This window comes from Myotis yumanensis, unplaced genomic scaffold (assembly GCF_028538775.1).
Source record: "Myotis yumanensis isolate MYYU_CA2020_CCGP unplaced genomic scaffold, mMyoYum1.0.hap1 SCAF_14, whole genome shotgun sequence".
Classification (NCBI taxonomy): domain Eukaryota; kingdom Metazoa; phylum Chordata; class Mammalia; order Chiroptera; family Vespertilionidae; genus Myotis; species Myotis yumanensis.
This window is the reverse complement of record NW_027223765.1, coordinates 23,454,178-23,519,297: the sequence shown is the minus strand read 5'-3', so window position 1 is coordinate 23,519,297 and position 65,120 is coordinate 23,454,178. Positions and strand designations below refer to the sequence as shown.

General features: G+C 46.2%; 1 protein-coding gene across 2 annotated transcripts; it reads left to right on the top strand.

Annotated features, from left to right (window-relative positions):
- The first annotated feature begins 29,198 nt into the window (after positions 1-29,198).
- Positions 29,199-60,357, top strand: GALNT15 (polypeptide N-acetylgalactosaminyltransferase 15). 2 transcript variants are annotated; one of them, XR_011473678.1, is made up of 11 exons: positions 29,199-30,368; positions 38,855-39,021; positions 40,754-40,958; positions 46,267-46,434; positions 48,895-49,012; positions 50,907-51,101; positions 53,676-53,807; positions 54,180-54,284; positions 54,455-54,594; positions 56,312-56,455; positions 58,327-58,414. XR_011473678.1 is itself a non-coding variant. In XM_070433356.1 (10 exons), exons 1-10 carry the CDS (start codon positions 29,839-29,841, stop codon positions 58,471-58,473), a joined length of 1,911 nt encoding a protein of 636 aa, XP_070289457.1. In that variant the 5' UTR covers positions 29,199-29,838; the 3' UTR covers positions 58,474-60,357. The 2 variants fall into 2 exon arrangements, 1 of the variants encoding a protein (XP_070289457.1); XM_070433356.1 differs by lacking the exon at positions 54,455-54,594 and having other exon boundaries at positions 58,327-60,357.
- Positions 60,358-65,120: the final 4,763 nt, after the last annotated feature.

Below are 65,120 nucleotides of genomic sequence, written 5' to 3'. Positions count from 1 at the left end.
GCGTTCTGTAAAGTTATCAGGCACACTTAATTAGTGAATGCTGAAACATTGCTCCTGAAACACACACACACACACACACACACACACACACACACACACACCTCACATAGATTATTATTCTAAATCCTGAAAACAAGTAATCCAGGTAGATTTTTATTTTCTTTATTTTACAAAAAAGAAAAGAAAATGAGATTCAGACGCGTTTAGTGACTTGCCTGAGGCCTCTCCACCAATGGTTGCCAGAGTTGCAATTTGGACCCTGTTCATTGGGTCCCAGAGTCTAAGCTTCTTGCATTACACTGTGCGGCCCCTACCAGCTCCATCAAACTCAGCCAACAATGTGAGCTTGGGCAACTCAAGGTTTTCATTTTCTGCACATGTCAGCAGATGACTATGAAAACCATGCAAGTATTTGATTTGGAGGTTACAAATAAGTTTCAGCAAGTAGGTGCTATTTGCAAACAGAATCCACAAATAATGAGGCTCAACTGTATATTGCTCATGAGAACTTAAATCTTCAATCCCATCTTTCCATCCTGCCCTTTCTCCCCACAACATGCTAGGTCCTCAGGACTCCAAACTTTTCAATTGTCATCTTTTTTATTAATGATTTTTCAGAATGTCATCAAAATGTACATCTAGGCAAGCTGCTGACAACCTTAAAGAGATGGATGGACATGTGTGTGGACATATGAGGCCACGTTTGACCTTAATGGGCCCAGCCAGCAGCATCCTCCCTGGCCTTGTGAGGCAGACCAGGGGAATATCTGTGGCCCATATTACTTGGCCTTCAGAATGAAAAGGTCAATGGGGTACCTATTACCAGTAGGCAAGAGAATTAGAATGCATAGAAACATAGGCTGACAGAGTGAGCACAAGCTCCTCCCCTCTGTAGAGCTTCTGGGATTCCGAGAAGAACAAGTGAATTGTGAATGATGCATTAAGCTCATTTAATTTTGGTAAACAAAGAAACCCACGCCCTTAACCTCCCCAAACAAAACCCCTCCGAGGGGTCCCCTGTGTTGATGACTGGTATAAAAGGAGTTCTTTCTCAAAGAGGGTGTGTGTGAAAAGGAATGGGGGGTAGAACCAACTATACCTTAACCTCTCATGCACCCATTCCTTGTTTCCAGGAACTCATCTGCCCACCAATCAATGACAATTATGCTTTCAGGCCATTCACATATTTTAACCATTAAACTGTAATGGCAAATACAATACAACTCCACTGTGGCAACTAAATATTGATTTTCTTCTGCAGAAATCTTGTACCTTGGAGTTATGAAGCCACAGATGTGAAGTTTGCTGGGGCAGACCTGCTAGAATGTGCTGGGAATGGGTTGGAAACTGTCCTGGAGAGCATGTGTTCTTCCAATGTTCGGGGACAGTATGGTGGCCATATTGAAACTCCAGACTTGGTGGGTGGCAAATGGAGACATGCTGGACAGCAGTGGGTGGGAGGTTTGGGATGACAGCAGGGCTCAGGCATTGGGAAGTGATGTCCACATTTACCAGCCCCCGATTTTGCAATGGAAAGAGGACACGGTGCTCTGAGCACATGTGGGATTTCTTTGGTGCTAATCTTGCCTTGTCTTTACTATTTCTCCTCAGGCTCAGGTGTATTGGGCCTTCTCTAAACAGTGCAAGGTCCAGAGCGAGCCACCTGTGTGCAGCCACACCGGGGTGCAGTGAACATTATTAAGGATGTGCAGTCCCACCACCTTTTTTAAAGGGGAAGGGAAAGGACTGTGGTTACAGGCTCATGGTGGGCATGTGAATGTTTTCTGCCATCAGCCGCATGGGAACTTTATCTTCCTTTACTTCATTGTTTCCCCGAGTGAATGCCAAGTCTTAGTGACTGAGGACAAGGTGCCTACCTCAATTCACTGGGCACGCGTCTGGGTCTCAGCTGTCTGCTCATTATGGGTTCTCATTCTGGTTCAGGGAGCCTGTGGATGAATATCCACAGTCCCCACAGCGCCTTGTTGGTCTGAAAAGCCAATGTGATCTTCTCCCATGCTCCTGACTTCCAGTTGGATTTGCATCTAACTGATCCGTCTAATATGCTACATAACAAACTACCCCAATGAGGATCACCAGAAGGTGGGAGTGTGTGGTTGGGGGGCAGGGGGAGGTCAGGGTGGATTCTTCTATTTCCCTTCATGCAGAGTCTCTGTGGGCTGACTGTCCCTCAACAAGTTACAGCTCCTGTCAGGAAGCCCATGTCAGGAAGCCTTTTCTTCCTCTGAATTCTAATATGTCCACAGGTACCAGTCCTTCTCCTGGTACGTTCAGGTCTATATACCAGAGAGGAAAGGATTTCCAAGTACCTGAGAGAATCGATCTAATTAGTAGCAAATGTCTGTTACACACACTCCCTGGCCATCCAGTGTAAAAGGTAGGCCCTTGTTATACACTCCAAGCACTTCCTGCATTTGCCATTACATGTTTGTTTATGAGTTTGCTTGTATAATACCTAACAACACGATTAGACTGCAAGCTCCAGGAGAGAAGATACTATACCTGCTTTGTTCACCACGCTGACCTAGCATAGCACCTGGCACATGAATATTTATTGAATGGAAGCAATATCCTTGCTGTAAAGGTCATCCAGTCAACACAGAACTAGGTCATCCAGTCAACACAGGAAACTCCTTCTCTCCTTTGGCAGCACATGCTGTCTCTGGTCATAAAATTCTTCCTATGTTAATTTGACTCCTGTGTCTTCCACCCCACTTAGAAAACTAGTCTAAAAAAAGAAAGAAAACCAGTCTAATCTGTTTTTTCCATGGCAACCCTTCATATACTTCAAGATACATATATTCTCAGGTCTGCAACATCTTTTTTTTTAAATAAGCACATCCTGAAGCAAAGAACCAAGTGAGCTCTCTTCTACCCCCCAAACTTGCATCCCTTCTGTCATTAAGGTAGCCAAATGGAAGGGAAGCAGGGGGTTCAACTTCTTTGTATGCAAGTTTCTTTCACTGAGACAATAATAACACTTTGCATCCTTTAACTTCATTTGGACTGGTGATGGTAGACCAGTTCTCCATTGATTTTTTTCCAGAGCATTCATGTTTTAGCATTGTTTTCCCAACTGTTATGAACAAATCCATTGTTGCTCAAAAAAGTTGATACTGAGAATGGGTTTTTGGAAATGTCTCTGTATAAAAGTATTTTCCTTAATTAGTGGTTTGTGACAGCTAAGGTGATAATGGTGATTCCACTTCAGCAAGATGCTGACTATCTCTTCATGGGTGGTGCATTAGTCAGCAAGCATTATAATATGCTGCATAACAAACTACCCCAAACTGGTTTTAATGCCTGTGAGTTGACTAAGGTAGCTTCAAACTGAGGATCAAGTTCACATTTGCCTTTCATGTCTCATTCTGGAACTGAGATGACTGCGATGGAGGGACAGTGGTGACCTGGGGCATTATCTATTATGGTGAAGGGCAGAATCTTCCAGAGGAGCAGGTAGAAACATGATGCCTTTTAAGACATAGACTTGGAATGAGTAAATTTTACTTCCACTCACATTTCATTGGCAAATAGCAAGTCACATGGCCAAGCTCAACATCAATGTGTGTGGGCTATCCTCCCTCCAAGGGTACAGCCAGCTTGGGGTTAGACTGATCAGTGGCTTAAAACAAGCCTATATTATTTCTCATAAGTCTGTGGGGGGTCAGGGACTAGACGCTGGGCTAAAGGGAGTGAATATTTGCTCTGAAATAACCTAATCTACTACAGATATGGTCAGGGCAGTCCTGGGATGGAGGGCATTAGCCCAGGCAGGATGCTGGTGGCTAGGGTTCCATCAAGTAGGGGTGGGACCCCATGGAAGTTGGAAGTGGATAGATTCTGAGAATAAAGCAAACCTTGTCTGAGGGAGGGGACGGAGAGTCAGTGTGGTGAAATCCAAAAGGTCAAGGCTGTATCCAAGAAGAGCAAAGCCTGAGGAAAAACATGATTTGGTCCAAGATCGTCACCTGGGGAGCCTACAGGTTTCTTACTGGGGATTGGTCACATAGGCATGGCTGACTTCGCTGTATGACTGATTTTGGTTTCCAGCCTCTTCAAGGGTCTAGCTAGCTGATGCTGTGAATCCCAAGGCTCCCACATAAATGACATTGTTAGCATCACTATCTGTCCTGACCCAAGGACTCCAGGTAAACAAAGATACTTTTGTGAGTCAGGATTTTCTGAGGGCTTAAAGATTACCTCCCAGGAACCAGGATCCAGCCTAGGGCCAAAACTTTCTTTGGGATGTGCAGAGATTGGACCACTTGACTTGCTCAGTTAGTCCTTTATTGCACACTGTCTCTTCCGTCTCATCCTCTTGGTCAAAGTGAGTCACGTGGTAGGGCACAGAGTTTCAAAGTAAAGAGCGTGGATACAGGGAGATGAGAAGAAGCTGGGCCATTCATGAAATTCACCTTGAGGACATGCATGATGTGAGGACTGGACCAACACAAAGGCAGCCATGGTGGCCTGTCATGGTCTCATTGCTCCTAGGTCACAATACATGTGCTCACATCTCTGTGCTTCCTGTATGGTGTTCTCTACTTTCCCATAAGCCTTCATCTACATGGAAAGTTCCAACTCAGGTTGTAAAATTTCCCTCCTATGGAAGCCATCCATGACCACCCCCAGCAAAGTCAGCCTCCTCCTCCTAAAGTGAGGATGATCAAGATAATGAATCATGGTTCCACCTTGCCCAATGCTTTGAGATGGAGAGACAGTTCCTTTCCTACTCTCTTTCTGATTCTTCCTCTTCCTCTTCTCCAGATTATCCCTGAACTCAGTTTCACACAGGACAACAATTTACCCAGCCCCACATTTGCTTTAGAGACTCCCTGGCCCAACCATCTGCTTATATTTCTGATAGACCTGCTCTTTGCCGGGAGTGGAAAATGATGATCAATTCTTCTGATGGCTGTTTCCAATCCCCAGTTGTCACATTACCTCCTTGGTTCTTCTCCTCCCACATGCTGAAGCTATTTCCACTGTAGCACTGAACGAGTTAGAATCCTTTACAATCCACACCCCATTGCCCAGGCTTGTAAAACGTTTTATGAGCAAATATATTGCCTTCTCCTTGGTGCCCAGGGTGTGGAAGTGGGGTGGCAGTACACATGGCCTGAATTAGAGCAACTCCTGGGCCTGTTTTAGAGAAAAAACAAGCCACCTGATTCTTTTACCTGACCCTGGAGATGTGAACGGCTTCTTCCCCAATGCTGCCTCCTTTATGTAACCTGGTACCATGTTTGCAGGGACCAGGTAAGGCACGGAAGAAGCTCCCAGGTGCTCTAGAGTAGTGCAGCTTAAACTTTAATGTGCATCAGGGGATTTTGTTAAAATGCAAATTCTGGCTTCAATGTCTGGGGTGGGGCCTGAGATTCCACATTTCTCACAAGGTCCTGGGTGATGCTGCTGCTGCTGGTCCGGGGACCCCATCTGAGCAGTGAGGGGCTAGATCAGCGGTGTCCCCAATGCTAGCTGCATGTTATAATCAGATGGTGGCACTAAAGCAAATGAGAGAATAGATGCCCAGTTTAAAGCTCCAGCTTCTAGCTGACTGTGACAAGAATGTGTTGTCCGTGTTGCCCTCTGTTGCCAAATCCTTCTCTCTTTTTTTAAAAAAATATATTTTATTGATTTTTTTACAGAGAGGAAGGGAGAGGGATAGAGAGTTAGAAACATCGATGAGAGAGAGAGACATCGATCAGCTGCCTCTTGCACACCCCCTACTGGGGATGTGTCCACAACCAAGGTACATGCCCCTGACCAGAATCGAACCTGGGACCCTTGAGTCCGCAGGCCGACGCTCTATCCACTGAGCCAAACCGGTTAGGGCCCTTCTCTCTTTTTTTTGAAGAGACAGCAAGAAATCTAAAATTTTCAATCTTCAAATTTTAAAATGTTGATGACTTACTAAAAAAAATATTCAAATACCATATAAACTAAACAAAACATATCTGGGTAGTGGTCAGCCTACTGACCACTCATTCGAAACCTCCAGGATGAACTCAGCTAAACAACCAGGATACCATGAAAGCCATGGTTCAAAGGGTTTAATAGCTTAGCAGCCCAGAACCCACTGGTGCTCTAGAATGTTTTTCTTGGATGGCAGTGCCTCTCACTCACTGGAGCCATGGCAGAACAGCTGGAAAGTGGCTTGCTGAGCCTGGGTTGGGAGAGCAGGAGAACTTGTGTGGACAGTGCTGTCATTCCAAAGGGTTTCCCCTCTTCTTGGCACTTTCTGTGGCTCCCAACTCAACAACCATGCCACCTTCTCATAGACCCTGGGGTACAAGGCTCTGGTCCCAGCAACTCCACTACCCTGCTGTGTGAGCTTGGGAGGTCAAAGAGAAAAGGGACCTTGGATGGAGTCTAATCCTGCATTATATGACCTATTCCAACCCATGACCTCTTTCTGATAGACATAAACATCTCACAGACTAAGAGTGTTTGATATCATCCCCACCCTCTACTTTGAGAAATCTTTTGTCCAGCTTTTCTTTCTGTAATTTATATTGTTTTTTATGTTACAAATAAAAATTATATAACAATAGTATATTATTGACCTTTCTTTTTCCAAAAAAACACACATGCCACATCAAAGAATGTGAGATACTGCCTCCACCCATTCATTGAGGATAAATGACCCAATTCATTCTTCCTCATTAACGCTTGAGCCTTGGTTTCCTCAACTATAAAATGTGAAGGCATAATATGGACAGTGAACTGGGGGTGGAGGGATTGGTGGGGGTATAGATGAAACAAGATTAGCCTTGAGTTGATAATTGTTGAAACTGGGCGATTGGTGCATGGAGATTCTTTAAATGTTCTCTCCACTTTTGTATGTTTTGAAATTTCCCATGATAAAAGGGTTAAAATGAAGATAACATTACGTACCGGTGGGTTAAAATTACTTTACCCAGTTCCAAACCTAGAAGCACTTTGACCAGCTTCTTTGTGTTTGCCGCCATACCTGGCCTTGGATCCAATACTGAGTCTCCACTCCCTGACTCTACCCATTTTGCTAAACCAGAATCTCACACTGCGCCCCCTGAGGACAGATGAGGAACTGCAGCGGCCCAAATCCCAGATTGGAGGAAGCCCCTGATTCTGGGTTCTTTCACTCATCCCCTTGCCAGCAGCAGATGGGGCGGGTCCTGGCCTCTGAAAGTCCTCTCCTGCCCTTAGCACAAAAGGTTAACACTCTGTCCCTGAAATGACTGGGTTTCCATTTGGTCAGTGTTGCCGTTCAGGCTCTTGCCTTCCCGATGACTCTGTGCAGATCAATGTGACTGTGAGTTTCTGGTTCCTGAGTATATGGTAACTGACTCACATGATCCCTTCAGGAGAACTTATGACATCTGACTTCTCCATCCAGGTTGAAATAACGAACTCTCCTGCCTCCTGAGTGGTGGAGAAAAGGCTTCTGCAACACTGGCTGCTTCAAAGGATGGGCAGTGTAGCCAAAAACAACAACAACAACAAAAAACCAAAGCCTGTGCTAACTAAAGAATCTTGGGGGAGGGCAAAGGAAGGAAAAATGGGGTACATCTGTAATACTGTCAATAATAAATAAATAAATAAGTCTCGGGGATGTAATGTACAGCATAGGGAATGGAGTCAATAACAGCATAATAGTTATGTAGGTAACAGATGGTTACTAGACTTACTGTAGTGGTCACTTTGGAAGGTATATAAGGTTGAATCACTATGCTGTACACCTGAAACTTCAGTAACATAACACTGAAGAAAAAAGATTTAAGAAGAAGAAAAAAAAAGAATCTGTGGGACTTCCCCTACGGAGGGGAAGAGACAGGGCAGAACATGACTAATCCCATCTGTGACAAAATGGCTTCCAACTAATTAAACATAGAAAAACCTCTTTTAGAGAAGATAATCCTATTGGATCATCTTGCAAGATTTTTCCAGCCAGCGTCTGCCTCTTGGAGCTTCAATTAAAAGCTGTTTAGCAGATGGCAATTTCTGAGTCACAAAGTTAGACTCTCTGGCAAGTATGTGTGCTTTCGGTATCCCAGGTGATCCTGGCCACATATGGCCCAGGAAGAGGTGTGAGAGCTCTTTCTTGGCACACAGTAGAGACCTCCACTCCCACCTTAACAGATGACAGGCATTTCAACATAACCCTCAAGAGGGATGCGCAGAGACACTTTCCAGATAGTGCAGGAATTCAGGGGCTCTGGAAGTCAGAAAGGATCAGAGCTAGAAGAGAGCTTGAACATCATCTAGTGCAGCCTCTTTTTTTATTTTTTTTTTATTTACAGAATGGGGAAAAAGCTCAGAGAGGTTATGCAATCTGTCTAAAGTCACCCAGCAAGGGAGAAGCAGAGTCAGGATCAGTCTCATTTTCATTTGCTACAGAGACAATTTCTCTATTTACTTTGGGGCCATAATTCATTGCCCGATCCTTTCCTTATACTCATGGAGCTCCTAAAGGATATTTTACCACTGATCTAACAAACTGGTCAGGAGCGGGGCTTGAAGGGACTTTATCCACCTCCTGCTTCATTGCAGGACAAAACCAGGACCCTCTGAAGTGGAACTTCATTGCTCTTCTCTTCAAAGCTTCCTACTGTTGAAGTCACAGCTTCCCTTGGGTGCTGTCAAAAGAAACAAAGCCAGATACTACTGAAAGGCAGTAAGAGAGATTTTATTCAGTACTACTGCAGTAGGGGAGAGACCTCAGCTGAACCCCACTGACTCAAAAGGCAGGAGGCTGTTTAAAGGCTGGATGTGCTAAAGAAAAAACTTCTGAAAGACTTTGGGGTGAGGTGGGGGGGGGGGGGGGGGCGGTGGTATTGCTGTGACTAGGCCACCTGTGTTTGAAGTTAGGCTCCTGCCCTCCCACAGATACTGGGAGACAGAGCCCTTCTTCCTTGAGGATTACATTTCAAAGTGATGGCTTCCAGGCCTTTGAAAAACATTCCTCGCTTGTACAAGATATATAATAAAAGGCCAAATAAAAAATTTACAATTTCAGCCAGGCCAGTGTGGCTCAGTGGTTGTGCATTGACCTATGAACCAGGAGGTCATGATTCCATTCCCGGTCAGGGCACATGCCCAGCTTCCACGCTTGATCCCCAGTAGGAGGCATGCAGGAGGCAGCTGATGCATGTTTCTCTCTCATTCATGTTTTTCTCTCTCCCCCTCCCTCTCTCTATCTAAAAATCAATTTAAAAAAGATTTACAATTTCAAGGTGGATTTTTGTTTTGTTTGCTTTTTAATAAATTCTAAGAAAATGGAGATCAGGAGCCTATATTCAGGTTTTGGAACAAACAGTAAATTCTTTTGGCTGTATTGAGCTTTGTCAGGCAAGAACTTAAGGGAACTGAGGCCATCATTTTAAAAATGTGCCCTTGAGCTGTTAGAAGCTATGCTTATGTTGTTCAAATTTCTTAATGTGGAGGGTGGGAAAAATCATTTGGATTAAGGCTCAGAGGCCAAGGTTGAGGCCCAGTGGGGAGGCGGGCTCCATCTGGTCACAGACAGAGCTTCTGTCAGTCCTGATGAGACTTCCACTGCCTTGACAGTAAGGAAGTTCATTCAGATATTTCCCCAGGTTTCTCACAATAGTTTAAACCTATTCTTCGTGTTCTTTACTGTGGCTGGAAGTTGGTCCATGTTCTACTTGGAATGACTCGTCATATATTTGTAATCAATCTTTCCTAACCTGGATATTTAAGTTGTTTGAAGGTAGGTCCTGCGTGTTTAAAAAAATAATATTCCATTATACCTTATCAGTAACTAACTTGATAATCATTCATTGACCCACATTCCAGACTACATTCCATTTTCAATGGTGCTAGCCAACATTCTAGGGCCCATATCCTATTTCTATAAACCTCGTTGTGATTTTTTTTCTCAACCCCCTTCCAACATGGGAGGCCGAAATAAGATTTGTCTATTTATCTCTGTGGATTTGACCAGTATATTCTCTTTCAAAAGGTCCCCAAGAATTCAACTCATCAGACTGTTACTGAGTATGAGCTATAAGCCAGACCAAGTGTCCTGGGAGCTGGGGAGGAAGACAACAATAGGTCAGGGTTTCTGCTCTCAAGTAGTCTAATGGGGAGACTGACGAGTAAATCCATGAGTCCAGTATTTAGTGAGACCCTTAGTGACAGAGGTGTGTGCATGAAAGAGGACCCTTAATTCAGTTTGTGTGGGAAATGGTCAGGGAAAGTCTCCAGAAGAGATAACATTGCTTGTGTTGGGTTCCCCTAAAACAGAGCCTGAAGAGGGAGAATCTTAGACAAGTGATTTATTGATGGAGATCAGAAGAAACCTGTAAAGAAATGAGGGAAGCATAGAGCAGGGTAAGCAGAGAGGTAAAGATGTGGCTTCAGCTAAAGTCCAGTCTTAGTCCGGTCCCATGGGGATATCTAGGGGGAGTGTGAACTGCACCAGGGTTGTCCCTCTTTGAGTCAAGGAGGCCCACTTTTGTACTCCTTCTCAGTCAGTCATTGGCTACAGGCTGCTCCCCAGATGGAGGGTGCCTAACCTCTTACATACTTCTGTAATCTTCCTCGCCCAGAACTGGAAGTATATAACCAACTAACAGGGATCTAGCGAGAGCCCCACCAGCCTCTAGTACAATAGGAGGTATATAGGAGGGAGGATGAATTCCTTCACATACATACAGTTCTGTGAAGAGGCATTTGATTTGTCCACCTGCAGTCAAACGCCCGAGAAGCCCAACTATGGTCGTTCATTACTCCGCAGTTGTTTACCCAGATTGTCACTCTCGCTGGAAGCCCGTCGTTAGCTGGCCCTGGCCCTGAATCCATCTTTTTCTAGCCAAGCTGGGTGCGCAGGAGCTCAAGTCCTAATGGAATTTGCAATTTGATAAATTGGTGTTCTGTTCTGTTTTCCTCCTTTCTTAAGAAGTTATTTCCTTTTGAAAGTATGGGTGCTGCGGTAGCTTTTTTTCCTCCCCTCTGGGAACTCAGTCTCGCATGTTCACATGTTCTCAAAAATAATAGCTAAGTGTTTTTGCAATAACACTTGTCAACTCCTTATCTCACACTGCTGGTTTGCATGTACCCATTTTCAAACAACTTTTCCTCTATGGAGTTTAATTTGACACACACCTCTCCACATCCCAGAGATGATAGTTATTTTGGTATGAGATATAGTTAAATTATTTATAAATGCATTAATGAAGCTCATGAACCAAGAATCTACTCTGAACCTAACTCTTAAAGGTGACAAAAGATTATAAAAGGCCCTTGCTAGGATCGTGTGTGTTAATGTGCACCCAAATGTGATTGGATAGTTGATAAAAGCAAAATTACAAAGTAGTATCCAAGCTCCACAGATATCTTGCTTAAGCAACATATCCTTCCTCACTTTTCTAATAACCAAAATATTTTTTGTATCCTCAAGGACTGTTCTGATTTTCATTTTCACGTAGATGGTGTTTCCCTGTATTTTTCAGGCCGTATATTCATTCATTCATTCATTCATTCATTCAATGCATATATTTCAGCATGCCTGTTGTAAAGCAGCCACAGTCAAGTGCTGGAAATACAATGATGAACAAGGCACTCAGGGTCCTGGATCTCATGGATTTTATAGTTTGTTTAGGAAGAGAAACAAACATTCAGCAAATCATTTAAAATGGTTTATATAACCACAGTTGGAACTATTTTAAGAAATAAAAATACAGTGGCAGCCGTAACCGGTTTGGCTCAGTGGATAGAGCATCAGCCTGCAGACTGAAAATACAGTGGTGTTCCTATTATCTATTGCCACATAACAAAGCACCCCAAAACATTGTCTTAAAACAATGACAACTGACTGCAAATATTGATGAGCACTCCCTCCTACTCTGCTGGCATCGGCTGTGGTGGTGCAAAAGCTGGGCTCTGGAATCATTTGAAGGAAAACTCACCTGTCTGGTAGTTCATGATGGCTGTCTGCTGGGCCCTCCTCTGGAGCTATCAGATCGAACACATACACCTGGCCTGGGCTTCCCCACATGTGGCCTGGGCTTCCCTACAGTATGGTGGCTGGATTCCCAGGGCGTGTGCTCTGAGAGAGAGGGGGTAGAACCATATCATCAAAGCAATCATGGAGTCTAGCACAGTTTCAAAGGGAGGGGATATAGACCACACTTCTCCATAAGGAAATGACAAGGTTTTGAAACAACATGTAGAATCAGAACTATGGCTGTGGTGATTTTTGGAGAATGCAATCTCCCACAAGTGGCTATGAGTGAGCTAAGACCATAATTAGAAGGGGTTTTAAACTGAGATGTGGGGGCTGGGGAAGGAAAGATGAGGCAAAGAGCATTCTAGACAGCGGGTCTTGGCCCAGAAGGAGCCTGACTATAGGGAGAACTGAAAGGAGGCCGGCGCATCTTGCAGGACAATGAGTGAAGCAAAAACAAACAAACAAAAACATTTACAATGACATAAAAGTCCTCCGTAGGGGCCTTAAAGTGCTTAACCTATACTTAGCATCTGGGTTTTCTGTTGCTACAATGATGGAATAACAAACCATCTCAAACTCATTGACATAAAAGAGCAACATCATTTCTCATTATTTTCTCTCATGGTTCTGAGGGCGGCCTGGGCTCAGCTGGGAAGCTTGCTAGGGGTTTCCCCTGTGGCTGGAGTCAGATGACAGCTGGGGCTGGAGGCATCTGAAGCCTCCCTCACTCATGTGTTCGGTGCCTGGACTTGGGAGACACTGGGGCCAGAACAGCCCAGGCTCCTCGGGCATCTCTTGCTCTCTCACTCTTGCTCTCTGGTTTCTCCACGTGGTCCCTCCAGTGGAGCAGCTCTTAGGTGCCCAGACTGCTTACAGGGTGGCTGATGGTCCCAAGACAAACCAGGAGAAGTTACATGGACTTTTCTAATCTAGACTTTGGAAGTCAGCAGTGTCTCTGCTGTCACACACTGTTCACTAAGCAGTCACAAAAAAACACACACCTATTTTCAAGGGGAAAGGACACCATTTTCATGGACTTCTTGGTGGTAAGTGTCAAAGAATCTGCAGACATGTTTTAAAACCATCACACCTAGAGTGACCATGTAACTCACTGTCTAAAGCAAGACACTTTCGAGAGTGAAGACATATGGTTGCCCCTATTACAAGGTCCACCAAGTGCTCTTAAAATCCCTTTGCCTTTCTGACATTCATTGTGTCATTTTAAAACATACTCTTTATTCATCAAAAGTTTGTGCTTTAAACTTTATTTTCTATTTCTTGATAATTTCTTACTTGTAGATCATATATATTGTCTTGAAGTGGCTTTTTCATGAAAAATCTAGACCTTGATAGTTACAAACCTTGTCCCATAATATTTTTCATACAAACCGGGGCAGCTTCTGGTGTTGTGGCCATAAGTGCACAGGGTGCTTTCCCTCTCAGATGAGAGAAACCCAAGCGATGGAAGAATTTGCTTCAAGAAATGCTTTAAAAAAAAACCTCACTTTTTGGCTAAGTGGTACAAAAACACAGCGATGACTCATCAGTTGAAATCAAATCCTTCATCCCCAAAAAAGTGTTTTTATAAGAAGTGGGTGTTTTTCTCTTTTCCCAAAGGCAGACTGCGTAATATTTGCTGCTTCTCTTTTCTGAGTAATAAATTCCATCTCAGTGGAAAGTGACAGTTTCAGACTTGAGTCAATAACATTTTATTTTCAGACCCGTGCATGACACCCCCTTATTTGCCTCCTACCCTAAGGAGAGTTCACCCATGGACCATTCCACATGGACACAGTCCCCCTTTCCCTCCCTCCCTTTCTGCCAGCTATTAATCTGCTTTTCTGAAACACCTGGGGCAGAATGAATGCCTAGGGCAGGGGTGGGCAACCCCTGGCACGCGTGCCAAACATGGTACGCCAGTAACTTTTGCTAGCAGGCAAAACCCTGTCTTATAATCTTCCATTTATAATGTTTTTCTTAATATCGACTTTTTTATTTTTCAGTTAAATTCAGTGTAGGTGCATCTTAGATAAATAATTTTACATAACAAGTTATCTTAAAGACCATAGACATGGATTGACGAGAAGGGGAAGAGCAATTTCTGTGCCTCTGCCTTAACTCTTCCTGCTTTCCTAGATCCGACCAGTGTTTTGGTTTCATCCACATATGCTTGTGAATCTTTGTTCTCAGTGATGAATTTTGTTAAGTCTCATAATAGGAGTAGCCTGACAGATGAAAGTAGTAGCTCGTGCATATCTCTGAAGGTCACGAAGTATAAACCTGATGTAAAATCTCTGTCATCAGTGATGCAGCAGCAAAAGTCCCACTGATAATATCAAACGGAGTCATAAAGTTTTCTGTCGGACTATCAGTGTACATGTATACATTAAAAAATAAATGTATTTTTCATCATCATATACTGCGTTTTTGTCGCTCAAATGAATTTTATTATTTCTTCAAGGTTCTTCACATACGTACACCTTAAGAGATATCAAGTAGGTGTAACATGTTCTCAAAAAATTAGGGTTGGCACGCAAAAGAATTTTGAGTCAGAGATTTTGCTGGTTTTGGCACGCACTCACAAAAAGGTTGCCCACCCCTGGCCTAGGGAGAGCATTTGGAAACAGGTGTAAATCAGCCTGACAAGTCTATTATCCTTCAAGGGTCCCACCACAGTCCATCTCTCTCCTAAGTGTCCATTCAGGAGCCTTCATTCCTTCCACAGAGCTCCACCAGAACACATTGTCTTTCCTAAGATTCTACAACTCTGAGTCACTACTGAGAAAAAGCAATGCGATTCATCCCTGATCCGTGAAAGCAAACACCCCATTCCACTCCATTTGTCTTTTTGGAAGCTTCCACAAATACCTCCTTGCTGGAAAACAAAAATGCAAAACTTGTATCCACTTGGGTTCCAGACTGAAATACACAGGAAACTTGGATGAGTCCTGGGGTGCCCTGAGCTTCCTAAATTAAGAGGGTATTTAAGAGGAGACAGCAGCCCTGACTGGTTTGGCTCAGTGGATAGAGCGTCGGCCTGCTGACAGAAAGGTCCCAGGTTCGATTCTGGTCAAGAGCATGTACTTTGGTCGCGGGCACATCCCCAGTAGGGGGTGTGCAGGAGGCACCTGATCAATGTTTCTCTCTCATCGATGTTCTAACTCTCTATCCCTCTCCCTTCCTCTCTGTAAAATATATTTTAAAAAAATAAATAAAGAGGAGACAGCAGAGAGTTATGACAAGGAGAACTAAGGGGAAAGAGCTGAAAAATCCACTATGGTGGGAACAGCAGCTCCAGGCCACTGCTCAGAATACAGATGGAACTGAACTTAGGGTGATCAATCGTTCCAGTTTGGCCAGGACTGAAGGGTGTCCCTGAGATGTGTCTTTTCAATCTAGGAAGTCCCAGGAATACCAGATGAGTTCATCATCCTAACTGGAGTTCTCTTTCTTTTTTCAAAAATATTTTTTATTCATTTCTGAGAGGAAGGGAGAGAAAGAGAGAGGTAGCAACATTAATGATGAGAATCATTGATTGGCTGCCTCCTGCACACCTCCTACTGGGGACCCAGCCTAAAACCCAGGCATGTGCCCTGACTGGGAATTAAACACATGACCTCCTGATTCATAGGTCAATGCTCAACCATTTGAGCCACACCACCTGGCTGGTGTTCTCTTTCTTAATCAGACACTGCCTCCACTGCTCTCCTGCAAAAAGCCAGGTTCTACTCTGGAACAGGGGGAGGAGGCAAAGCTGATCCCAGGGGGAAAAGCAGAGTTAGAGGGACAGCCAGGTTGGGGGTACCACGGGATGTTTGGGATAAGGATGTGGCGGAGGTGAAGGTGAACAGTATTGTTCAGAGAGTGGAGGCTGATCTCCACTCCATGAGGAAAGGATTACGTAACTTTGTCAAATGAACAGGTTCCACCTGAGCTTGTAAGGTCCCTCCCAGGCAGCCTTCCACTGAGAGCCCTTGGCAGGTGAGTGGTCAGGGCCTCAAGCCAGATCTCTCAGTTCCTGCTCCTCTCACAGGCTCTGGGCCCTCCCGCTCCGCCCATCCCCGGAGGTGGGGCATTCGTGATCCAAGCTTCCTTTTTGGTCCTCACTGTACCCCAGGGTACTTCAAACCAAGAGGACAATCTCCCTGTACTGCCCGCACGTGGAAGAAGTGGGGGGAGGTCAGTGTCACCGTGGAGTCTCCTCTCCAGGTCGCTTCTCTTTTCAAGAAAAAAATGTCCAAAGTCAGATGCCGGAATGATATCCAGCATCTAGAAGGGTTCAGGAACCTGGAGAAGGCGCTGTGGCGTACATTAATAAAGAGACTAGAAATATAATAGAAATTTGTAATCCATGGGGGAGCCAGAGGAGGGCTTAGCTTCAGTAACCAAGTTCTCTGAATCTCCGGACCCCTTACTCTTTATTGACACACATTGCCCTAAAGCAAAGTGGATAAATATATCCAAAGGTAAGGTTTAGTATACAGTAGGCATTGTTAGTTTTGAGGGAACTGTTTTCGGCTGTTCAGATGTTTGGCCAGCAGGAGGCAATAACATGTAGATTAAAATGCCCTCAGCTGTCTGGCAATAGGCAATAATATATGCAAATCTTTAGGTGTGGGGAAATGCCCTTAGCCATTCCAGCAGCAGGTAATATGTATTCAGTCCTGCTGAATCCCCAAGTTCCATCAACCTTTTGATGAAACTTCTTGCATTTATGACATGCTGGAATTAGCTTCCGGCAGTCGGAAGTAAAGCAAAAAGATGCATGACCTTTATTGTCAAGCCCGCCCCAGGGCCATTCAACTTTCTAGTAGAATGTAACTTTTACTTATTCTTGACTCAATGTTTTACAACTCTCTAAGCTTAGCTATTAATTTGTTGAAACCCATTAAGCTACACCTGTTGTTATCCAACAGAGAAACAAAGAATTTTTTTTCCTGTGGAGGTAAAAATGAGCTCTGTTTGACAGAGAAGATAACCCTAAGGGTTATAGCCTTACTGCCTTGAAGAAAATGAACCAGTTTTGTATCTAACTTAGCAATCTGACTCCACATTTCTTCTTCTAACCTTTTATACACCAGTTTCTTTTATACACCTGATTATCTCATTAATTAATTAATTAAAATAAACCTTTGACATGTACTCATTATGGATTTGTATGAAAATTATGCTTTTTAACATTTGAAAAATTATACTTAGAGCAGTTCCTTCCATTGCACCTCCATTTTTAGTTCCCGTTGGACTCACAGAAATGCAGTTCTAAGTCACAAGTCCTCTTCATCTCTCTCTTTTGGTTCTCTGGCAGCTGATGACACCCCAGGCCTCCCACAGGGCTGTGCTAAGTGCCACCTCTGGGTAAAAATTCTTTTAAAAGAAATTACCCAATTGCAGAGTTACAGGTAATAGCAAAATCTGGACACTACACTGTCCAGCAATAGAAAATTATGGTACGTCCACATTAATTAAATATTATGCAGCTATTATGTGTAACCATTGTCAAGGCTATTACAGCAACATGAAAAATTCTCAAATGAACATGTGAAAAAGTTTGTAACTGGAAAGTAAGACGATTAGGAAGCTTTCTTGTTTTTTCGCCCCCAAATTTTATTTAATATAGGTTTTGTCCTTTCAGTTAAAAAAATGTAAAAAAGGAAGTTTAAAACCTAAGCAAGCAGAACGTTAACATTATGTGAAATTATTGGTATTATGTGGATATATGGTGTCCCAAATAGTTGTGTATACACACTTGAACAGCTGATAACTCACTAAAATTTGAAAATGAACTGTATGTTAATAAATATTGACTTTACAATCTTTCAAAGTGTGTATGCATTTTTTGGGACACCCTGTACGTAACCACCAACATGGTCATAAAACTAAGAGTAGGATATTTCATTGAATAAGTCTCCTGAAATCCCCCCAAATTTACCCATTCTTTCAGCCTTTCACCTCCGAATGCTTAGGAACTCTAAGGTCACTTTCAACTCTGTCATGCTATATGACCAAGGCAAGGAAAGGCAAAACCTGAGACATTAGATGGAGCTTGGTGGAGTAGAACTTGGGGAGGTGAGTATTCAAAGCGTTATGAGGACACTTAAGACCTCACCTCTCAGACTCACAGACAGGGATATTAGCAGCTCTGCCCGCAGACCCCTGGCAGGCTCTCAGGTCCCCTTGGGGTGGGGGTTGCTGTCAAGTTTCAGCCACCCACTCCTGCCCCTATGGTACTGTCCCTGGAGCCAAAAACTCTACCTGACTCACCCACATACACCCTTGAACGAGAGAAGCTAAATATGCACTCTCTAGGTCTGAAGCTAGGACCCAGGACTCAGATCCCTTTGCTCGTACTGTGTTGTTTTTTTTTTTTATGTATTTTTATTGATTTCAGAGAGGAAGGGAGAGAGAGAGAGAGAGAGAGAGAGAGAGAGAGATGGAAACATCAATGATGAGAGAGTATCATTGATCGGTTGCCTCCTGCACGCCACCTACTGGGGACCAGCCCACAACCCAGGCATGTGCCCTGACCAGGAATGGAACAGTGACCTCCTGGTCCATAGATCAGTGCTCAACCACTGAGCCATGCCGGCTGGGCTTTGCTCGTGCTGTTTCGCCATCACCTGGAGCATCCACACCGGGCCACAGAGAGCCCTTCCTGACCGTGGACGTGGCGCCCCGCTGTCCTTCTGAGGACAGGCCTTTGCCTCCCCGCCCTCTTGGAGGAAACCACAAAAACAAGGCAGGAGCCAGCTTTGTTCCAGGGGCAATGTTGTCAGCCAGCTCCCATTTCATGAAGCTCTTCGACCCGGAACCGAGGCGGTAAAACAGACCCAAGGACCTGCCAGCTCTGACCTCACTTGTAGCTGCTTTTGGTTCTCTGGCAGCTGATGTTTTCAAGTTGCCTCATCTTCTAAGTCCTGTGCTTACAAACAGACTCTATTGACGTTCCTCTAAAAACTCCCTCCTTCTGAGTCCCTGACCTCGTCTCCATTCAGTGAGTCAGAATCATATTTTGTGTGGTATGTTGGTGCATTCTTAGCTGTTTTTAAAGCACAGATTCCAAGTGAGGCTCCTGATGGGCAGAGCCATACTTTATATTTCTTTAGAGCCAAGCAGGTAACAGAATGCCCTACACAGAATAAGTATCCCTTGGCAAACTGGAAACAACCCAAGTGTTCAACAGGAGAACAGATAAAGAAATTGTGGTTTATTTATATAAAGGAATACTACTCAGCAATAAAAAGGAATGGATCACCGGCACATGCGACAACGTGGATGAATCTCAAAAACGTTGCACTGAGCAAAAAGAAGCCAGACACAAAAGACCGTATACTGTATGATTCCATTCACATGGCATTCTAGAACCAGGAATGGTAGTCTATGTGATAGGTGATGTCCCTTCAAAATTCCTATGTTGAAGACCTAATCCCAGTATGTATTTGGAGATGGAACCTCTAAAAAAGGAATTAAGGTTAAATGAGCACATAAGGAGGGGCTCTGATCCTATAAGATAGTGTCCTTAAAAGAAAAGACACCAGAGGGCTCCTCTCTCTCTCTCTCTCTCTCTCTCTCTTTCTCTCTCTCTCTCTCTCTCACACACACACACACACACACACACACATATATACACACACACACACACACACACACCATAAGAACACAGAGAGAAGGCAGCCATCTACGAACCAGAAAGAAGGCTCCCATCAGGAACTGAATTGGCTAGAACTTTGATCTTGGACTTCTAACATCCAGAACCAGAAGAAAATAAACTTCAGTTGTTTGAAACACCTAGAGTATGGAATTTCATTATGGCAGCCCGAGCTAAAACAGGATCAGAACAGTAGCTACCTCTGGGGAAGGTGGCATCGACTGGAAAAGGACGCGGGGAACTTTCTAGGGTGAAGGAAATGTTCAACACCTCGATAGAGTGGTGGTCACATGAATATTGGCGTGTATATGTAAAAATGTATTGAGCTGATGCTTAAGATGCATTTAATTAGATATAAATGTTAAGTCAATAAAGACAAAACGAATGAATAACACAAGTGGAGAAAACGTCTGTTAGTAAGAATGTCTCTTCACTGACTCACACCCTCCATCTGATCCGCTGTGGACAGATTCTTGCACTCACCACAGGTATTGCAGAGACGGGAAAAGGAACCCGGGTCCCTAGCTGTCAGGGAGCCTTTTCCAGCTCCAAAAGCAATATCTGGAAGTCCTCAAGTCACAGCCACTAAGCCAAATTGTACCAAATGCTAACAGCTCATTAAGAGACTTTTTGACACTTGGAAAGACACGTTACCTCCTTCCTGCTTCCACTGAGGCAGCTGTGCCTGGCCCCTCCGAGAACCAGCCAGTCCACAGAACCCCTCAGCTGCTGACAGCGTACGCACCAGGAAAACCAAAAGGGAAATGAGAAAGCCAGTGCAGAAAGTCTTAACGAGATATTAAACTGTGCAGCTCTGGCCTTAAAGACTCCCTCTACTCAAGCAAAAGAAGCTGAAAGACTGTTTACGCCCACGTTTCAGCAGTTGGCTTTTCTGCAGTGCACAGTGATGGAGTTGTTAGCACCTTGGGAACAAATGAGACGTTCTCCCCCAGGTGGTTCCCGCTCCTTTCTTTCCAGGACTTTGGCAATGCCAATGAGGTGCAGTCAGATGCCACCACAGAAGTATTGTAAACTGGGAGCAAAATCTGTGTGCTCCCTGCCAGGGAGAAGTGAGTCATTTCCTTTGGTGATGCCAGGCTCTTTGCATTAAAAACAAAAGTTGTTTTCATAAAATCACTGGCATTCTAGAAAATGTAAATATGTGGCATGTGTGCCACCTGTCTTCCCTTCTGTGTCCTTAGCAGACATTGCTAATTGATCCCAGCACTGTTAATCATTGAGCCCAGTTCCAGAATCAGCAACGGGCTGGAGATGGCGGCTACTAGCTCATGAGAGCCAATTGTTAAATTCCAGGAGTCTTGCTAACTGGGTCTTAAACATACTCATTATTAAAATTAATTATATAAATGTATATAAATTGTATACATTAAATTATATAAATGTATTAAAAGAAAAGGTAATAAATACACATAATTCATCACTTCCCAATTATTCTACTACACTTTGCTATTATTTATGTAATTGAGGATATTTACATATATGGTATATACTATACTATACTATACTATATAATGGTGCACTCTTCCCAATATTGTGTTGAGAAATACAGTATTAGTAGCTCAAAATTGGGCACAGTGATAGGATTACTTTCCAGAAATTGGCAAATACTACAAGTCAGGGTATCCTCCCATTTGCCTGGTGAGAGCCAACTGTTAAACACCCATCAGCACACCACTATCTGGTGTCAACATCTGATGTCAATGCCAGATAATCAGAGACCCTCGAGGAGGCAGACTATGCCAATCGGATTCCTGCTATCTATGAAGAGGGAAGGAGTGTTAGTCTACATGCCTTTCCTTTGGCATGGGAAGATGCAACTCTGAGCACTCACAGTGGAAACCAAAGAGATAGAGAGAGCCCCTAGATCCAGCCATGCCTGAAGCCAGTCCTGCTGCACTTTTTTTTTTTTTTTTTACTAATGTGAGACTTGCTTAGGGGCATTGTTTTTTCATTCTCACAAAAACACCATATGGACTAGCAGCTTGGCCCTGGAGGGGATGGGTAATTGTTTGCCGTGGAGTCTTCCACCAGGGTATCTGAAGGGGACAGCCAAGGACCATGGGCCAAGGTCAGTCAAAATCAGGATCTTCCATCACTCACAGTCAGATATAGTAAGGGCATCCACTAACTGTGGCTGTGGTCAGTGATTGGTAACAGCTGCTTTTGGTTTTTCTATAACCTCATGCATGCTCTGGGCAGTGGTCTCATCTTTGGCTACACGTTAGAATTCCCAGGGGAGGGGGCTGGGCTTTAGTGTTGTTCAAAGCTCCGAGGTCATTCTGATGCACAGCCAAGGTTTAGACCCACAGCTCTAGGACCTAGAACAGGAGGTCCTTAATTGCCACTTTGTCCAAGACAGTTTTTTGAGGAAAACCTTGACTCTGTTCAGGGTCTCCTTGAGCCTACCTCCCTGCAGGTATGGAGCGGGCCTCCATGCAGGCATAAGTACTGGTTTGAGGTGTTTGTTTTTTAATCAAAAAGAGTATCAGCCCTATGTTACATGTTGATTGTCAAAGCGTTTGGCACTGCCCTTACTGACCAATGTAGACACTTTGTGTCCAGGTTCTTGTCATTTAAAAACTAAACTGTAACTTCAGGTGTCATGGACAATGGCCAGAAGGACCTATTGAGTGTCCAATTGGAATGTTCTTATTCTCTGGATATGGTGAATCTTTACCTTGGCTGCTGGGAAGCTCAGAGTGGCTCGGGTTTAGCAGTTGCATATGGATGATATCCATTTCATGTGCTAACTTCACTTCTGGTTTCACCTCACTCCCTAAGCTTACTTCCCCTTGACCCAGTGTCCTTAGCTATTCATTGTCCTATTGAGTTGAGTGTACACACGAGCCATCACAAATCCTTTCAGAAGAAAGGCTTCATAGATAAACACATAAAATGCAAATGGTAGTTGCTAATATGAGGCATTAGGCAGAGCGCAAAAACACTGGACTCCGCAGAGCAGATCTGCTGATTCTCATGATGCAGAGCTGCCAATCTTTGATACAAAGCCACCTCTTCGGGATGCGCCCTTTCTCCCTGACTCGTGCAGAAAAAGTACGCATGCCCAAATACCCTCCCAGAGAGTGCCCTCAGCTTCTCTCTGAAACTGCCTTCTGGCCCCACACAGCTCCAGCTACGCAGACAGATGTGTTCAACAGCCCACTCACCCTCCCCCATCAGGACACAACTCTCTCAGCTGGTTTACAAGCTCAACTCTGTAGCAGTGACTTGGCTGCTGAGTTGGAGTGCAACCGCACTCAGTTGTGCTAATTAATTTATTTTATTTATTTACACTGTTGTCCTCATGGTCTTCCTACACTTGAATGTCCACCCTTCCCCTTCCAAGTGCTGCATGGCTTAGGGCAGTGATGACGAACCTATGACACACCTGTCAGAGATGACAGGCAAACTCATTTTTTGGTTGATTTTTCTTTGTTGAATGGCATTTAAATATATAACATAAATATCAAAAATATAAGTCTTTGTTTTACTATGGTTGCAAATATCAAAAAATTTCTACATGTGACACGGTACCAGAGTTAAGTTAGGGTTTTTCAAAATGCTGACAAGCCGAGCTCAAAAGGTTCGCCATCACTGGCTTAGGGAGAACTGGGTGCTGGCACGAGAGCATCTGGATCACATCAGCTCTTTAAATGTCAGGCTAAATGTATGTTTCTAGTCCTTCCCTGGGGTCTAAGATTGGACTGTTGATAATTTCATCTCTTTCTATCCACTTGGCTTTCACACTGCAATCGTTCACAGATGAGCTGTTTCCAAGGCCTTCCCGTCTCAAACGGCAGATAAAAGTGGAAGAGCTCAGGATCAGTCAAGCTGCCAAGAAGTCATGAGCTGTAGGCGTGTGACCCATTGTTTGGGTGTTCAAGATTATAGTGACATGTGCCGAGCCCGCACAGCTATGGGTGAACCTGAGAGGGGGTGGTGAAGGATTTAGAAAAGACAGACAAGAGAATAAAGCTGGGCGCTAGGTGGGATGCTGCCCTCTCTGATGAAGAGATGGTACCACAGCCTGCAAGTCAAGTCTTTATTTTATAGCCACACTCCACGAGGCAAAGTAAGGGCGTGGTTACAACGTTCTCCTGGGTTTCGAATCTACTCAATTACAGGCACCTGAACAAGCTTTGTTTACTTGCTGCACCTCCCGGAGCCCATATTACTCAGCCACATGGGGCTACAGGTTCGGACCACAGGGTCAAGCTTACCACTATAGCCTTTGGCTATAATTGTGCTGGGACTTGCACGTGGCTTTGCCACAAGAGGATCGTGTCCTCTCATTAGTTCCAGGCTTGAACTTTTCCAAACGCTGTAGCCGCTCTCCACAGTAACGCTGCCTGGAGTTTATTTCACACATCCACCCTGCTGTCCCCGGCTCTGATCCAGCCTATAGAAAGGAGGCAGAAGCTTTTAAAAATGATAAACAATGAGGTCAGAGCTCAGCACATCCCATCCCTCCTGGGTCCAGCCAAGAAAACATAGCCTTAGTGGCTGCAGAAGCCCTATGGGTCCCTGTGAGTCAAGGAATCATGGCTGGAAAGGCCAGGCTAGGACTCACAAATTGGGAGATTCATTTAAGAGTAATGGCTTAGAACTGAGGAATCTCAACAATGGTCCCAGGTTGTCATCTATCCTAGGTTCTAATTTCTAGCACTTAATACAGTGCCTGCCACATAGTAAATGGTCAGTAACCTCCTTTCCTATTAGGCTTTAAATGTCAACACCTAATGCAGTGCCAAGCACATAAATTCCAGAACCCACCATAGCCCCTGGCATATACTAGATAGTCAATAAATGTTGGTTGAATAATTGCACTTATAAACAAATAACAGGATGGACAGTACATGGACAAAAGGAAGGAGGAAGAATAGTTGGGTGGATATTGTTAAATCTTTGCTTAAAACCAACAAGTCAAAAACTGGACTCAATTCCCCACAAGGAAGTCCCTTCAGCTGTAGAATCCTTATTCTAATTGTTATAAAGTTCACCCCCTGATTGAGCCAAACCTGTCATGCTGCAACTTGCCCTTGGCAGTTCTAGCTATCTCCTCTATGTCTTCAAGCATCCACGGGGGGACTTGGAACGTATACCCTGTGGATAAGTGGGGGACTATAGTATATATCTCCTAGTGATTCTGCTTCTCCGGTTGACCCCTGACCCATGAATGATTTAGGTACTCTGCCATCTCCTGGGAGCACAGCCCTTGGCCTCTCTCCCACCCTCTGCGTTGCAGAACATGCCAGATGGTAACCAATTCTCTAGGCTCCATTTCCACACATTCTGCCACTTGACTTGCAAGCTCCTCTGACAGTCTATGTTGTGTGCAGTGGAAGATTGAACAGGCAGCCCTGTTCTCAGCTATGGAATGGGCTGATAGGCTGTGCAGACTAACAGATATCAGATGAACAGTTCAGTAGGTTTGGCTATTTTCTCACGAGAGGAAACGTGCCAAAACAGTGACAATAAATCACTGGAGAACTTCACCAGCCACGATGAGGAGTGGTATTTGGCCACCTAATAAATCTCAAGGCAGGAGAGTAAAGTGCATTCACTAGACGGACACAGAGGTGTCTCACCATGTGGCTGTCAGGACAGACTTCTAGGCAACGCTGGGCTCCCCCAGAATGCCTTAGAGTACACATGGGATAATGACACACTTTCTCTGGGCTCATACCCAGCAGGTGGGGTTTTGCATGCTTTCTATCAGAGAGGTTGCAAGTTGGCAGCCTGTGGGCTGAAGTTGGCCTCCTAGCATGTTTTGTTTGGCTTTAACAGCGTTTTAAAAAAATTTTTGAATTTGTTGCCAACTTTTCACAAATTGGGGATTTCACATTTTTAAAAAATCCCTGAATTTCCCATCTTTCTTGAAAAATTAGGTTTGGAAAGTATAGACCTATGCAGGAGAATAGGTCTATACTTATTCTCCTGCATGGCAAAAGCTGGCTGAAGCTGCATAGCAGCTGTTCTTGCTAGACAGGGAAGGAAACCCTGCTGCTCAGGAAGCCCCACCCAGCCTGCTGCTCTCACTTATGTTACCTGCCTGGCTTCTGGAGGCATCTATGCATACAAGCCCTGGTCATCCCAGCTGTAGCAGATGCTATATACTTTCCCACTGTAGTAGAAACCCAGGCTGAACTTCAATAGCCAGTGTCTATACCTCTTTGCCTGAAGACTTTCTTTGGCAGCCAGACCCTCTGCTTCTCATTGGTGCATAAATATTCCAGCTGTCCTGCCCCCCTTGGTTGGGGTCAGTCTGAGGCATACGCTATACCCTAGTCCCAGAAGTCCCCAGTGATAACAAGCTCTAGTTACCCACAGTGGTTAGTTGACATGGCCTTTAAAGGCTGCCTTGCCCTCCCTATCTCTTCCCCTTTCCCTTTTTATTCACCACCTAAATTAACTATTTGTACAGTTTATTGTACAGAAACAATTCTATACAATTGGCGTGAACACTGAATTAGGGAATACTGAACCATTGTTCCCAGGGGAAATAGGAGGTTAGGTTCCTGTCTTCTGGTCACAACCTTTCATCAGCCAATCAATACATAACCTTGTTTTATGTGTTTATGCTCAAAGACACCTTATTTAATATGTATTGTCGATTCATTAACATTGAACTCACAGCTACCAGCACTATGAGTCATGCCTGAATGAAGCTCATCTAACACATGGGCAGTTGATCCTTGAACAATGTGGGGATGGGGCGCCAATCACCTGCCCAGTGGAAAATTCTCGGCCCTCCTCATACTCGGATTCTCAATTGCAGATATAAAATACAGTTGGCCTTTGAACAACAGGAGTTTGAACGGTGCGGGTGCACTTACATGTTAAGTGCAGGTTGTTATTATCATTTAAATCCACACATAAGTGGACCTACGTGGTTCAAACCTGTGCTGTTCAAGGTCAACCGTATTTTCTTCATAAGGCACATCACAGCCTTCTTGCTCTTCGGAACACTAGACAGCACTTCAGCAATGCGCTTGATGGCCATTTTAAACAGTAAAATCACCACACAAAGCACAAAAATGCACTAAATAGAAGGACCTTTTGTTTACAACATAAGGACTTAATAAGGAAGCAGAGTGTTGCCTTGTTGGACTTCAGCTGGGAATGTGCACATCTGGTAACTCATATTCTTTTTTGCTCTGTGCATGTCCAAAAGTGACTGTGAAAGTAACACAAATATTGATTTTGAGGTTACAAATATATTGTAGCAAGTAGGCAAATTCACAAATACAGAATTCAGGAGGATCAATGATATCCCAGAGTCTGCTTCTAGGGAACCCCAAATGAAGAAAACATTACAGAAGTGCTTTCCTCCTCAAGTAATTGAGCAACAACTAAAAACCCAAGAAGAAATATAAAACAATGGTTTTCAGGAATTGGCCATCAGGTAACAGGATAGTGATCCCCAGGAGAGGGGAAACTTACAAGGTGAGTCCTCTGATTTCCCTAGCGCATGGCCTGGAGATTGAGTTGAGGAGACAGAGCTGGGAGACTGGGGAGGCCACGGTGGTTGGAATTTGCAAGGCAGAGTACTGGAGAGCTGAGACCTGTGCGTAGAGAGAGCTCCAGAGATTTGCAAGGAACTCTCCTAGCCTTCATATGAGTTCTGATTAGAGCATGCATACGAGTAAACAGCCCAAGGCCAGGGAAATAACTACCTAAAGGAACGAAGGGAAGAACCAGAGTTCACACAGGGATGGGAATAGTGTTCCCACCAGCCAGAGTAGAAAACCTCATGGGAAATCAGGCAGAGTCCTCCGGAGGTTCTTGCCTCAGTAGGAGGGAAAAATTGGCCCTCAACTAAAAACTGCTCAAAAGATCAAGCTGCCCTACCAGGTTTTGCTCAGTGGATAGAGCATGGGCCTGCAGACTGAAAGGTCAGGGTTCAGTGCTGGTCAAGGGCACATACCTGAGTTGCAGACTCCTGACCCTGGTTGGTGTGCATGAGGTAGGCAACCAATCAGTGGTCTCTCCCACATCAATGTTTCCCTCTGTGTGTCCCCCTTCTTCTTTCCACTCCCTCTAAATATCAATGGAAAAATCGCCTCAGGTGAAGATTTTTAAAAATAATAAATAAATAAATAAAGCTGTGTCCAAGTGAGTAAATTATCTTTCAGGAAAAAAAGCTAAACAATATTTATAGAAATACAAAAATATCCAACATCCAACAAGAGAAAATTCACAACATTTGGCACCAAATTAAAAATTAGGAGGCTTGCAAAGAAACAGTAAGAAGTGACCCATAATGAGGAAAAAAATTAATAGAAACAGATCAAGAAATGCCACTGATGATAGTATTAGCAGACAAGGACATTGAAACCATTGTTATAATTACAAACCTTATGCTTGAGAAAGCAGGGAAAAGATTGAACATTTTAAGTAGAGTCATGGGAGATATAAAAAAGACTCAAAAAGAACTTCCAGAGATCAAATTAGAGTGTATGAGATGAAAAATGAAAAATGCATGGGGTGGGAAGAATAGCAGATCAGATACTACAGAAGAAGAGATTCGTTAACTTAAAGACATAGCAACAGAAACTCGGAATCAAAAATGGGATTCAGAGAGGAAAAGAGTAAGCTACTAGTAAGTGAGAGGCTTTATTAGAGTGTGGCTTCTAATTGCAGGTCCTTTAGGTCTGCCCCTGGAACCTGACTGGTATATGGGACCACTGGGAATTTCCTTTCCTTTAGGACAGCTTTAAACTGCCATCCCATGATTATGTGCTGGGTGGGGGAGTTCTTTTAGGGCTGATGCAAACTCTAGAGCAGTGGTTCTCAACCTTGGCTGCACATTAGAATCACCTGGGAATCTTTTTAAAATCCTGATTTCTGGGCCTCGTCCTCCGGAAAGTCTGTTTCTTTATTACTAATGTTGTGGCCTCATCCCATAACAAATTCCAACCCCTGGCCCATGATTCCCAAGACCTTTCCCTGCTACATTTTTTCCTCAGCACTTACCACCATTTAACCCACTGTAGATTTTAATGAATTATCTGTCTCTCCCACTAGATTATAAGCTCCAAGAGGCACACATTTTGGTCTGTTCTATTCATTGCTGCACTCCCAGTCCCCACAACAGTCTGGGCACATGGTAGGTGCTCATTAATATTTGTTGGTTGAACGAAGTTTTACAAATGAAGGAGCATGCCACTCTGCTTCCAGTAGCACTCCCCCTCAGTGGCCAGCACATAGTAGGCATTCAGATGCTCTTGTGGGCAGGGGAGCATCATCCCCCCCCCCCCCCCCCCCCCCACCACCCGCTTTCCTCATTTTCAGAAGGAACAGGTAACAGCTGTGTCTGGGAAGGTAGGAAGAGTCCGGTCTAGCTTCCCAGATCACCTGTGGGAGGCTGAGGGTGCAAATAGACAGCTAGCTCTTCGCATGTGCAGCCTTTCTGAAATCAGGAGGGAATACTCCTTCCTGCCCCTGTGGGTGGGGCAAGAAGTCTTCCTAGGAACAGGATTCAAATCTGTGCCCCTGGCATGTTTCTGTTTGGGTCTGGTCCTAGCAGTGACGACTTTAATTTTCCTCTGGAGCTGTGTTCCATGGGGTGTGCAGAGCCTGGGAACAGTGAGGGCATTAGGACCAGGAGCGAGGCGCATGCCTGGCTCGGGCTGTGTCTGGCAGAGGGCTCCGGGCTGCGCGCGGAGCTATGTGTGAAAGGAAATCAGGCACTGCCTGCCGGCTTCTCATCTGTTGATCTGACCTGACTTGAAGCGTCCAGCACGACCGCTGTCAGCACTGCTGGAGGGAGGACTCACCAGCTCCCCCCGGACATCGCATAGCAACCTGACCACTCGTGCAAGGGGGGAAACGAAACACATGGGATTAGACACCTGAGCAGAATGGAATCATTGCTTTTTCCCAAGGAGAAAAGGGGGCCAAACAATTTAATTTGAAGTCCCCGTGAATGGGCTTTTCGAAGGCAATTAAAGAAACCCACGCAGAGAGGACCCGGGGTGGGCCTTGGGTCCCGAGGCTTTCAGACTGTAAGTGGGAGCTGGCCTTACACACGCTGTTGGTACATGGCAGACGGCATCAAAGGAGCAGGTGAAGTGATTGTCCAAAAACTTCCAGGTGGAACCAGGAGCCCAGTTCTGCTGCAAGCTCCACGGATCCTGGAGCAGGAGGCGACAGCAAACTTGAACATGACCTGTTGCATTTGGCAAGTTCCGGCAACATGCTCCTAAGGAAGCGATGCAGGCACGGACCATGCAGACTGCAGTTCCTGCTGCTCTTCCTGATGCTGGGGTGCGTGCTGCTGATGGTGGCTGTGCTGCACCCTCCCCCGCAGGCCCTGGACCAGGCCGTCACGGCCCAGGCCGCTGAGCACAGCCCTGACGCTGGGTACCGCCTGGACTTTGGGGAATCCCAGGAATGGGTGCTGGAGTCCGAGGATGAGGACCAAGACTACGGGCCCTTGGAGGGCCTGCCGCCCTTGATCTCGTTGCGGGAGGATCAGCTCCTCATGGCCGTGGCCTCACCCAGGGTCCGAAGGAACCAGAGCCAGGGCAGGAGAGGTGGCAGCTACCGATTCATCAAGCAGTCGAGCAGGAGGCTGGACCAGGAGGCCGCAGAGAAGGACTGGGGGGCGGAGGAGGAGGACGAGGAGGCATCTGAAGAAGATGCGCTGACCACGCTCAGCCTGGAGGAGACGCTCAGCGCCCGCATCCCCCTGCAGAGGGCGCTGCCCGAGGTACGGCATCCGCTGTAAGTAAGGCCCCTGCTTCCCCTTTGCCAGGTACTGGGGTGCTATCAGCAAAGGCGGGGTGCAAGCGTTCTGCACTTGCCTCACTGTCCCTAGGGCAGCGCCTCACTAGGTGTGGCCCCTGGACCAGCAGCAGCAGCATCACCGGGAACCTGTTAGAAAAGCAGCCTCAGACCCCGCCCAGACCTCCCTGAGTCAGAAACCCTGGGTGGGGTGCCGGGGTCTTATCTAACCAGCCCTCCAGGTGAGAACCACCTTCCTAGAGAGCAGAAAGGGCGCAGCTCTTAGTTGCTCCATCTCTTCCCCACCCTGGGTTCTAGTCCTTCTGTCTCTGGATTAGCAGGTCAAGCAGCTTTATCTACAGAATCAGAGGGGCCCTGGGCAGATGTTCTCCAAGGCACCTTCCAGTTCTCACACTGTGGCTCCTGTCCATTTTGATATTATGGTTGTTGTCAGTGTTCGATTTTATTTTGGATCAAAACAGCAATTGCAGCTAACACGTGGGTGGGTCTTGCCATGTGCCTGGCTTTAATCTAAGAACGTTTCACATATTAGCTTACAAGGGCCTTACAACTCTGTTGGATGGGTGCTAGTCTTACCATCATGCCTATTTTATAGGTAGGAAAATAAGGCACAGAGAGGCCAAGTGACTTCCCCATAGTCACACAGTTAGCAGGTGCCAAAGCAGGCCAGTCTGCCTGAACCGCCACTCTATGCCACCCTCCTTGGTCCACTAGACTATAAAGGGACGATTCCAGTGCCCAGGAGCACTGATGCCATCTAACCCAGCAGGGGGACCGCACCCTAGGAGCAGGGTGCAAAGTGAGATGACATGCTGGCTGTGCCCAGGAGATGACGGGCTCATCTTGTACATGCCTGCTTCCTCCCCCGCCTCCCACCATCACCAGGCTGGCTGCAGAGAGGGGAGCAATGCAGCTGGTTAGTGTGGGTGACCTAGGTCCCTACCCTATGAGCCACAGGTCTTCCCAGAGCCCAGAGAGTTTCCTGGGAAGCAAGCCCCGCCCCCCCTCCACCCCTCCTGGTGAGAGGATCCGCGTAGAGCAGCAGTTGGGAGCAGGACCGCGAACTCCTCGATCCCTCATGGGGTCCTTTCTGCCTGGCTACTCGGCCACTCACTCTCAGGATTGTGCAAATGCAAGACAGCACATGGGAGGGACACCTCCTTACACTGTGTGCCTGGGTGTCACACTCACCTCCCCCTCGTCCCAACCCTGCTGTTATGACTTCAGGTCTTGGCTTTAAAAGCCCTTTTCAGGAAACTCCCAGGCCCAGCCAGGCCCAGCCCCTTGCAGTTTTGTGCTCTCTGGAGTGTTAACTCATCATACTCATTACATCTGAAGCTGAATGGGCATTGATGTGTTGGCTGTTCAGTGCCTGCTTCCCCTGCCATGCAGTGAGCCCACAGGTCCCAGCACACAGTAAAGAAATGATCGCTGAGTGAGTGAATATAGTTTTAAAATTCTGTTCATACATTTTTTCACTGGCCTAGAGCAAGAATGAGTATCCTCACTTTGTAGAAAAGCAACATTGCCTCAAACAAAAGGTCTCTGGTTACCAAAGGGGTGTGTGTGTGTGTGTGACTATGTGTGTTGCATTATGCAAATGTGCTGTGCACATGCATATCTGTGAGTGCATTATGTGTGTGTCTGTGCATGTGTTGTGTGTGCTTTGTGTGTGTGCATGTGTTGTGTGTGTATTATGTTGTATGTATATTGAATGGGTTGTACATAGTACATGTGAGTAGTACAATATGTGATGCCCATGTGTGTTGTGTATGTGTTGTGATGTGAACAGGTATGAGCTGTGCCATATGTTATCATGTGAGTATGTGTTATGGATGAGTTAGTATTTATATGTGTTACAACATGCATGATACATGCATGTATTATGTGATGCGATGTGTACATGTGTCACGCACACATGTATGTTTTGCAATGCAATGTTTGTTTTTCATGTTTTTGTGATATGTGTGTACATGTAATGTTGTGAGCCTGTAGCAAGTATATGATGTGCTTGTGTGTATATTGTGCAAGTGTGTGCATTGCATCTGCTTCGTGTGCATTACAAATGTATTGTGTGAGTGATATATGTGTACATGTGCAAATGTGCTGTGTGTATAATGTATGTGATGTGAAGTGCACGGATGTGTTGTGTGTATGGTGCAAGTGTGGGCAAATTTATAGCATGTGTATGTGTATAAAAGTGCTGCGTGTGTCATGCTGGTGGTATGAAGTGTGTGGGTGTGTGCTGTGCATGTGTGTGGTGCAAACATGGGTACATTTTGTGTTGTGTGTGATGTGTACGTATGTATGTGTGCATGTGTGTGTGTGTGTGTGCACCATTTTAGAAGTTGCTTCTTCAAGCCAGGGTAACCAGTTCATTTCAGTTTGCCTGGGACTTTACTGATTTTAGCACTGAAAGCCCCTATAGGTCCCAGGCAAACCCGGACAGTTGGTCACCTCACCCCCAGCTTTCCAGGGTTCTCGCAGGACCACCGCCCCTCCCCGCCCCCCTCCCACCACCAACCAGCTCTGTCTGGAGGTGTGAGGCGCCCTCTGCTGGCTGCAGCTGGTCCGTGTAGCCTGTGCTGCCCAAGACTTGGCTGCACTTCAGGCACTGGAGACGCCCCTTCCCAGCAGCCCTCTAGAACACATAAGGGATTCTCTGTAAGGCGAGACAATAACCGCCCCCCCCCCCCCCCCACACACACCCCACACACACCCTCCCTCCAGGGTGACAGGACTCCCCTCCTCCCACCTCTTTAAAACCAGGCCAAAATAGACCCATAAAAGAACAGATGTATATTAAGCACCTACTATCTGCAGGCCCTGCACTGCTGCTTTCTCTCCAGAACCAGAACACTAGACATCCCACAGCTCTGCCCCTGCTGTAGTGAGCCACGCACCACCATCAACTCCAGAGCTTCTTGCAAGCCCATCCTGACTCCTAACCCAGACAATCTCCGCTGACCCCAGTTCCCGCACCACAAGCCCAAACAGGCCCTGGCCTTTGCTCATTTCACGCGTCCAGGCCACAGGCCTTTGCTAAGTACCTGTAGGGTCATTGCTGGAGGTCAATGAAGATGGGGCACAAGGAGAGTTACCAATAATGCAGAACCAACACAGAAAAAATCAGTGTAAAAGATCAAAAGGCAGTCTCTCTGGAAGGAGAGGTAAAACTATAGTGAACATTTATTGAGCACATACTATGTGCTAGGGATTCTACCAAATGGTATTCGTTTGTTTAATGTTCATGACAAGCCTATAAGGTAGGTAATAGCCTCTCTGTTTTATGGATGTGAAATCTGAGGCACAGAAAGGTGGAGGGACTGGGGCCAGGTTATGTGACCAGGTGTGTCTGACACCAAAGTCACGCTCTTCATCTCCATGTTGTACTTCCTGGGCAAGTCACATGGGCCGGAAGCATCTCAAGTTTTTCCATCTATAAGATGGGGAGCACTCACACCGACCGGTCCCACAGGGAGAACAGCAGAGTATGTTTATCACTGAGGAGTTGGGAGCCACCTGGGCGTTTCATCACAGGGCACAATGAAACACAGTGGGATGGTTTTGCAGTGAGTGTGGAGGAGAGGGTCCTGGGGGCAGGGGCAGGCATGAATATGTAGATGAAATAAAAAGAAGGGCCCAGGATGGAGCAGGCTGAGGACTAAGATAGGCTCCGCCCTTCAATGCTGCTGTCAAAGGTGTTGACAGCTCTCAGCACTCTTCCAGGCTTAGCTCTCCTTTGATCGTCCTGGAATCCAGCGTAGGACAATTGATGTCCTGGATCAAAGAGGATCCCAATGGAGAAAGTGCTTTGTGGTCTCTCCTCCAAGCAGTGGCTGCATCAGAACACCTAGAGGCATGGCCTCCACTCCTACAGTTTCCGACTCAGTAGGTCTAGGGTGGGGTCTAGGAATTTGACTTCTGTGAGTTCCTGGTGAGGCTGCTGCTGCTGACCTAGGACACTCTTGATGCTGAGCAGGTTGGACAGAGACGTGCTTCTCAAACTGTACGGTGCATGCAAATCACCCGGGCATCTTGTTCATACGCAGGGTCTAATTTGACAGGCCAGGGGTGTGGCTCAAGGCGCTACATTTCTATCTCGCTCCCAGTTGGTACCAGCACTGCTGGTGCACAGACCATACTTTTGATTAGTAAGGGGCTACATCACTGGTGCCCGAAACTGCATGCGTGTTAGATTCCCACAGATTGCTTATTTAAAACGTAGGTTTTCAGACCCGGCCACTGCAGACTGCATAGTTGCGAGTTGGAGCCCAGAGATCTGAATTTTTAGAGGTGATGCAAGACAGTTTGGGGAACCACTGGTATACGAAGTGAGTGAAAGTGAGTGGAGAGGTAGTAGAGTTCTGGTAAGTTCCATGGAGGAAGTAGTGCTGGGATTGGAAAGTAGAGAAGAGAAGCAGAGAGGAAGATAGTCCCCCTCCTTACCGGGGGTTTTGTACTTGAACATAAATGTCCTACCTGCTTCCATCAACTTGTAAACTTGTGTTTGTGGTTGGGCCCATGTTACCCTGGTTTATATACTCACATTGTGACTAAATCAAAGTCACATGGAACAGTGGGCCTGGGGTTGAATCCTGGCATCACCTCTTCCTGTGTGACTTTGTATAATCACTCAACCTCTCTGAGCCTCAACTGTAAAAGGGAGGTAACACCCTTGCATGAGGTTGTAGCTCAAATCAGACAAAATGTTGATGAGTTTTCAGCCAGGATTCAAGTCCAAACAGAAGTTGCCCTTATCGTATCCTTGGGCATAGGACCCAGGAGTGGGCTGGAAAGATGGAGAAAGGTTGAAGCAGGCAGCTGTGGGCTTCACATCATTGTCCTTTCTCTGACCAGACAATTATGTTCTGCTCCTGGGGCTGCTAAATAAATCACAAACTCAGGGGGCACACTGGAATTATCTGGAAAGTCGTAGAAACTGCTTACATATTTCCAGGGGCCGGGATCAGAGCAAGGCCAAGGTTGGCCAGAGTCCCTTCAGAAAGGGGCTGTGAGACTTCAGAGGAGGGGACTTCGTGCCCCTTACATGACTTGTCTCCACTGTGAGGAACGCCAGGCTGGCCGCATCAGCCTCAACTGCTGGCTCCAGCCCTCCCCACACTTCTCGCTCATTCGTAAGCTCCTTTGTCCATCCCTCTAAGGCGGGGGCAGGAATGTCAGGCCTGTGGGCCATATAGGCTCATGAAATCATTGGTTTTAGGGTGAGTTGATTAAATGTTTGACCAAATACCAGGCTAATTTTTAAGTTGATAATTTTGTATGGCCCGAGAATGATGTTATCAATATCCAAATGGCCCTTGGCAGAAAAAGAAATCCCTACCTTTGCTCTAAGGGATCATCTCCAGGCTGGGTCCCAGCCCTTGTCCCCCAGGGCCTGGCTCAGAAGTTGGTGTTCCCAAGATGAGCCACATCAACTACAGCCCAAGATGGGCTGAACATTTCCTCAGAATGTAGGAAATTGGCTGTAAGGTATTACTCTCCTGTTGGTATCTGCAACCAGCCTATACATTCCTTGAGAGCAAGAACAGTGTCTTCTTTCATTCACTGAACAAGTATTTATGTAGCAGTTATTAAAGGTGAGAAGGTGAGCAAGACCCAGCCCGGCCCCAAGGAGCCTGGGGGACACGGGGGGAGGGGTGGGGGGGATACAGACAAGCAGCCAGGCCGTTACATGGTGGGCTCAGAACTGAGATATGGAAGTCCCCTGAATGAGGCGCTCTGCTGATCTGGTAGGAGCTGGGGGTCAGTAACCCCAAAATAGCCTCAGAAAACCTTGCAGAAACCTTTCTACTGTGGCCTGGCAATGGGAAGGCGGGGGGCGTTGGTGCCACAGCCAGGCCATCTGGTGCAACGCTGTGACTCACTCTCTTCCAGTCACCATCCAAATGCATTTTCTGAGCTCACAGGGGATCCTGGAGCCGCATGAAGAGAGGGCAAGCATCTGTGCGTAAACACAGCCCGTGATCTGGGAGAATGAGGATACAAAGCTAACATTTCCTGAGCAGCTCTCTTGGGCCAGGATGATCCCCTTTAATCCGGGCAGCACCCCCGGGCTGCAGAAGGGTATCAGCATCCTTGTGCTTGTTAATTTGGGGTTGTAGACAGCAGAGCCAGGATTCAAAGCCAGGCTGATTCGATTCCAAAGCCCTAGATCTTTCCTCTCCCCTGCTGCCACTCAGAAGATGGACAAGTGAGGTCAGACTGGGCCTTTGGACACGTGGGTGTGTGTGTACAAACTGAGGTAGTAAAATATGTACCAGCTATCTGGTTGAAGGACAAAGAAAGTAGCTAGCCCCATTGTTTAACAATGAAAGTACATATTTATCCAAGGCTCCTCTCCATGGTCACGTGTGCAGTGCCTCATTGGTTCTCTCAGCAGAGCTGCAGTCCAGGTAGGGCAGGGGGACCATGCACCCCCACCTGGCAGAGAGAACCTGAGGCTTGGAGACCCTTAGGCAGAGCCAGTCTGGTTGTCATTCTGCCTACAGGTCCATCATCACAGGTGCCTTTAGATGTTGGAAGCTTGGAGTCCTTGAGACAACCCCTTTCAAAAGCAAATACCCCTCTGAGGAGAGATGTGGTTTTAACAGCTAAAACCTAGAAAGAAGACCCTTGAAAAGGTATTTTAGGGAAGTGCCCTTTGTGAACAATTGCAAGCCACACCTAGTTCCATGTATCAGGTTATTATACTGTGGACTCACTCAAAATCTTGTACAATGCCAAGCAAGTACAGAGCTTCCTATTCCCCTGGATGAAGGAGGGAACCAGCCTCCTGGCAGAGGTAACACCATGCACCCCTTCTATCCAACCATGAGCCAGCAAAGCAGAAAGTGCATGACAGCTCTGAAGGGAAATATCCAGCTTTGCCATTTATCGATAATGTGGCCTTTAATGAGTATTGCCTTCTAACGAGCCTCAGTTTTCCCATCTGTAAAATGGGGTAAAATAGCCCAAGCCACAGACTTATTACAGGGTGAATATGCTCTTAAGTAAGTGAAGGGCCTAGCACAGTGTCCGGCACGTTGTTGACATTCATAAATGTCTAATCCTTGTCCCTTCTTCAATAATAATAATAATAATAAACATTTATTATGTGCCCGGTGCTATGCTAGGTTTTAGGAATACAAAAATAAAGAAATATGTCCCTGCCCTTAAATGGATGACAATTACTATTCCTCGGACACTTATGTACGTCATCCTATGTAGGTCTCACAACAGCTCTAAGAGATTGGTAACATATCCTTCTGCTGTAGGCGGCGAGAATGGCACCAGGTGTTAGACCGGTGGGGTCAGACCAAACCTTGGTTCAGCGACCTCAATACTTGGGTTCTGGCTAGGAAAGAACTCAGAGTCCAGACCCAAACTATAAGAAAACATTTACTGGGTAAATTATGGGGGTAGACAAAGTAATTCCTACAAGAAATGGGCTTAGGAAACAAGCTATAGAGGTAAAGGAAGGACCCTCCGAGCTTGGGACTGAGGAAGCTAAAGGTAATGTGCCTGGGCCCAGGAGGGGGAGGGTAAGGAAAGGGGGAAGGGGAGGGAAGGGAAGGAGAAGGGAGGGGAGGGGAGGGAAGGGAAGGAGAAGGGAGGGGAGGGGAGGGGAGGGAAGGGAAGGGAAGGGAAGGGAAGGGAAGGGAAGGGAAGGGAAGGGAAGGGAAGGGAAGGGAAAGAAAGGGAAGGGAAGGGAAGGGGAGGGGAGGGGAGGGGAGGGGACACTGGGTCCTCTGTCCTAAGGGTTTTAAGGGTGGAGGTTTTAGGGGACGTCCCCAGCAAAGATCTCAATAGAATATTCAGCAGTTTTCCAGGTGTGTCCTTTCAGAGTTGTGGTCTCCACTGATTGATTGGCCAGCACTAGACCATGTGTCATTATTCAATGCAGCTGATCCTGATGTCAGCCATGGCTGATTTTGTTGCTTATCTGGGCCTGGAGCTGAAATACAACTGAGGCCTAGATGTTATCAATAGGGAGGAAAAGTCACCCTGGGGGCGAGGTCCACCCTACAATTGACTGTCCATCGCTAGGCACCTGGGACTTTCCATCCTGGTGACCTTCTGTTTCTGGCCCATTGTCCTTGCTCTGCTCATGTCTGTCTAACTGCCTATGACAATTCATTCCCATCTTTACAGATTAGGACAGTCATCTGCTAAGAATGGTGGCAACACCGTTCCACTCTTCTGAGAAAGGCGTGGATTAAACACTGGAAAGGAGCTCTTGGGCTCCGAGGACTGAGAGGCTGGGAGGTGGTACACGGCACTGCTGTGGGGGCGACCTGGGCTCTCTGTGTGGGGATTTTAAGAAAACTCAGGGAGAGCTGTAGAGTTGGGAGGCGAAGCATGTGGTTGGAGCAGCCACAGCCAGGGCCTGGGGAGTGAGTTCAAGGACGTTGGACACTTTCTATGGCCTTTCTTCCCATGATCCCCAGTTGTTGTCCCTGCAGGTGTCTGCAGCAGCACCCTGAGGACAGTCTGCCCACGGCCAGCGTCATCCTCTGTTTCCACGACGAGGCCTGGTCCACCCTCCTGAGGACGGTGCACAGCATCCTGGACACGGCGCCCAGGGCCTTCCTGAAGGAGGTCATCCTCGTGGACGACCTTAGCCAGCAAGGTGGCTGTGGGCTTCCTCCAGGCTCCACCAGGCGGGAGGGAATCCTGGGGGGTTCCCATGCAAACACGGGGGTCTGGAACCTGTTTAGGAAAAGTTCCCAGAAGCGGACCTCCAGATGAGAATTCAGGTGCAGGTAATTCATGACTGCAGAGCCCCCGGGGCCACCAGTTTAGAAATGAGGGAACAGGATAGAAACCGTGAAGAAGACGAGCAAGGTGAGAGTCTCGGGAAGGTCGCTCCAGCCTGGGCCCCTTGGATCTCTCCCCTGAGCCCTGACCTCCTCACAGTCCCACTCACTTCCCAGGTGAGGAAACTGGGGTCCAGAGAAGAGAACTGACCGGAGCTGAGTTATGCCAAGTGCAGCGGAGTCAGGCCCAGAGCCCCAACCTGCAGATTCTGCTCGAATGTTTCCACTGGCAGGAACTCAGGAGTGGGGACCAGCCACGGCATGGCTGAGTACCTAAAGGACGATGGAGACAGAGGAACCCCCTGCCTGACTTCCAGGGCACCGGCTCTCAAGAATCGCTTAGCAAGCTTGTTAAAACTGCTCTCCAGGCCCACCCCAGAGCTCTTGGGCCTGGTATTGGGCTCAATACTGTGTAGTTCTAACAAGCTCCCAGGTGATGCCGATACTGCTGGTCTCTGGACCAAACTTTGAGAGCACCACTGCTCTAGTCTTTGGCTGGGGCCGGAGGACTGTATTTCTGGCTCAACTAAATGGCCTACAGAGCCCTTCCTGGCCTTGTGGGGAGATCAGACTGCTCCAAGGGAAGCCAGGCACTTGTGAGGTCTGCAAAGTGCTTTCTAAGGGGAAAGACAGAGGACAGGACAGAGTGGCCAGGTGCCTCTGTTAGTTCTTCCGAAGTTCCTCATGCTGGGAATTCAGCCAGTCTGGCCCTGGCAGGGAGTCAGATTAGCCGGAGGCCTCGGGAGTGCCCGGGGTTACTGAATCCCGTCAGCTGCATAGTAGGCAGACGAAAGAGTAGGTCCTGGACTAAGCTGGGTTGGCTGGTGAATGTGTTCAGAGTCTCCAAACCCTCAGCTGGGGCCGAGTTCTCTCAAGAGCACACCTGTGGTCCCTACCCCGTCAGCTGATGAACTGGGGAGACTTTTCTTCTCCTTTCGTGTGTAGAGGCAAAGGAGCTGGGCCCTGGGGATGTGAGCTACCTCCATTGTCCTCAGCTCCTTCTGCTTTCCTTCTCCACACACGGAGTGTGGCTGTTGGCCTCTAATCACAATGATGCTGCTCTACCTCTGGGCATCACATCCATATTTTGGGCAGGAAAAGAGTGAAAAGGCAGAGACCAGCTGAGTTTAGAAAAATTCGGTAAAACAATAGTTTTTTCAGAATCCCCTTATTTGTATATTTTTACCAGAATTGGGTCAAAAGGCTACTTACTAGCAGCAAGAAGTCTTGGTAGGTAAGTGCTCCTGGCTGCTCTGAACAGAAGCAAGATTCTGTTAATACAGTGGAGGAGAGAATGAATGTTGGGGAAAAGGACGGTCATTGCTCAGTAGAGGGGTGTCACGGAGGGACTGGTTCTCAGACGTCCACGTTCAGAAATTTTAACAGTTTCATGAATAGAGATCCTCCTCTAGGGAATGAACTTGCAGCTAACAAACTTACCCAAAAATTAATTACAAAGGAATAAATCAGCACAACATTTACCACTGAGAAATGCACCAGTCCAGTGGTGAAATGTTGTACTGACCACGGCCCTGTCGGTTCCAGGACAGCTCAAGACCGCTCTCAGCGAGTATGTGGCCAGGCTGGAGGGGGTGAGGCTGCTCAGGAGCAGCAAGCACCTCGGTGCCATCGGGGCCCGGATGCTGGGCGCCACCAGGGCCACTGGGGACGTGCTGGTCTTCATGGACTCCCACTGCGAGTGCCACCCGGGCTGGCTGGAGCCCCTCCTCAGCAGAATAGCTGGTGACAGGTAATCACCCACTGGGGTTTGGGGAGCCAGAGGTGGGAGGAGGGAGAAACGGTCTAGGCGTTGGCCTGCGGACTGAAGGGTCCCTGGTTTGATTCTGGTCAAGGGCACATGCCTGAGTTGCAACTGGGTCCCAAGCAGGGGGCGTGCAGGAGGCAGCCGATCAATGATTCTCTCTCATCATTAAGAAGCACAGGGAAGTCAATAAAAATATCTTAAATATATTGAGATATATTTTGAAATCAATAAAAATATATTTTTTTAAAAAGTACTGAGTTCAGGGAGGGCAAATAAGTCATAGAGATAGCCACTTGACAGCCGGGCTATTCCCTCTGCTCCTTTATTTGGACATTTAGGAAGTCAGTATAATATCATTAAGCCTTATGTATACTAGTAACCCTACTGGACTCTTTTCAGATGCCTCAGGCAGATATTTTTGGCTCCATTTCACAGGGCAGTGGGGGTTCAGGGAGGCGAGCAGGTGTGTGAGGCCTGCACACACTCTGGAGCTGTTAGACACACTCCGGGTCTACTGCTCTTTTTATTGTATATGAATTTTTAGAAAAGAATTGGAGAAGTGGATTGGGGAGAAACATTTAGTCATGCCCACCCCTGGTTGTGAGACATGCGTTAAAACAGTGATTAAAACCAGTCCCTCATGATGTCTGCTTCTCACATCGGCACCATTTTCACAGAGCTGGAGATTTCTCACCCTAGGCGGAGGGAAAAGAACTTGGCAATACCTCTGTTTCCTCAGCTATAAATAAAACGGGGCTTCCTGAGAAGGCTTCCATAGTTAAGAGGTGGTGAGTCCATAAAATTCTAATTTCCTGGCTCTTCCTCTTCTCTCTCTCTTTCTCTCTCATATCTCCCCACTCCCCCGTGTGCATCTGGTTCTTGATCCATCCTGGCTTGGCTCCTTGCTCAGGTCCAGTGTTCTGTGATCTGACGCCTGTGGGTCGCCCCACACCCTGTCGCTGCTTCCTGTGCGCTCGGTCTTCTCTGGCCCCAGCGTTAGGCTTGCAGGCCTTCACAGGTGAGGTCTGAAAGAAAAGTAGCCCAACGGGGTCTGCGTTCTCATCTCTTCCCACTGCACAGAGTGATGCTCTGTGTGCTGTGGCCTGGGAGAGCGCCCCCTTTCAGGGCCTGCTTTACTCCCCCACCTCCTGTCAAGCAGAGCAAAATGGGAGAAGCCATCAGGCACAGCTCCTAACAGCTGCTGCTCTTTGAGAGAGCAAAGGGCCCAGCTGCCTCTGAGGCTCCAGGCAAGAGGCGTCTGTCACTAGGCGAGGACCTGTTGCCCCCACAGCAAGGAGAGGTCTTTAAGAGCTTTCATTAACAAGGTTGAGTGGGAATGGTGAGCAAACAGTGTAACAAGCCACAAATCAACTCTTTCAAAGTCATGGCTTTCTCAAAACCCTGGCCAGAGAATTCAGGGCCTGGCGACTAGCCCTGGTTCCCCTGCCCACAGAACAGGCTGAGAGCCATATGGCAACGTGGTATGAATTAGAAAAAGAGTCCCTTCCTCATGACCCTTTACTCCCATCCCTCAGAAACGTGTCATAATATACTCCTTTTGCTAGAACAAGACACATTAAGGCTAGCTGCCAGAAATTCAGAAGTAAACATGCAAATGCACAGTGCCTATGGTATTTGAGGCGTTCCTTAGGCGTGGGCATGCACAGCCTTCATAACTGCACCCAGCCCCAGACAGTTTCTCTAGGAGCAAGGCTTTTAAGGCAGTCGTAGGACGTGGTGCTTGGGAGCTGGCTTCTGCATAAAGGAACAAGGATGAAAATCTAGAGTAGCTGTCATTCTAGCTGCCAACTGCGTTGTGCTGACTGCCCTCTGGTACCCACGCCAAGGAATGAGAGTCAGGGCTCGAGAACAATGAAGACTTCCAAGGAGGAAGAGGCACGCCCTAGCGAAGTGCTAAAAAGCGCTCCCATCTTATGGGTGATCCTGGCTCAAGAGTCTGTCCGCGCTGTTTCCCACGTGAAGATTGGGCTGGTCCCCTATCTTAGAGACACCAGCCCTAAGGTCACTGAGTGTTCAGCCAGGGCTCAGCCTACTCAGTGGGGAGAAGCAAGCCAGGGCAGGGTACAGACCACCTCCCACCTCTCTGCCCTTTGAGGGGTTAACTGACAGAAGGCAGCCTGAAAAATCCCAGGTGAGTGTGTGTGCGTGTGTATGAGGGAGTGTGTGAGTGTAGAAGTGTGAGTGAGTGCATGAGTATGTGAGTGTGTATGAGTGAGTGTGTGTATGAGGGAGTGTGTGAGTGTAGAAGTGTGAGTGCATGAGTATGAGTGTATGCTGAGGAGCAGGAGCGGGTCCAAGATGCCTCCTAGCCCAGCAGAAGAGCAGCCTTCTATGGGTCTTATGCTCCAAGCCCCATCTTACTCCACACATTTTCCCACCCCCTCCCCCCAGCATGACAGAGTCCTGAGGGGCTAGCACCAGTCCTGGGGTCTCACTGAGCCACAAGAGGTCTGTGTAGAGAGAATTCAGAGCCTCTGCTTCTCAGTATGAGAAGCTTTTTACAAACAAGCATTTGAGTGAACTTCCCAAATGGCTTCACATATCGTAGGCTTGGAAGAACATTAAGGCCCAGGAAAAAAGGAAAGGGATGAAATAATAGGGTTGGTGGCTAAGGTTGGTTGCAGTTAGCTCTTGAATATCTGGATGGTAGTTCATTAGTTGACCTGATAAGGGCTGTTGGTGTCCCCCACCCCCATTCATATTCTGAAAACTGAACCTGAACACTGGGGCCCAGGGAAAACCAAGTGCACAAGAGGCTGTGAATGAGGGATGGGGTGACCCAAACTCGGTCAGAGCACAGAAGACGGGACATGGAGAGGAAGCCAGGCCAGGATCGGTATTTCAATTAACCAGCCCTGGCTGAAGGCTCAGCTGCCTCTGTTGGTCTTGAAATTCAAACACTTGACCTCCTGGAGCTTACAAAGGCTTAAGAGAGGACCCACCTTGTACCTTCCTGAGGTTAAAACTCAATTTGCAAACGAGAGAATGATGGAGTAAGCAGACACTTCTAGCTCCTTCCAAGTCAAACAGGGTAGCTTTGCTATTTTGCTTTAAATGAATTCCAAGAACACCAGACACGTTTGTAGGTATGAAACCCAAAGCTAAATATAAGGCTGTTTGGGTTTGTTTGTTTGTTTTTCAATCACCCTTTCTGAGTCACTAGACTGCCGTTACTCCCTAACTCAGCCCTGGTGAAGCAGCCGCTGTGATCCACGGGAATAAAAACCAAAACAGAAAACGTTTTTCACTTCCTTCCCTGACATTTTATTCTTCATCTCTATCCAAAATGTACTCAAAGAGGCTCATGATTAATCACTACGTGTCTGGTTAAAAATAGAAGGAGAAGGAGACTTAACAGGAAAAGATAGCATTGGGAATCAATAATGCAGTTAGTAGTAGTGAGCTTTACACATGACTCCAAGCTTCCAGCAAAACAGAGCAAAAACAGGCATCTGATAAATTTTGGAGTTCTCATTTTCTGATAAAGAGTAACATACACTTTGTCAAAAGGGCACCGCTCAGAGGTCTGGGACGAATTGATTGTGTGGTTGCTCAAGTGCAATGTCCTTTCTTGTCCCGTTATGATTACTAAGATGGCACAGATTTGATGGGATTCTTCAGAAATCAGCCACACGGTTCCCTGGCTCTTGATTCTGAAATTCCACAAAATGCTCTGCCAATGGCCAGATCCATCTGTCTGCTCAGTTCATCCCCAGTAAGTGGAACCTGGAGAGGTGTGGCTGGGGGCCCTGCTTTCATCCTTGATCTTGCTTCTCAGTTTTCTTAGGTCGGTGCACTGTGCCCCAGAGTAGTGGACACCAAGTGGGATGAGGTTCCCCTCACCTGCCAGAGGGAACAATGTGCAAAGGGAAGGAAAAGCATATCGGGATCCTTGCTCTAAATCGAAATCCCAGACTCCTCACGACAACATCAGTCACTAAGGCCACAGATTAAAACAGATAATTGAATCTCAGGACCACCCTGGCTCTCTCTGTAGCACTAGGGCTATGCCAGCCCTGGCCGTCTCCGAAATGAAAGATCAGAGATGGAAATTGATGGGAGTGTAAATCGCGTGGCTTCCATCTCTCCTTCCAGGATCCTCATGTTCCTTAGAAGGGCACCTGCCAGCCATGCCTGAGTTGGGGCCTGACCCATCCCATGGCATAAATTTTAGAAGATTTAAGAAGTCAAAAGAGGCCAGAAAAAAAATGTGATCTTGGTTAGGAGAGTAGCTCCTGGTACACCTGAGTGATCACCTGTTTTTTTTTAACAGGTGGAGTTTGTGACTTATACCAATTTCCCACATCACCCTATCTGAGGTTACATGCCAGGCTGTGCAAAAAAAAGCGGGGGGGGGGGGGGGGGAGGGATAAAATATAATCACCAACAGCATCAGTAAATGAACAAATAAATCTAAACTCAGGACCTTGGCTTGCTGGTAGGCACCACGTGCTCATATACATACACTAACACCAGGGGCACTTCTGAGGCCTGGCAATCCTGAGCCCTCAAGCCAGTCAAGTATTGTGATTACAGGGAGGAAGAACAGACCCTAGAGCAGAGGCCCATAGGCCCTCTGAATCTGTGTGCAATATTTGTATATGTGCACTTGATTATTCTTCTGAGGAGGGGTTCATAGTTTCCCCCTAATTCTTAGAGATCAAAGACCGCCTAAAAGTCAAGACTAGTAGTCCTGGAGCACTACAGCGGAGAAAGACCTCTGTGGGAAGCAGTTCAACCTCTCATTTTACAAACGAGGAAACTGAGACCCAGAGAAGCTCAACAGCTGTCCCAAGGCCACACAGCTCATTAGTGGCGAGCTGAGTCAAGGACCCCATTTTCCTGATTCTCAGTGCTGTCCACAGAGGTTTTCAAAGAAAGAAAGGGGCAGGCATGCTCTTTAATGAAATGGGCCCCCAATTTTCTATGGAAAAACATATTTTCTAGAACACTGCTGACCAGTAACATGAATCACATGGAATTTAAATGTTTCTAGGCATCATATTACAAAATTTAAAAAAATCATGAAATTAATTTTAACATATCATTTTAATATAAAAACTACTGAGATTTTAAACTTTTTTTTCATACTAAGTTTTCTAAATCCAATGTGTATTTTACACTTTTACCACATCTCGATTGCATATTTTAGGCCCAATAGCCTCATGTGGCTGGTGGCTGCCATGTTGGGCAGAGCGTGTATAGATGATGTTTCTATCCCCCTACAAGGGAATGGTTTGCCTTCCTTATTTGATCCTACAATTCTTTCCAGGAGCCGGGTGGTGTCTCCTGTCCTAGATGTGATTGACTGGAAGACTTTCCAGTATTACCCCTCCAAGGACCTGCAGCGGGGTGTGCTGGACTGGAAGCTGGATTTCCACTGGGAGCCTTTGTTGGACAGTGAAAGGAAGGCCCTCCTGTCCCCCATCAGCCCCATCAGGTGAGGCCCCGTCACGGATCCTGCTTCTCCTTTGCTTCCTCAGGAGGAACTTGGCAGCCAGACTGTCTGGGAGCTAATCCAGGGTCCCCCAGTTTCTCAGCAAATTACTTAATTTGTGCCTCAGTTTCCTCATTAGTAAATTGAGGATAAAAGACTGACTGAGCAAGTTCAAGATAAAAGCAAGCTACCTATCCTCACCTTCCCAGAGGGAACCTGCATCAATAATCCACCAGTGATAAAAAAAAAGAAAAAGAAAAAGAAAAAATAATAATCCATCAGTGATGATTATAAACCTTATAGGGTTGTTGTTAAGATTGAATGAGTTAATATACTTCTTAATCCTTTCACCTTGAAAAAGGAAATAAAAAATGCATATAAAAAAGATTAAATGATTTAATATATAAAAAGCATTCAGAGAGTGCCAGGCACTCAGCTGTGTCATTATTGTCATGTTGATGGAGTTGGCGAAGCTCTTCCAGACACCTTCAATAAATCCCAGTGTGAGACCCTGGCAGAGCCTCAGCTGGGATCTTAACCGAGCTCTGCCTCACCAGGTAACACTGGAATTTCCCTGGCTTCAGGTCCTTTCTCAGTAAAAAAGAAGAATTCAGACAGGTGAATGCTAAGGCACCATAAGTATCAAAATATATCTGATTTTATGGGTTGCTTCTCAAGTATTTGTTTTTTGGACAACCAAGTAGATGTTCTAGAGATCTTCTGGTACAGAACAAATCTAACCCAAACTGAGTTCTGTAAAACAACCATTTTATTAAGCTCTTGGATTCTGTGGGTCATAAATTGTGAAAGGGAGCAGCAGGGTTGGTTGTCTCTGCGCCAGGGTCTGGGGCCTCAGCAGGACCATACTTCACTAGACTAGACTGGCTGGAAATGACTCAACAGAGAGGCTGGAGTCCCCTGAAGGCTGTTCACCTGTCTGAAGGTTGATGCTGGCCATCAGCGCGGGCTTCAGGGGGGACTTGTTCACCATTTTCTCCATGAGCTCATTGCACTGGGTTCTGAGAGCAAGTCTCCCGAGGGAGCCAGGTGAAGCAAGCTATATCTCCCTATCCACCTTGTAACAAAATAATTCATTGAGCTGAAATTCATATAGCATAAAATTAATTTTTAAAAAGTGAACAATTCAGTAGCATTTAGTGTATTCACAATATTGTGCAATCACCACCTCTCCCTATTTCCCTAGAGTTGATTTGAGCCCCAGGCTTCTGTGGGGTCAGCACTGGTGGGGAGGGAGTGCCCCATCTCGGCTCAAGCTGTCCTGCATGGGTGTTCACCACAATGCACCTTCCCTGGTCGTGGCCTCTGGGGTGGGGTTGGCATGCCTGGCCCCCTACAGCCTGTACCCTCCCCGCAGTGTCTGCTGAAATCCTTCATCCGCTCCTGGCCACCATGCCACAGCCCATGCTTTCAGGGAGCTGCACCCACCACTGCCGGTGCCCCATGCTGCTGCTTGGAGCCTGTCTCCTGGGGCAGAGGGTGGTGAGGGGTAGCTGGGCTCCCAGGGCAGCCACATGGAAAGCAGGCAAGGTGCCCGCCTCTCTCAGATCCCCAAACAACAAGCGCTGGCCCTTCTCCTCCAGGAATTAACCCTGATCTTACAAATAGTTAAGTGGTACAGTTGGAAACTGTATCAAGTAATATACAATCCTGGTTTTCAGTATTCTGGTATAACTTAGTATTTTTAATAACCCAAGTTTTGTTAATGTAATGCTATTTTCTTGGTTATGAAATAAAATCTGAACTTTGAGTCATATATCTTGAGACATATCCAGAGTTTAGCTGCATGAATATTTGTCCCATTTAAAAAAAAAAAATTGTTCCTGAATGAAGGGACACACTTATTCAAAAGCCTCTGGCTACACCTCTTCCTGTTTATACTTTTCTGGGAGATTTTATTGTTCTCTTAATTCCCTTACTCTGGGCTTCCAATTTCCTGTGTTTAAGCTAGCATTTAAAAATTCAACACATTTCAATGTCATGTGTATTTCCTCCAGGGTAGGCGGAACCTCTCTACTTCCACAGTGCCTGGTGGATTTATCTTAGAATTGGGGTGGATGGTCATGGGTCATGAAGCAAACAGAATGGGTGAGGGCAGGGGCGAGGGAAGAAAGAGGAGGACAGAGCTGGCCATTGCCCTTTGTCCAGGCCTAGTGCTCCCTGCCTTAGGGCATATTATTTTAACCAGGGCCTTCTTCCCAAAGGTCTCAACAGAGGGCCTCCAGCCATATGGCAGGGGATCCTCAGGTGTGGCCCTATAGGAGCAGTACCTGAGGATGGTATAATAGTAAAAGGCCCAGGCAACCACAGCTCTTTTTTCATAAAATACTGGGGTTTCTGACATGGTTGTTTTGCTCCGGTCTTGCATTAAAAGCATGAACTCCCTCAGCCCCTGGAGCCCAGCAAGCCTCCCTGATGTGGTCTGTTCCTGTCTTCTCCCTCCAGGAGCCCTGTGGTGCCCGGCGGGGTCGTGGCCGTGGACAGACATTACTTCCAAAACACTGGAGCGTATGACCCTCTCATGTCACTGCGTGGTGGTGGAAACCTTGAACTGTCTCTCAAGGTATGCCCTGCTCCAAGGGCGGACCCAGGAGCCATGAGTGGTCACAGGTTGGAGGCAGTCAATAGAAATGCCACTGATTGGGGATGAGGCTAAAGAGAAATTGTAGTCATTATACGTGGTGCATCAAGCCTCCCGTGTCTTCCCCTTCCCCATCTTTCATGCTCTACCTTGATTTTGCCCCCAGCCTCCCCCATGAACTTGACTATCAAACCTGCCCACCAGATAGGGCGTATTATCAGTCATCTACACCTTAGTGCAGACATCCCCCTACATTGTCCGTTCACAGCACCCTTAGCATCTCCGTGATTTTCACAGCAGTCACAGACCAGAGCAAACCCCAAGCATTCTGTATATTGAGTAGTTTGGTCCAAACAACTTAGTAAGTATCTGTTCTAACAACTTAGCACCCGCTGGACACTGCACACTTCCCTAACCGTGGCATCAGACCAGACACCACCACCCTCATTCCCTGTTCCACATGGATGTTAGCATGATATTTGTTTTTTCATCAAAGCAACTTCTGAAAACCCAACCCAGTGAAGATATTCTCCATCAAAGGTACAGCGATAGAATGCTGAAACCATGGATTACCTCGAGCTTGTAGTTTGTGGGACATCCAACAGATGTCACTATGTTTCTCTCAAACATTTAAACTATACGAAGGGGCCCTTTGAGTTTGCTGGGGCATCCTGGGGTACCTGGGCACACAGTCTGGGAACCCCAGCCTCGGTATGTTTCAGTTCATATGCTGCCTCTGCTAGGAATGTTTTCATTTTCACCTTTATCCCCAAGTGTGCAATGCAGGCTTCCTGTCAAACGAATTCTAGGCATTTGGGAGTAGATGTGAGAGTCAGCGGAGGGGCAGGGAGAGGGGACTTCCTGAAGTAGGAGAGACTGTTTAAGGAAAGCTTGCTTTGATCGCCACACAATAGTTTCCCTTGCCTTTGCAGCAGGAGACTTCATGAGCCACTAGGGACCCCCTTTTCCCTGAGGAAGCAGCCTTTGAAGAATAGGGTGCTGCCCTAGCCGGTTTGGCTCAATGGATAGAGCGTGGGCCTGCGGACTAAAGGGTCCCAGGTTTGATTCCGGTCAAGAACATGTGCCCAGGTTGCAGGCTGCATCCCTGCTGGGGGGCATGCAGAAGGCAGCCGATCGATGATTCTCTCATCATTGACGTTTCTATCTCTCTCTCACTCTCCCTTCCTTTCTGAAGTCAATAAAAAAACAAATCTCTATATATAAAAGGCTGAGTGACTGTCCGACCACCAGACCATCCAACCAGCCAGTACCTATGATGTGCACTGACCACCAGGGGGCAGATGCTCAATGCAGGAGCTGCGGTGACTTGGCAGCAGCAGTTCTTGGGTGATGCAACCCGGAACCTGAGAGGAGGGAGCCCGATTCCTCGGGGGCTACATGATTCCACCTTTGCAGTGGGTTCTGTTGTTGCTGGGGCACTGTCGACCCCAAATCTGGTTTACTGCCAAGCTATGGTGACTTGGCAGCAGCGGTTCTCGGGTTACTTAATTTCCTTTCAATGTGCACGAATCAGTGCACTGGGATATATATATATATATATATATATATATATATATATATATATATATATAGTGCCAAGTCTATGTGTGTGTTTCAAGGGAGAGCATTCAACTAGTTGCACGGGTGTGGCACCCTCACCCCACCAGTTCCATCCCAGGACAACTGTGCCCATTCTTCCTATTTTATCACTTCCCGGGACTCCACCTGGAAACGCTGCTGCACCCTGCCGACTATACTTCCCTTTGCCATCTTGTGTCCATGATTTCCTGTGCATGTGGCTGGCCCCTAGCAGGCCCCTATGCCCCACGTTCTTGGAGTGGAGTGCAGAGGTGTGTCTTTTGTCCTTTCGTGGCAGGCCTGGCTTTGCGGTGGCTCGGTTGAAATCCTTCCCTGCTCTCGGGTGGGGCACATCTACCAAAATCAGGAGGCTAACTCCCCACCTGACCAGGAGGCCACCCTGCTGAACAAGGTTCGCATTGCTGAGACCTGGCTGGACTCATTCAAAGAAACCTTCTACAGGCACAGCCCAGAGGCCTTCGCCCTGAGCAAGGTAAGGAGAGCCCGGCAGGGGCTTCTGTGCCTACCATAGGGCCGCCAGCCGGAGGCTGGGCCAGGGAGTGTCTCTTCCTCCTGTCTAGAGGGAAAATAGAAGCTTCTGGCTTGTGCTTCCCCCGAGTTGTCCCTCTCAAATGGCTCTTCCACCTGGTGCGGCTGTCCGCTGTCCCTCTCAGCATTTCCTTGGGGCTTTACCACTGGTTTTGGCCTGGAACCCCCTGGTGTCTGTGGGATGACATCTATGGGATGCGGTCCTTCATCATGGGCCCAGAGGAGAAATTGGGAAGAGAGTAAGGGATGGAACAGGTCTCAGAGGGCCTTTTCATGCTGGGCAAAGTGCTCAAGGCTGTAAAAATAGACACAAAAGATCCAAAACAACCACAGGGGAAAAAAATTTAAACATTGAATTGAAGTCCACAAACATTGTCTCTTCAACTGGTCAACTGTTACTCAGCTTAATTCTTATGGAGTGACACAAATGCTATTTCATGTGGGACAGGGGTTCATATTAATGTTTCCTGTGCTGGGAGTGGGGGCTTTAAAGGTAAGATTTTTCAGGACCCATAAAAGTGCTGTCACAGCTCCCCCAAGTCCCTCATCAGCCCACACTGCTGAGAGTGGTACATTCTCTGATCAATGTTCCTTTGATGACTTTCATAAGAAGAACGACACCTCCTACTGGTAAGTTAGGAGAACTTTTTTTCTGACATTAAAAAAAATTAATTTCTATTAATTCATGTTCTAGAAGTGTCCTATTGCTTACTTTGATATCAAGATTTCAATAATATCACTGCCTCCCTGAAGGTGTTTGATAGCATCCATTTATTTACTTTAAATCTAAATAGCTAAAAATTAATTTTGCTCTAATGATTTCTATCCTTCCATCCCCTTTCCTGCCTCCCTCCTCCCCCCTCCCAAAACCCTCCCTTGAATTTTGAGATACAGAAATCCCACGCACCCAAAGACAAGGCTAGGGTTTCAAAAGACATACCTCTGCATTCCCCTCTAAGAACGTGGGGCATAAGGGGCCTGCTAGGGGCCAGCCACATGCACAGGAAATCATGGGCACAAGATGGCAAAGGGAAGTATAGTTGAAGGTGCTGAAGGAGTTGACATTCTCTGGTTTTCTCCTCTGTAAGACATGGTGTACAGGGGAACGTTTTCTGTCAGCATGCATCCGCATTTGATTTGGGTAGATTTGCCAGTATGTTTCACCACCAAGAAAGATGAAGGTGATGAAACTCTTATGAAGGAATGTTCTTGCTTTACTAGCAAAGTCCAGCCCTGGAGAAGAGCTGGGGAGGACTCAAATGGACACTAAGAATGCCAAGAAACTATCAAAAAACCTACAGTATTTCCTGACAGGAAAAAAGTGACAGTTCTCTTTGGTTTAATGGTGGGTAAATATGCTGAATAAACAAGAAAATCCTGACTTAGAGAAGTTGTTCTCAAAGTGGATAAATGGTGGAATGCAGATTAAATGCCCTGACCTACGGAATCATAGGCTGTGGGGCAGGGCCCAGGAACGTGCATTTTAAACAAGTTCCTTGGGCATTTCTGAACCAGGTGCTCGGGGGTCACACTTTGAGAGGCATATAGGGAGCACTTCTGTATGGCAGACTCAGATCCTACTCTTCCCAACATTTATATCTGAGGACTAAGAGAGGGAAAGAGTAAAAGCAAACTAAATTCCCTTCACATAGCCAATTAGATCAAAGTCTAATTTCCAGGCTAGAGGCCATCAAGTTAGAACTCTGACACAGACTTCCTATTTCAGCTCCCTCTCTTTTCTTCTCCTCACCCCAAGAAATAATTCTCTCTCCCTTTTTGTTTGTTTTTGGTCTTTTGACTCTCTCCTTAGCACTTCTCTCTTCCCTAAAAATATCCAGGATTTAGTACTAAAATTCTGGGTAGGGTTCTTTGTATCTTATCAATATAGCCCAAAACACTAATTTATACTAAAATCTTAAGGACTTACCTTGATATCCATCCTAGGACAACTGTATTGTAAAGGAGAATCTCAGAAAAGGAAGATAGTGTAGCCCAAGGAAATGATTTGTTAATGGAGGAAATTGGGCATCTAGAGGGGAAGAAAGTTAATTCCCCTTGTCCCCACCCTCACTGCATGAATCCCAGCTTAGTTCTCCTCAGTCGCCTTTGGGTCAGGCTCTGCCTCCACGAGGCCTATCATGATGTTGTTCACACCAACCTAAGGTTTAAAACCCCCTCACATTTTGCCAGCTGCCTAAGAAAAGTCATCAAGCATGGATCTCATTGTCTTTGTAGACTGAGATGTGAGGGCTTGTGGGAAGGGAGTGACATCACCTACCATGTTGCTGGTTCCACAGATGTCTCTAGGGAAGATCCAGCCTACCCTATCCTGTCCAAACCCTCTTCTCCTCACACATGACCCTCTCCCCTGTCTGCAGCCCCGGAGAGCTGTGATCTTGGTCTCCTCATTCTGTCCCAATCCTCCAGCTTCAGTCACGTCTATCCCTCCTCCACCATGTAAGTTCTGATGTACAACAAGATTTCTCTATCTCACTGCCATGTGTTTCTCCTCCCCCAGGCTGAGAAGCCAGACTGCACAGAACGCCTGCAGCTGCAAAGGAGACTGGGTTGCCGAACGTTCCACTGGTTTCTGGCCAATATCTACCCTGAGCTGTACCCATCCGAGCGCAGGCCCAGGTTCTCTGGAAAGGCAAGGCATGACCCAGGGAAGATGAGGAGGAAGCGGAGGGGTGGGCTGCTTCCCAAGACAGGATGTGGATGTTCCGATGGTCTTCATGACCCTGGCCAACCAGCCCAAGCTCGGCAGGGCCTCAGAGGCTCCCATACCTGCCCTGAGGGAGGTGACTGGATTGCCCCATAACCCATCCCAGAGCCCCTCACCAGGACAGGTGCCGCCTGCCTCCTTCAGGAGGCCTGTCCCTTAGGATCAGTGCCTTCAGCTTGTGGCCTGAACATGGCACCTTGAGCTACACTCCAGAGAGTGAAGGAGAGAAATGGCGTCTGACAGAGGGTTTCTTGCATGGAGGGCAAGATTCACTTCCGTATGGATGTCCACTTTCAGCTCCACAACACCGGACTTGGCTTCTGTGCAGACTGCCAGGCAGAAGGGGACCTCCTGGGCTGTGCCATGATGCTGGCTCCTTGCAGTGACAGCCGGCGGCAACAGGTGGGTGGTCAGAGTTCTCAGGGTAGTGATCAGGGAAGACCTATAAGTGGTCTTTCCCAGGGGCCCCTCACTTCTCTTTGGAGCATCTCCTTTCAGTGGTCTATATCCCTTGATGGCTCTCAGTCCCCCCACGTGATGACCCAGCCCAGCCCTGCTTACCCCACCCCCAGCTGCAAACAGAGACATGGACCATCATCAGAGAATGCAAGAATCTGAGCTCAAGGGAAATGGAGAGGCTGTTGAACCAATGCTTTTATCTGACAGATGAGGAAACTGAGGCTCAGATGGTGGACATCCAGGGTTCAGAAAGGTAAAGACATGAGTACCTTGAGCTGGGTAGATAGAGGCTGTTGTGACGAGGAGCACATGCCCATATGAAAGGACAGCTGCACCTGCCCCACCTCAATAAAAGGTTCTGTTTTGTCTGAAACTGGGTCCAGTATTATTAGGTCATCCAACATTCTCAAAGACACTTGAAATCCAGCATTTATGGAAAAGCTCCCTATTAAAATTAAAAACTATAATCAGAGGTCAAAGCAAAGCTATACGCAGGCAAATTCCCACCAGGGCACGATGAGATCATTAGCCAACTAGCACCTGAAGTGGGGAAAGTGGGTCACCCGAGTGGGGCTGTAGGCTCAGCAACACTGACAAGTGTTGCAATGGTGCCTCAGACCCGTGACTCATGACTCGTAGTCTTAGGTCGCAAGTTCTCTGATGCTGAATCCTGCCCAGAGGAGATGTGCTGTGTGTCCCCGGTATTTCATGGGGATCTGTGAGAGCTGATATGTTTAGGGCACCACGGGAGCCTGGTGTGTGCGTGTGTGTGTGTGTGTGTGTGTGTGAGTGTGTGTGTGTGTGTGAGTGTGTGTGTGTGTGTGTGTGTGTGTGTGTGTGTAGGGGAGGGAGGGCTGGATCTGGAGCAGACAGGCCTCATGTCCTCTGGTGACCAGATGCTCCTCTTGCCAGAAGAAGACTTACTCACAGAACAGATGGAGTCATTGGCTTGCAAGAGCACTGGCCTCATTCAGAACATTTCCCATGCTCGGAGCAATTTGGTTTGTGAAATTCCTGCCACAGGGAGGAGGCTTGCACAGAGAGAAGGAAGCAGAGAGTACAAATGCCCCTGGGGAGAGGAGGGAGGCAGCACATCAGTTCTCCTGGGGTGCCAGGGCTGGCAGGAGCCTCTCCCTGGAATAGAGGCTTGGAAGATGTGTGTGGGGAGGGACCAGAGACAGCATTGAAGACCAACTCCATAGATTGCCCGAGGCCCCACTCTTCGGTGTGGCTGGAGTCCTCAGAACCCAAGAGGAGTAGGGCTGCCCTGAGACAACAAAATGTTATGGCCCAACAGACATCCAAAGAGAAATGCTGAGCATGACTGGCCGGCATGCTACCCAGAGGGAGGGGCCCGGCCTTGAACTAGGGGTGTTGCTCATGGGTATATATATAGCCCATCACAGGTCAGGCTTTTTGAAATCCACACTGAGAAATCCAGGTGGCACCTGGTCAAAATCCATGCCCAGGAAGGATGGGTCAGTCTAGTGCAGCCGTGGGCAAACTACGGCCCGAGGGCCGGTTCCGGCCCGTTTGAAATGAATAAAACTAAAAAAAAAAAAAAAGACCGTACCCTTTTATGTAATGATGTTTACTTTGAATTTATATTAGTTCACACAAACACTCCATCCATGCTTTTGTTCCGGCCCTCCGGTCCAGTTTAAGAACCCATTGTGGCCCTAGAATCAAAAAGTTTGCCCACCCCTGGTCTAGTGACTTGTCTACTCCCTGGTTGTGGTTCTTAACCTTTGTAGGTTACATCTGTGGTTGCCGTACAGAGGGCAGGATCAACCCCTAACCCAAAGATTGGTTCAGATAGTGAGACTGATGACTCCACACACCTCCCTTCCCAATGCCTGAAGATTGCCCCTAGACCTCAGCTCTATTGTGAGCTCTGCTTCCCTCACCTCCAGCTTTGGAGAAAGAACATGTCCTGCTGGCTGTGCTAACACCTGCTCCCTCTCTCCCAGCACCTGGAGCACACCGGCAGGAACGAGATCCACTTTGGAAGCCCACAGCACCTGTGCTTCGATGTCAGGCGAGAGCAGGTGATTCTTCAGAACTGCACCGCGGAAGGCCCTGCCATCCACCAGCAGCACTGGGACTTCCAGGAGGTAAGTAGTCCATTCAGAAAGAGCTTGGCGGTGCCGGTGGTCAGCATTACGTCCCAAGCTCTTCCAAGAGGTCAAGTATTACCATTCAGACCTGTGCCTCCATTGCTTAAATTAAATGCTTGGCACGAAGACCCCCGGGGAGGTAAAGCCAACTTTGCAGAAATGTTGGGTATGTACTTGAAATGTACTAATTTGCCATGTTTCTGTACAGCTTCCCCTTTTGAAGTTTATTAGCTCAGCTCACAAGTAGGACCATGGAGTGCATGATAGCAGCAGTCCACCACCTTGTGAGGGGGCTTTTAGAATGGAAAGGTTCTCCCCTCGTCCACCGCCAACATAGATATCGATATAGGCATCACTTTCTTCCTTTTCAAATTCCACGGTGGGCATGTCATCATTTTATTAAGACTTTGATTAAAGAGAAGTTCTAGATCCTTTTCAGAAGTTATGCTTCAAAATAAAAAGAGGAAATAAATAAAATGTAAGTACTGAGGGAGAGTGCATGGGTCCCCCATACAGAATTAGGACAGGAAGGTGACAGTATCAACATGAAGTATTCACACACAGCTTTCTCTCCACCTCGCATCCTTTTTGGAACACGTTAGGGTATAAATATACAAACATGGAAATAAATACGCACATCCTCTTTATTTCCTTCAACTTCTTCTTGGGAACAAAGAGGGTAAAATAAACAGAACTCTATGCATCAGTATTCTTAAAGAAGAATATCATATGTTGGAAACGTAGGCTGAACGCACAATAAGCTGTTGAGAATGAACCTTGAAAAGATGATGCAAAGTGAAAGATGCCAGTCACTAAAGGCCACATATTACGTGATTGCATTTATAGGAAATGTCCAGAATAGGCAAGTCCATAAATAGAGGAAGCATATTGGTGATTTCTAGTGGCTGGAAGGAAGGAGGAATTGGGAAAGAATGCTAATGAATAGCAGTTCTTTTCACAGTGATGAAAATGCTCTGGAATTAGATAGTGGCGATGGTTGCATATACTCTGTGAGTTTACTAAAAACCACCAAGTTGTATACTTTAAAAGAATGAATATTATGATATGTGAATTATATCTAAAAACTACATAAATAATAAATAAATGGACATTATTAGGATTGCTGGTTAAGGATGTTTAAGTTTTCATAAAGACATTGATTTTTCCTTGTGAAGGGCATAGCTAGATTCAGTATTAAATTTGGTAGATTTGAGATAGTCTTTCAAATACGGCTGACTTAGGCCTTCAGTATATCCTTAAAGCCTTACTCTCTACTGCAACCTGGTGGCAGCAGTACTAAATTGCAGGATTAATAGGACAGATTAAATTAAATCATTTTGAAAGTAGAAATTTACAAGTCACTGATAACAATGAATATCACCAATACAACATAAAGACTGAACATACTTTTTACACTGAGCATTCCACTAACCAGAACACTCTAAGATATGGTATAATTACCCAACCACAGTAAAGATAACTAAATTAAAGGCCCAAGGCTCTGAATAATATCTACATTTCAGAACTACCTGAATTGTACTACATTTTCACCAAAATACTATAATTCCTCACCAGGCCAGTTTGCATTACCTCTATTATTCTCTTAACTAGAGGCCCAATGCACGAAATTCCTGTAAGAGTAGGCCTTCCTCCCCCCGCCCCCCTCCCTGCCGCCAGCACCGGCTTCCCTCTGGCACCTAGGACCCGGACCCAGGCTTCCCTCGCAGCCAGAAGGACGTCTGGTCTAATTAGCATATTATACTTTTATTATTATAGATGATTAGTATAAAACTTAGAAATTTCCTTCTTTGCTGACTGACGGAGGGGGACTGACTGGTTTTTCTTTTTTTCCCCTTCTCACTTTTCAGAATGGAATGATTGTTCACATTCTTTCTGGGAAATGCATGGAAGCTGTGGTGCAGGAAAACAATAAGGATTTGTACTTGCGTCAGTGTGATGGAAAAGCCAGCCAGCTGTGGCAATTTGACAATGTCCACGCTGTGGATGAACGATGAATGCCAGTGTCTGAAGGAAAAGAGAAGATTGGTCCTCACAGTTCAGTGACAAGAGAGCTAAGAAAGCATGTGTATCCCATGAAGCACATCCTCTGTGTTTGTACTCCTTGTGATAGCAGAGAAGAAGGCTCCATGAATGAGTGTAGAAAGTCTTTCCCTTCTCACACCTATGCCATTGACTGCTGGCTATTTTTGCAAAAGAAAACAAAATACACACACACACACACACACACACATTGTCTTCATCACTGGTAGATGATCATTACATAGTACAGAAGATTCTTCATTTTCTTCATTGGGCATGTATGTAATAATTGCTTTTATCTCTAAGAAGAGAGGCCTGGACATTCTCTGCTAGCACTTCCAGGATACATAAATCCAATTGATCAATTTATTTCAAATGGCCTTACCTTGGATTGTCTGTGTAACCAACTATGGAAATTAAAGTGTAAAGAGAGCATATGGCCTGGCATACAAAAAACTCTGGATTAAGCCTATTAGGACAGGGAAATTTCATGTTTCCTGGTTGAGCCCTAGTTCAGAAGAAGGAAGGGAAGCTACGGAGAGAATAGCAGGATTGGAGAGAAGATAGAAGAGAGCTTTGAACCAGACCTCCAGCTCAGCCTAGCAGCTGAAAAGCAGCAAACCTAGGATAGGATGTTTTCATGTTAATGAGAATTTTCTCAGAACTTTCTACCTCCATTCACCCTGCCCTAGCCCTTTCCCAATTTGGTGAACCACAACCAGATTCCCATGCAATATACTTCTCTTTACTCATTGGTCTTTAGAAGGGTCAGCTCAGACTGAGGATTCCCATGAACAAAAGTACATACACTTGAGAAACTTTCCCGATGCTCTGTTACAGGGTTTGTATTGCCTGGATCAGAAATAGCAACCTTTGCAAAGAAGCAAACCTCTCTGAGGGGAAATACCAGTGTCTGAGCCAAAATTCTTATGAGAGGAGCCAGAGTTGGGTGTTAATGTTTATGGGGGGTGGTGGTGATAGAGCCATTTCTGGGCCTGTAGGAACTGTCTGGGACCCCTAAGCATGCCCATAGATTGAACATTGACAACTGTGGGAGGAACACACCTCCACTAGACCAGAATCACTGGTTCTCCTTGCTGTGACCCGGCCTAGTGTGACCATACGAGTTGATGAGTGGGGTTGGTTCTGCTATTCAGAAGACACCATTCATGCCCATTTCTCCTCCAGATAGAGTTCCCTCTTCACATGCCTCAGCTTAGAAACCTCCCCTCAAAGATGCTGGTCTCCTTTGGGCTGCTTCAGAATGCAGTGTGTTTCAAATAAGGAAAACTAGATAGGAAGCGAGGGTTTCTAAACAATGCCTATCATAATTATGTATTCCTTCTCCTACTTAAGTCAATGAATCACTCACTGCGTTTCTCCTTCCTTAGAAGGTACTTTAGACCTGTGCTAGTAGCTACTAGCCACCTGTGGCTATCTATTTGTAAATACATTAAAATGAAAGAAAATGTCAACTCAGCTCTTCAGTTGTATTGGTCACATTTCAAGTGCTCAATAGTCTCATGTGGCTAGGGGCAACTGTTTTAGAGAGCACAGATATAGAACATTTTATCATTGCAAACAGTTCTATTGGATAGCACTGATCTACATAAGTCCATCCTCCCATCAAGAGAAGAAATCTCAGCCATCGTCTTCTTCTTTCAGGCTTGTCTATATTTAAAATGAATTCCTCTTATATCTTGAGGTGGAGACCAAGCTAATAAAGGGTATTATTAGCTTGTAAAGGGTATTAATGATTGAAAAAAATTAAACAAGACCTTTATTTTTTTAAAGGAACTTTATTATTGGTACTGTGGGTATTTGAAGTTGCTGGAATGAATTAATATAATTAAATAAAAGGCTGAATTCAATTGAATAAGTTGTGTTTGACAGTAATTAACAGAAAGACCCAGATGGCTTATTGCTTAATTGGTTAAGCAAAGGAAGAATGTGGTGTTTCTTGCTTCCTTAACCATCCCCATGATTTATTACTTTATTACAGGAATGGATGTCAACTTGGTCCCTGACTGGTACTTACAGACCCTTAATTTAAACAAAACAGATGCCTCCATTCAGTTCTAAAAGAAATTCAAGCTTTCCCCATAGTGTAACCGAGTGTTCAAATTCTCTTCTTTATGGGCTCAGTTCTGATTTTGTCCAAAAAATCAATTTAAAAGTAGAGAAACCTGGCAGTTAGAAGATTTGATTCTCTAGTTCGATCTTCATGTGTCCCCCTGAATTTTATGATTAAAGTGTGTTATTTTTTTTTTAAGATTGAATTCATCACCATCACTGCCAAGTTTGCCATTATTAAGTATCCCATAGGGAAGACAGAGAGAAGTATTCAGCCAGCGGTCTAGAGTCCAATAGTCTTTATGCTATTTCACAACAGTGAAAGCAAATGTCATACCTGGAGGGGCCCTGAGCTATTTCCTCTTTAGTCTCAATGCCGTTGATCCTACCAGCCAACTCAGAATTCCAACTCCTATAGACATCAAAGTCCCCCAGGTCCATGATGATGGACATCTCTGCACCAGAACTGGACATTATCAGAGGTCATTTTGATGGGATTCCATTTTCTACTGAAAGGCCATGATAAAAAGCCAGTTGGCCACCAAGTGACCCATGAGCAGTCACTAAATCTAGACAAAGGCAACCCACTGACACAGGGCTGCCCTGATGGGCTCCACGCTACACATTGTGTATACTCTCAATGATTGTTCTTTAAAAGCTCTTTTTGAAATGCAACTTGTGACCACTTTTGACAAAACCCCAAAGCACCTACCAGCCCTGCCCTGATTATTAAAATGCCTTGATTCAGACATATTTCAATGATGATGCTAAGCACAATAGCCAAAGAGGTGATATTTCCAGGATTCTAGAACCCTCTGCTATTTCTGTGTAAACAATAGATCTTCCAATCTCCTTGCCAGTTTCAACCCCTTCCATGAAATGCGTTTTTTTGGATATAGAAGTGTGTCCCTAGCTCTGTTTTAACACTGTGAGGATCTTTGCTGGTGTGGTAGTTCTTTCCATTGGTCTGGGATGCTTATATTTCCTCATCACCAAGAGATCTATGTAATACCAATACACTATGCTATCGCAGCATATAAGCAGCTTGCCTGACTTCATTTGGCTTAAAAACAGTCATCACGATCACTTCTCCCCTAGCGTGATAGTTTGCAAGCTCAGACCTAACAGATCAGACTCACCTTTGAAAATTAAAGTTTGAGTCTGGCTGGCATTTGCTCAGTGGTTGAGCGTTGACCTATGAACCAGAAGGTCACAGTTCGATTCCCTGTCAGGGCACATACCCAGGTTGCGGGCTCGATCCTCAGTGTGGGCGTGCAGGAGGCAGCTGATCAATGATTCTCTATCATTGATGTTTCGATCTCTCTCTCCCACTCCCTTCCTCTCTGAAATCAATAAAGATATATATTTTAGAAAAAGCTTTTTCACCAAAACCGGTTTGGCTCAGTGGATAGAGCGTCGGCCTGCGGACTGAAGGGTCCCGGGTTCAATTCCGGTCAAGGGCATGTACCTGGGTTGCGGGCACATCCCCGGTGGGAGATGTGCAGGAGGCAGCTGATCGATGTTTCTCTCTCATCGATGTTTCTGACTCTCTATCTCTCTCCCTTCCTCTCTGTAAAAAATCAATAAAATATATTAAAAAAAAAAAAAAAGAAAAAGCTTTTTCTCCAGCATCCATGTTCTTGTTGTGTCTTTCATTGCACTCTCACTCTTCCTCTAGCTGGCCCTCTATGACCTTCCATTACCAAGTCCAGTTGGCCAATATTGATGGAATTAACAGCATCAGTTTCTCCAGAGGCTATTTGGAGCACTGAGCAAGTCAATTAATTGCTTGAATTCTCAGCTCTTCTCAGCCTCAGCTCCTCTCCTGGTAGAATCCATAATACGAAGGCACAGGAATGCCATTTAATGTGGATGTGGGATGAGAGGGCTACTAGAGGTGCTGCTGGTAGTGGTGGGAATATGGCTCTGGTTTTGAGGAGGCAGCTGGAGCCCTGGCAGGCAGATGGCCCTATATTGAGGATACACATAGAGGCAGATATAGGGAACCCTCTGGAGATGGGTTAGGACCTGAAAATAGACACATCTAAGAGCCAAACATGAGACGAGATGATTAGAAAACAAATCCTGCCAAAGCCCAAAATATGATTCTATTAATCCTTAACTTAAATCCTACAGTAAAGTTAAAGGACAATTTCGAAAGGGATTTCAAGTTCACCCTTCAACGCCAGAGTCTGTGACACAGTGTTCTCGCCAGCCCACCCCCTCTGGTCTTAAAGCTTTAGTGGCTCCTAGAGAACTTCCTTTCCAGCTGTCAGTATCTACATTTTTTTGCCTGAGGATTTTTCCCATAGCCAAAGAAGGCTGCTTTAAGATGTGGGCAGGCCAGACGTGCCTTGAAAGTCACCTGCAGGAGCAGCCTTCAATCAATGACTGACAAGAGTTGGTATAAAAATATCTCAGCTCTCTCATTTCTCTGGTAGGATAACTCTGAGGTGCATGTTCTACACCATTTCCAGAGTTTACTGTGGGATTTAGTTCTAATCATTCATAGAAGGAGCTGGCTTGAGAATGCATCTTGCTACACACCATCACACAGTGCCAATCAGGATAAATTCACTTGGGTGAGATAATATTTTAGAATTATACTGACTATGAACTAGAGTAGAGGTCAGTAAACATTTTCTATAAAGGACTACATAGTAAAATATTTTTGGCTTTGTGGCCCTACAGTTTCTGTCACAGCAACTCAACTCTACACTTATAACACAAAGGCAGCCATGGACAATAATAAACAAATGAGCACAGCAGTGTTGCAATAAAACTTTATTTACAAAACCAGGTGGCTGGCCAGATTTGTCCCACAGCCATAGTTTGCTACTTCCTGGACTAGAATATTTGGCCCAACTGCAGAAAGAGATAAATATTACAGATTCTTTAAAAACAAACAGAACAGTATTACCAAAGAAACTTTAAGCTTGAAAAAATAGAAAAATACTGTTTCTTTAATATAAATAACAAAAAGCAAAGAAAAACAAAAGAGGGAACCAATATATATATAATATAATATAATATAATATAATATATAGGGTGTCCCCAAAAAGTATATAAACATTTTGAATAATTATAAAGGCAGTGTTTATTAAAGTACATTTTATTTTCAAAATTGAGCTATCAGCTGTTAAAGTGTGCATACATATTTTGGGGACACCCTGTACATAATATATTATAATAATGTTCTCATTGTAAACACATTCTAATCCTTTTAAGAAAGAAATAGGAATAAACAAAAAATAAATCATTTAAAAAATCAAAATGTAAAATGTTGACACTGTAGCCCATAGCCTTTTTATTTTGGAGACACAGAATCCACAGGCCTTCACTGTTAATAAAGGTTGAGCAGAAAAGGTTTTCTTAATGAGACCACAGGCTACAATAAGAACAACATGGAAGGGCGGGCTGCTAACTAGTAGAGTAACTCTCAGCATTTTAGCCAAGCCTATGGGATTACATTGCACTAAGAGATGAAATGTGACATCCTAGTTTTTATGTTGTTGTGGTGAAGACACAAAGGCCAATGCACACACTCCCTCCACACAATTCTTTTACAGTTGGGATATGAGGACAATCTGATATAGGCTCTTGCGTGTGGCAAGAGCAACAACTTCTGTGTATTTATATAAACCCTGATCCCTGGCTTTCAATTTAGCCAGATTCCAAAGTATAAACAGTAAGAGTCAAGCCAAGTAGAGAGACTTCCAACGGCATAGCTTGAGGCCAGGGCTGTACCAGGCCAGCAGACCTCACTCCTGTGTGCCTAAGCCAACATGAGCCCATAAAACATGTTTGGAGGCCAAAGCGAGAGGTGCCTCCTGCCTGGTACAGTCTATCTTTGAGGCTGCCAGCCCAATCATGCCCTTCAAGTGTCAGTATTGGTATGTCTGAGGCTGGCTCCAAATAAAACGATAGCCGGAGGCACTTCTCCTCCCCACACTCAGGGACAGTGCCAAAGCTGTCCAACCCCATCTCCACTTGGCATCCTGTTGCTCTACTCTCCACACTGCTGACCCCACTTGTCATTGTAGAGTGAGCCTTCACCATACACCAGGGACAAGCAGCTCCCTAGCTCTGAGTACCCAGGTGGAAGCCACAGTTGAGGCCTATCGACTTTTATTTTGAGAGATCTTATTTTCCCCCACGTTGGGCAGATGCTCAATAATGAGAAGCTCCTGTTCTTAGTGTTCACTGGGAAAGTTATTTTCCTTCCCAGTCCACACTTTGAGAATATCCTTGACTACTCCCCTTGTAGAAAGCTCTAGGTGGTGAGTTGGTTTGACTGGTAGTAGAGTCCCTGACCATGACATCCCCTCACAGATTGGTTTGGGAAACAGCCTCCCAGTTGACCAGGCCTCCGGCACCCTCCTCCAGCCCATCTGCCACTTCCTTGCATAGCCTCCTTACCCAGCTGGCCCTAGCCTAACAGGTGTGATCCAGATAGAAACGTGACACAGGTTGCCTTAAGATGACCCTTGTCCTACATTGTATTCAACATGGCTTATGATGGAATTATATTCCAAACTAAGAAACAGGC

Excerpts from the sequence above, each read along its gene's own strand:
- GALNT15 (XM_070433356.1), top strand. The coding sequence starts at position 29,839 with ATGCTCCTAAGGAAGCGATGCAGGCACGGACCATGCAGACTGCAGTTC. Across the intron at positions 46,435-48,894 it reads TCCCCCATCAGCCCCATCAG|GAGCCCTGTGGTGCCCGGCG; the intron begins GTGAGGCCCCGT and ends TTCTCCCTCCAG. Across the intron at positions 54,285-56,311 it reads GTGACAGCCGGCGGCAACAG|CACCTGGAGCACACCGGCAG; the intron begins GTGGGTGGTCAG and ends CCTCTCTCCCAG.